The sequence below is a fragment of the Micrasema longulum genome, unplaced genomic scaffold (genome assembly GCF_059751315.1).
Source record: "Micrasema longulum isolate JH-2025_06_02 unplaced genomic scaffold, ASM5975131v1 h1tg002889l, whole genome shotgun sequence".
Lineage (NCBI taxonomy): Eukaryota > Metazoa > Arthropoda > Insecta > Trichoptera > Brachycentridae > Micrasema > Micrasema longulum.
The window spans coordinates 26,598-94,541 of NW_028280008.1; the positions used below are offsets into that span (position 1 = coordinate 26,598).

General features: G+C 32.3%; 1 protein-coding gene across 1 annotated transcript; it reads right to left on the reverse strand.

The window, feature by feature from the left end:
- Positions 1 to 12,394: 12,394 nt before the first annotated feature.
- On the reverse strand, positions 12,395 to 60,431 carry LOC148271414 (uncharacterized). Its single transcript, XM_088241419.1, has 4 exons — positions 60,180 to 60,431; positions 31,938 to 33,261; positions 20,739 to 20,947; positions 12,395 to 12,458 (listed from the first exon to the last, which is right to left on the reverse strand). Exons 2-3 carry the CDS (start codon positions 33,210 to 33,212, stop codon positions 20,750 to 20,752), a joined length of 1,473 nt encoding a protein of 490 aa, XP_088097545.1. The 5' UTR covers positions 33,213 to 33,261; positions 60,180 to 60,431; the 3' UTR covers positions 12,395 to 12,458; positions 20,739 to 20,749.
- Between the last annotated feature and the right edge of the window lie 7,513 nt (positions 60,432 to 67,944).

The following is a 67,944-nucleotide window of genomic DNA, read 5'->3' on the forward strand; positions in this document are numbered from 1 at the left end:
TGATAAAGGTTTCAGCTCTTTTACTTCACAAAAGTCAACGGATGGAAGGGTTGAGGAAAATGTGGATGTTCAAACATGGGCAAAAGGGTGAATGTTACACAGTGTGTAAAGGGCCACTTAAACCAGCCAATGACAGGTTATAAGCCCGGCATTTGCCTAGACTTCCATATTTTATTCTCAATAATATTTCACTCTGTTGAAATAAATTTAACAACTTTAAATTTTAAAACTTTGTATTTTTTAATGTCTTTAGTAAAATCATAAGCAGAAAAAGAATCATTGGTTGGTTGAGGATATTTCGGCTGTTAACCATAGACATATTTTATTAGAGTGTAATAAATGCCATTATGAATTAATTTTAAGTTCTCGCGATAAGTCTAATAAATATATATTTATATTTGAATTCGATAACCCTGTTTTTATACCACATAACTAATCAAATTAAAACTAAAGAAACAATTTTGTTATATTATTTAGCTTTAAGCAATATAATAAATAAACAAAGACGCAAAAATATCGAAAATGCAAAAAATAATTCGTTGTAAATAAAAAACCCAATACTTTTATGAAATAATTTCTTTGTAAAATTATTACTCTCAATAAAATAACTTAAATATGATAGAAATGTATTATTTTTTATGTAATAAAATGTTACCCTTTTTATTCATTCATTTATTTTAACACTTTATGTACATATACATATACAGGTAAACGTCGTTTCACGCCGGTTCGATTTACGCCGATTTACAATTACGGTGGTTGGTGCCAGCGTGGGATTTTCCCGGTTCGCCGACACCAGACGACAGTAGGCGCCGATTCTATCGCAGACACACTTTTACAAGTTGTTTTATTATATTACCATGTACGCGAGCAGCTTATTGTGTGTGTGAAAATTGTTTACGAGTTAGTTTTTGTTTTGTTTTTAAGAAAGGTAAAAAGGTATGATTATATTTTTTATTTTATTATTATTAAAATCAAAAGGATATTTAAATGTTTGTAGTTTAGGCTATGATTAAATACTTTTTTTTAGTGTGAGAATTTGATTTAGTACCGAGAACTGTAGAGTTAGTATTTATTACAAAAAAAAACATTATTTACATCAAGAGGTAATTATTTTATTATTTAAACTTTATTAATTGAATACATTTATAATTTATTTGGAATATATATGGGATATGTATTAAATGAACATATTGTTCTTAGAATGTTGACACGGAACCTAACCTTATATCTTCCAACATATTTGTGTTCATTTTACGCCGATTTTTTTTAAGCCGCGTCTCTCGGAACAGAACCCTGGCGTAAAACGAGGTTTACCTTTACATACTTATACATACAGGGTGTTCTTCAAACCCAGTCACATCCGAACCACGATGATCAGTATGGACAAGAAGACATATTAGCATATCTAAAAAATATTTAGAACAAAGAAAATTTTTAAAAATAAGATATTTTAAAAAACGAATTGTTGCTTACTTCTGCAGGGAGAAGTGGGGAGCTCGGTTGTCAATGTATCAGAATCCCTCTCCCCCCTTCGTTTCTCCCCTGCAGAAGTAAGCAACCATTTGCTTTTTTTTGATATTGTACTTTTTTTTTTTTTTCGTTAAAAATATATTTATGTGCTAAGATATATTCTTGCTCATACTGATCATCGTGGTTTTCGGATGTAACAGGGTTTAATGAACACCCTGTATAGGGGCGCTGGCATATTGCCTTAAGGCAATTTCTTCCTACCTACCCAAACTGTTTAGTTTGAGAAAATTATAAGTGCATGGACATATTCTAAGGAATAATACTGAATCTTACAATTTTACACAAAATTTAAAAATAAATAAAAATTAATACTAAACTATGAAAAGAGGAGAGATGATGGGAAGGAAGAAGAAGGAGAAAAGAACAACTCAACTATTTGGATGGTGACATTTCAATCTTGATTTAAATGTAATAAAAAAGGGGCGTCCCTAACATCAGTAGGTAGATTATTTCACAATCAACAGCTACTACTGTGAAAGAGGAGGCAAGAAAATTAGAGTGGTGAGTAGGTATCAAAAGGGGTATCTCGTTACTAGAACTAAGAGTTGGTCCATGTTGTAATAGAAGTTGGAAGAGTTCTGTTAGATAAACAGGCAAAGTGGGATTATTTAAAATATTGTGAAAAAGTGATAGAATGTGAATGTTTCTTCTATGCCTGATACTGAGCCAGTGTAGTTGCGTGCAATATTCGGTTATGTGGTCGAATTTGCGAAGGTTAAGGATAATTATACAAACATTCTGCAATCGTTCCAAGTTATCAAGCAGTTCAGAGGTATATTATTTATTGTTTCAGCATTTTTTTGTGGAAAAACATTTTGATTTTATTTAAAATGAAAAACATTTTGATTTTGTTTAAAATGAAAAACATTTTGATTTTATTTAAAATGAAACACATTGTTATTTTTACCACATAAGTGTTAAAAATATTATAACATAACTAGTTTCAGGTCGCCCTCGTGGTGTAATGGTCACCGCATTTGCCTACCATTCAAAAGGTATCGGGTTCGATTCCCGACATGCTTGATATGAAATATTTATTTAAAAGGGTTTTTACACTAGAATATTTCATAGTCCCTTGACTGGTACCTGAAGTGTAAGACAGATCATCTTACCTTCATGTAACAAAATTAATACGCTGCGATTGTTGTACCAATGCGGTGCCCTATGCACCATTAGTTGCGGAAAGGGAATGATGATGACGATGCAATCATTAACCTCACTTCCTCTTTAAAATACCACCACTTTTAACTTACTTTCGTTCACCGCCAATTCGCTCTCAAGGCATAAATCATACATTCTAGAGACTATCTGTTGCAAATCCCCGTTGCTGCTTGCTAACAGAACTGCATCATCAGCAGACAGGAAGTCTTTAAATCGGTTTTCGGGTATGTGAAGGAAGTGGTCTCAAGATATTGGATTAATTTCTAAGCTAGACAACGGCATTTCAACTCTCAATTCGGCCTGGACTTTTAAATTCTCGACAACTTCACCTCTGTTGAAAATATATCTATAGTCTTTAAAATTTAGCTTGATTGAAATGACAGCTGCCAAACTAATGTCAGTAGTGGTGGGAAATTACTGATCACTGATCATGTACCAATCAAATCGATTTTATCAGTTTTTTCATGCAAACACGAAACTCTATTTCAGAAAATTAATATAGAAACGCAAAAACAAGCCTATTATAGTATGTTTAAGACAATTATTCACCAAAAAATAAGACATTTATAATTCTTTCATGAACAACTGATAATGGTTTTTTTTTTTCGATCAATTTGTCCCATCTTTAACGTTTTTGCAAAATGTACCTTGTATGAACGTCGTTAATAGTTAGGTTTATTTAGTGTTTTTTTTAGTTTTAAAACTAATTTGTTGTTAAGCATTGTATAAAAAAAAATAACCATGCAAGATACGAATGATTTTTCGTATGTCAATATAAACTTAGACGTCACTACAAAGTTATGTATTTACTATTTCTGATAACGCCATTCTAATTAAGCTAAATTTTAAGGACTTTAATATTAATATTCAATGATATTAATATCAAAAATATTTTTAAGAATATTTTGTGGTTTAGAGACACCTATGTCTGATTTTACTAACTAAAGAACAACTTTTAAATCATGTTAAAAGTAATGGTGAATCTCACCTTTCATTTTTGTAAAGCTCCATCTATCTTATTATGGTAAAAACACAACGAAAATATTGTAACAATCAGAAAACAACTCTATGTGTAATTGATATAAATTTAAACAGATATGGAGAATTATTTTGAGAAGGGAATATTTAGGTCTAAGCGTTTACCGGGCTTATGGCTTGTGATCAAGCATCGGCTGGTTTAATTTGATACGGAATTGGGTTGTGGTCATGTGGCAGTGTCTTGGAGTCACGAATCAAAAGTGAGTTATTTATAACTCGTAAAAAGGGCCCTTAAAATTAAATATTTCAGTGAATCATGATAACGCAAATATTTCCTTTAAACAAAACAAATTCACAAACGTTAATTATAATAATTTCCTAGGTGGTGAAATAAAGTCTTTGTCTAAAAACATTTGGATAAACTCAAAACATTGTTGATTTAACCAACTGGGCTGGTATTCTGAACGGAATTCCGCGCAAAGAGAGAGCTCTGTTAGCGTGTATTTAGTACGTAAATACGCGTTTTCTTCACGTGCTTTTGCGTTAAGAATACCACCCTGTAGGTCAATCACAAATAACTATCAACGTGCTTAAATCATGCTAAGCATTTGAGCGATCACAATGAACAATAACGAACATGCTTAAGTTATCGCAGTCATAAGTCAACGCGTGTGTAATCTCTAAGTCAACGCTCGTGTCGGTTTGTTTTTTGTTTTCCTCGTAAATAAATACACTTCATTGGTGAAAAATCGGCGTTTACTATAAAAATAATTCAATATTTTATTTGATTTTATTTTATTTATTAATTTGCACCACAACAGGCCAGGAGGCCCAAAAACAGTGGTGAATTACATCACAGAAACCCAGGCTTGAGAAAAATCACATTTAATTTTTGTTTTCTCACCGGGAATTGAACCCGGAACCTTCCGTGTATGAGTTGAGCGTCTTAAGCACTACACCAAGGCGGCTTCCATGGTGTAGTGGTTAAGAGGCTCGACATTAATATATCGCATTTGCAAAATAGTAAGGAGTATCTAATACAAAAAAGTGAAAAATTCATTACAATTACTATGGCGACTGCTTTTCTTGACATTTGGCTTGCCAACCGCCGGCTAAATGCAATAAATGGCATGATAAATAATTAATAAATAAATAAAAATAGCAGTTTTGGAATATTTTCCATATTTACACCTTCGAAATTCAAATACGTGATTGCGCAGCAGATTTACACGTCGCAAAAAGTAAATATTTTGACATTTAATATTTGATGTTCCCGGATGCTTCTTTATGATCGCGAATACGATAAACAACCATGGCGAGAAATCGTTATCACGTCGCTTATTAGCACGTCGATAGTGATTTGTGATTGAGCTACTGGGCCGCGATTACAATGGAAAGTTAACATTTATCTTCAATTTTATCTACAAAGTAAAATTAAGTTTTCTGGATGAAAAGCAGAAAATGCACACAATTTTTTCTTCTAAACATGTTCAATTATAGGTAACTGACGAATATACTTTAAATTTTCATGCAAATATACTCATTTCATATCGGTTTTTCTTTAAAGACAGTCGAACATAGCTCTGTTAACTTCCCATTGTAGTTGGGGTCAGGGCCCCGGGGGTTGGTATTCTGAAGCTTATCTACCCCCTAGAGAGTGATTCATTTAAGTTTTTTTTTTTTGCTTCATATAATGGCCACATCATCATTTTTATTCCCATTCCGTACCTAATGGTGCATAGGGTACTGCATTGGTACACCAATCACAGCGTATCTTGATATTTTTTTAAAGATGAAGTAAGATGATCAGTCTTACGATTTAGGGGCTTCATCATCAGTGTGGTCATTTTATGAAGTAAAGTGTCGTCGCAATAAAAAAAATTAAATCTTCAAATAAATCACTCTCTAGGGAGTAGAGCAGATTCAGAATACCACCCCTGGGATGCTGCTAACAAAGTGAGAATTGCTAAGATGATTTCCAACTTTCATCAGGGAGAGGGAAGATACGAGTAAGAAGAAAAAAATAAGTAAAACCTTTGTTTTTTAAGTTAATTTATTACATAAAATTATTAATAACAAAACGTCAACATTAATTTATTATCAATCATTAAAATACATATTTAATGATTTTTAAAAAAATTATATGATTTTGAAATTCACAAAATTTAAAAATATGCATTAAAGAAATACTTTTACTATGAATAATAAAACAATAAATTACTAACAAAAATTAATAATAATAATAGATTAAGTTTTTTAACTGACATTTTTCGGAGTAACTGCATTTTAATTATTGTAATAAAATTATGTATTTAGTTTATTCCACTTTCATTTATAATTTTTACCAGTGACCGGGCTTCGTCGTGACCGACATCGTCAGACTGGTTGGAGACTAAACAAATTTCTGTTATATACAAGACCGGGTTGCCACTAAATAAAGATACTGCAGAACTAATTTACAAAACAATCATTCTTCCACATATAGATTACTGCTCAACAATATTATTTTTAGCAAACGAAGGAAATTTAAATAAACTAGAAATTTTACAAAATAAAGCGATGAGAATAGTTCTTAAGAAAAATAAATATAGCAATGTAAAAAAAATGAGACATGGACTAAAATGGTTATCTGTAAGAAGGAGACTTAAATTTAATATGTTGATATTTATACATAAATTTTTTCACGATAAATTACCAAAATATTTTAAGGATAAAGTTGTCTTAAACAAAAATTGTCATGAATATGCTACTAGACAAAAGGATAAAATAAGACTACCATTATTGAAAAGAGCTGAGTCGCAAAATTGTTTGATGTATAAGGGTTTAAAAATGTATGATGAGATGCCTGAATGTATGAAGAATGAAAAGTGTCTGAAAGAATTTAAAAATAAATGTATAAGTTACTGTAAGGAAATGTAAATATATATAGATGATGTAAATGTACATATTAGTTTTAATATAAGCTAACTTAAGAAATAAATAAAAAAATAAAAAAAACTAGTAAAATTATAAATAACAGTGGTATAAAACTGTATAAGTATTTTTATTATTATGATTAACAATAATGTGTAAAAACCGCACAAACTTAATGTCTTAAAAAGAAATATTAATATTTTTGAATATTGTTATAAATTAAAGACATTTTTTTTCAATAGACTACGCTATTTCAAAAAAATATTTAAACGTTATTTGAAAAAACCCCTTAGGGCTATATAAACATATTTTAAAGGTCTAATCATGTTATGTGTTATGTCTCGTCGGGTTAGTGAAGTTATCATGTGCTTTATCAGGGAATCGATTATGATGAGAAGATAAACGAAGTCATACCTTCACCATCACGGTATAGTTGAAGGTAAATTATCTCTAGCGATTACGATAATACGGTACGATTACGAAGTTTTGGGTAGGTACATCAATATGAAACAAGGGGAAGCGTACGTCACGGTACACATATGTACCCACTAAAGTGACATAGCTTCAATTTGACGTCATAGTTGAAGATAAAATTCTCCCGTTCGATTGCGAAGATACACTTCCGATCACCCCACCATCAAGTTTTGATGTAAGTACATCGGTTGTACCGATGAGTCTAGCACCCCTCGATACACATACCTTCAAATTAAAAGTGACAAAAGTTTTGTTCCACCGAGCAATTTTTCCTTCAATAACGATTTATTAACATTTTTTATGGTTCTTGGTTGGCGCATTTTTCCTTAAAAGCATATTAAAAATATGAAAGAGAAAAAAGTAAATTTTGAAGTCGAATTAAATTCCGACATAATGTCAGTTTGGAAAACGAACGGCTAGATGCAAAAAATAATGTCACTAGATGCAGCCCTAATAACATATGAGTATCTAGGCGAAAGAAAGTTGCCACTAAAAATAATCCGTTATTATTTTTTTTCCATCTGTTTTATTATCTTCTGAGTGTACCTACGTATCGAGACGTTAAAAGAGCCGGCCTTGTAATCGCTCAGTAGATAAATACAGACGATCGTTAAGCGTACCGTCTTGGTAATTGTCAGTCATATAAAAATCATGTTCCAGCGAGCATTTTTTCCTTGAATTGGAATTTAATCGAGTTTATAATCGCTTTGAAGTGGGCACTTTTTATCACAGAAGCTATTTAAAACAAAAATGTTAATAAAGTAAGGAACGTAGATATGACAAGTTGGTAAAACATACCGAGGTAGATATAGATAGTGCAAAGGTTAATTATACCGTCTCGATATGTACAGATAAAGATAGCGTTCATAATCGAGGTCAAGGTTGATTTTAAATTTGTCGCCAAAGGAATTTTCAAGCAGTAAGATTAGTCATAGTGTTAAAGTCCATTGTATAGTAATTTTAACCGCCCTGCATTTTTCCTAGCTTTTAAAATGTGGTAGTGCTGTTGTTGCTTGTAATATATTTGTGTACGTCATCATATTTTTTTTAATGTTACGTCATCGTCCTGTATATTTCTCAATGCAAGTTTGTGTACAATTTTTACCTTCTCAATTTTCAAGTGTTTCTTGTTAAACCGGCATGTTTAAATTAAATAAATTATTAATAAAAATATTTCAGTAGTGTTAGTAAATAGTTGTATACCCACTTATCCACTTTTCTATGTCTGTCGGTTTCGTTGGGAAACTGATTATAAGTGACCGACCGAACTTTCGGTTTCAGTTTTGGCCAAAAATGGCCGAAACTTCGCCTCAGCCGAAACCTGTGGTCGGGATGTGTCGGATTACGTTCGGCTGTGTTCAAGTGAAAAATTAGCACGGTTAGAGATATTGGATTGTTGTCAATTCAAATGATTAGCTGTTTATTGCCATAAAAAATATAAATAAGACTGATTTTATGATTCGTTGACTATAGTTACAGTCTGTTCATTATTACAAGAATTTCCAAATAATCAAACCAGTCGCGTGATTCCCGACGGAGCCTATTTTACACATATCGCCTTAATCTAAACGGCACGGAAAAATTATAGTGGATTGAGATTTATCATGTAAATAAAAGACGAGTAATCCTTTAATCCACAAATTTGGAATATCCAGTGACCGGTTTCATCGCTTTCGCGACATCTTCGAGACTGGTATCTTTATTAAAAAGTTTGTGGATTAAAGTATCACTCGTCTTTTATTTATATAATAAATTACAATGATCAAGAATTTTCACTTACAAACTTAAATGTTTTGGATTGAAATTTATTAGATTCGTTAGTGCCTATTTAAATTATTTTATTTTTCGTTTTCTTTTATAAAACTCCATAGTCAATGACTTTAACGTTGGTTTTAATTTTTTTTACAATTGAACACCTATAGTGGAATTTTTATATTAGTAAAACCGATATTTTTATTTTATTTATAAAGGGTAAAACAACAGTTGTTATATAAGAATACAAAATATAAAAAAATAGCTCATACATCCAGTTAAAGTTTTTCACAAATATAATGAGAGAACATGTTACACAGTAAAGAGAAAAAATAAATTATATAAGACATGAGAAAAAAAAGAGCTCTTAAGAAGGTGAAGGGATGAGAAAATAGAGTAGAGGAGTGGAGGAGAGGGATTTTCATAATATATTTGACCAATTCAAAATTTCGATATTATAATAAAATAAACATAATTAAAGCAACATAAACTTATTACACACTAACAAATGTTTCATTTTACAGTGTTTCAAAAAAATTTTTTTTTTGAAGTCACAAAATTTTGTATTAAAAATATCTAAATGGGGACAAAGTTAATTAAATTTGGAGCAGCTACGATAAATAAACGAGTTTTTAACATAATTTTTTTGGGAAATGAATTTTTAAAAAAATTAACTAGTCGTGTTGACTTTACGGGACAATTGATTAAAATACGCTCCAAGAGATATGGACTATCGATAAAATTGTTTTAAATTTCGAAGAGGAAAGACAGATCAGAAATGCTTCTACGTTTAGTGAGGGAAGTTAAACTATGAAAGGAAGAAGAGTCTTCGTACGAGTCAAAATATGTAAGAGATTTACGATCCAGAAGTTTTATGAATCTATTCTGTATTTTATCTAGTTGTGATATTTAAAATGTATATCGAGGATTCCAAAAAACAGATGCAAACTCAAGATGGCTGCGAACGTATGCATAGAAAAGTTGGTTCGTAAGTGGTTATATTAAAATATTTACATACATTTATTGAAAAGTTTGACAACAAAGTTAATGCTTTAATTAATTATAAAAATATTGCACTTTTATTTGACTTTTAGAATTTATCAACATATTTTTGGAAAAGATTTATTATTTTTAGTCACACATGTCGATGGCTTTTACGTTTACTATCGTATTTCACCAAATGTAAAATTTTGTTTTTTAACAGTAACGTGCAGACTTAATTCAAAACTTTAATATATCTTAAAACGAAAACAAACCGTATGTTTTGCGAACATGCGCCTTAATTATGGTCAGGTAAATCTTGATAGAGTGGAGGCAAACGTGGCGCCGCCGCCGATCGAATGATTGAATATTTTGCTTAAAAAATAAACCACTGATCGTAAGTTTAGATACGGTCATTTAAATTAATGCAGACTCCAAGTAGAAAACAGTAAGTACTATACGGTCTTTTGAACCGATAAGGATTCCACGTAAAAGTGTTAATCGTGGACATAATTTTCAAATGTCATTAAAAAACATGCCAATTTTTATGGGTATAATCAAAAATTTAAATTAATAGCTTTAAAATGGTCACTTTGGTGAACAAAAACATAAAATTAGATTCATAATCCCGAAATCGAAGCTAAATTGGGTAAGCACATCGTTTGTGTGGCACTGCGCACGCTTCTACAATAGAATACCCGACAATGTCCTAATTATGACGGACAATAAATTCATTTTTTTAATAAAAAGCGTACTTCTAAAAAAGGCCTATTATGGACTAAATGAATACATGGAAGATAGCAGTATATGAAACTGACAATATTATTTTATTTGTGTAAATTATTTTAGTAATTTTTATTTATTGAAACCTGATTATCGCTTTGTATTGTTTGTTTATCTTTATATATTTAATTCCTCTTTACGTGTGATGTCACCGTACTCCTCCTAAACGGCTTAACCGATTTACGTGCGGTTTTCAGAGAAATATAGATCTTTGCGCTGTACGTGTTTGTAGATGTTAAAATCTTCAAACTATTTGTAAAAAATATTGTAGGAGCATAAATGTTTTATTCATCGATCTACCAGAGTTGCATTTGAGGAGAATGCATTTACAAAAAAATGAAAAGACGTCATTTGTTTTTTGTGGATCTCAATCAGATTCTTTCCTAAAATTCCTTACAATTTCTACCCATTTATTTCTTTTAATTTGATTTTTGGTAACACTAAAATGATATTAAATTGAATGCATTTTTAAAAATCGTATTCCTACATAAGTACACCCCTTTGTTGGTGAGACGTCCGGAATTTAACGTTTGCAAAAAGAATGCCATATTTGACAAAATATTAATTTTATGTTTTTGAGTTCAACCATAAACAAGTACCTAGGTACCTACTTAAATTAAATATTTAAATATTAAGAATTTTTAGTTTTGGAATTTAATTACAAAAAAGTACCTATGTACCTGCTTATCAATGAAAAGTCTTTTTCCAAGCTTATATAAGGCAAATTAACGTTCGGACAGGACAACGTCTACTGGGTCCGCTAGTTCATATATATTGACTTTCATTAAGCGTATACATAAATTATACCTACATTGAAGAAAAAGTTTATTTAAAAAAAAAGATAAGTAAATGTTTTCAACATACGATAGTTTACTTAGCTGCCATCGACATATCTTACATATATTTATATTAGATTACATTTTAATTCAATTCATATATGTATTGTATTGCACATTTTTTGAGACACGTTTTATTAAAACTACTAATTAAATACTTAAAAATAAATTAAAAACTAAGTAACATGTCGTCGCCTAAACTTGTAAAACTCGTAAATTCACAAATAGTAAAAAAACACATTTTGATGTTTTCTGTTGGGACTTCAGATAATCGACATGACTTGTATGCAAAACTTGTATATTCGCACAGTGTTACATAATTTAAAAAATACATATTGTTTTTACTCTCCTCTGAAAACTAGTAAGTTTAGGAATTACAAGCTTTACAAGTTAAGCCGACGATTTGCCTATTTTATAAACGATTGCTTGTATGAACCAAAAATGTATCATTAAGACTTGCTTGACTTTAATGTTAAATTAACAATAAATTAATTAAAGTGAACATTAAAAAATATCTTGAAATTGAAACAGAGATGAAAAGCATTTTCAAGAAGGAAATATAGAAGTCTTGGCATTTACAGGGCCTATGACTTATAATTGGTTGGTTTAAATGGCCACTTAACACAATGTGGTACATTAAACTGTGTTTTTGTATTATTCAATAATGTCCCTTTTCCCCTCTATATGATTACCGAACGGAACTTCTCGCTACTATCCGTGGCCCTGTTATAGTTCCTGTCCGATATACAGATCTGGTGGCTTCTAAAAATTACCCCTATTTCAAAATAGCGTTTATAGAACTGACCTCTATTTCGAAAGAGCTTATATAGCACTGACCCCTATTTCAAAAAAGCTATTTGATTTTTTTTCCTCTTTGTGTTTACGTTTATTGTATCATGTAAAGCAATTAATACCGTTGTAAAATAAATATATTAAATTACAATTAGATCAGGTAACTCTTGTTCAATTCAATTATGTTGTTATTTTTTTTTTGGTTTATTAATGTGTTTTTTTTAATGTAGATCAGCACCGCGTAAAAGCAGAATCCTGAAAATAAAAATAAAAATTATGCATTTCAAAAACATAAAAATATTAATTATATGTATACAAAATATGACCTAGTAGTGTCTTCAAATAATATCTTCATAAACAAAATAGTTATTAACACTTTGTATCCCGGAGCCGTGTAAACACGTGATTATATAACCATACGTTGTGTCCCGGTCCCGTGTTTTCACGTGGTTTACCAGCTGTCTGAAAAAGCGCATTTTATTGACATCTAGTGACTTTTATTAGTACTTTTTTGCTGCTGGTAAACCACGTGAAAACACGGGACCGGGACACAATGCATGGTTATTATAATCACGTGTTTACACGGATCCGGACCCTGTATTTGTGCGAACATTGCAATGCGCAATGTGGCTCTCCATGAAGGCCAATGTTGGCAAAACTATCATACAAAAATTACTTAATTAATTATTTCAAATAAATCTTCAAAGTTTCAGTTGATTTAACCAGGTATTTTCATATTTATGACACTTTTAAGAAACCCTTCACAGAGCGTGAAATTTCACAAAAATTGGCCGGGCACGGGGGTTAATTCTATGTGTATTCAGCCGGTACTCAAAGTGTTAAGAATTATTTGGTAGAATTCCATTGGTATGGTACCCAAAATAAAATCAAATTATTGCATTTAATGCCACTTTTATATTTATAACATATAGGAGTATTTCGTCTTATGAACTAACTTACCTAGATTTTATTTTTTTGTACAAGAAATAAGTCAATTATAACTCTGAATTAAGCCCTAGTTAAAATGTAATTTTCCTATTGAGGGAAGATTCTTCAGCCCACCATCCACCCGCAGCTGTTATAGAGTCCTGGAGGACTCTCTGTCAGCTGCGCATAGAGGAAAGTAATTATAAATATTCCTAAGGAATACAAACTCTATTCAAATTAAGGAGGGAGGAGGAGGATGTATGGACAGAAGCCAACACGTCGTTCCCACCCCTCAGGATCCCCTTAATGTCTCTGTTTTTTTATTAAACAATTTACATAAATAAACGTATCCAAATATACAAAAATAATGACTTAAAACTAAAGTAACACAGCAATCATATCAAACACAACAAACATAATTAAAAACACGAATATTTACAATGGGAGAACGACCTTGAATAAAGAAAGACTCCCCTGGGTAATCAGAGGTAGAAGATCCAAATAACACCCCCGTAAGGGGAGGACAAAACAAAAGAACGTGTGCGTTCCGCTCGGAAGGAAGCACAGTCCCAACTGAATCAATATCCCACAGGAACTGTTGCCTGCTCCACCTTACTTTACCCACCTAGGCGTCCGTCCGCGCATCTGAGGAGCTCCCAACGTGATACCCAAGTCCGGAAAAACCGACGGAATAGTGTGAAATTCGTACTGTTGGCCATCAGATCCATATTCCACGCTGGTCGCATGGCCCCTGTCAGACCATTCAGCATCTCATCTCTGGCATCATCCAATAGCACACATTGCCACAGGACGTGTTCGGCCGATTGATAGTCATATGCGCAAGCACAGCTCGAGACAGGAGCAAGTCCAACCTTATGAAGCTTGTTACTAAACTCCCCATGTCCCGAAACCATTTATTACAGTAATTATCCTACTGTGGATACAATATCTTTCTCTCCGGCTCAATAACATATGAACTCTCACCGAATTTACATATGATTTTGATATTCTCAGCGCGATCGCTAAGAAATTATTTTAGCTATTAATAAGTCATGAATCAATAATCAAGAACCGACAAGTGCCAATCTGACCACAAGATCTGATCGAACCAGCTGCGAAAAAAAAAGTTAAGTTTGGAAGAATACCAGTAGCTCAACCACAAATAACTATCGACGTGCTTAAAAACATGCTAAGCATTTAATCGATAAAAATGAACAATAATGAACATGCTTAAGTTATCGCAGTCATAAGTCAACGCTCGTGTCGGTTTGTTTTTTGTTTTTCTCGTAAATAAAAACAGTTCGTTTGCGAAAAATCGGCGTTTACTACGAAAAATAATATAATTTATTGCATTTGCAAAATAGTAAGGAGTATCTTATACAAAAAAGTTAAAATTAAATTACAATTACTATGGCAACTGCTTTTCTTGGCAATTGGCTTGCCAACCACCGGCTAAATGCAATGAATAAAAATAGCAGTTTTGGAATGTTTTCCATATTTATACTGGTGAAATTCAAATATGTGATTGCGCAGCAGGATTGTACGTCGCGAAACGTAAATATTTTGACATTTAATATTTGATGTTTACGGATGTTCCATTTCGATCGCGAATACGAAAAACAACCATTGTGCGAAATTGTTATCACGTCGCTTATTAGCACATCGATAGGTATTTGTGATTGAGCTACAGTACAAGGTAGGTAATTGGGTTCATTTGTATTGGGGTTCGGCGGCAAACTAACCAAAGATAACGTAATAGCATCGCTATCTGGCGATTGGCGCGATCAAGAGGGCTTATGACCTGTCAATAGGTGGTTTAAGTGGCCATTTTACACACTGTGTAACATTCTGCCTATGTTTAAACATCTACATTTCCTCAACTCATCCGTCTGTTGACTTTTGTGATGTAATAGAGCTGAAACCTTTATAATGTGGGTGAGATTCATCAGCACGATGAATTTTGAATATGTATCTATTTCTGGTGATCCCGCCTACGTTGGATTCGTTCCGACGTTTCGGCTACCAGTTCAGGAGCTATTTTTTTTACTTTGAAGATACTTATTCAAAAATTTTACATTTGTGAATATGAAATCGATATAGAAAATGCCGGGATTACCAGTTTTAGACTTTTACTCTCTAACTATGGATCATAATATGTATTAGCGACTTTTTCGTCTTTGTTAACTATTTTGTTAACTATGGACCTTAATTTATTTATTTTTTTATATATACGCCCAATGGGCATTTTTAATCACATATTTATACATAGAAAATTATTGTGAAGGAAAGTAGAAAGACACAATGGTATATAGTAGACTCGGTGGGAGTGGAAGCGGGAGAGAGGTGTTTATAATTGAATTTGATTCAGTGATCGTTTGAAAGAAGACAACTTTCAAAGAAATCAAACATGGTATGTTTGTTGGCAGACCTAAGAATTCTAGGCATAGGGGAATGAAAACCATAGTTAGTTCTTTGATTATCGGTATGAAAGAGTAAGTTTTGTCTGAGGTTTCTAGTTGGGATATTTAATTTTTTTGAGCTCAGAAGTTAAGGCGCATCGAAGAGTGAGTTGAGAGTTTTAAATAGGACTAGAAGGTCGGATTTATTTCAACGGTCTTGAAGAGAAGATATATCTAAGCTAGATTCGAACTCGTTTTACGCATATTGGTCTCTGGATAAGCCCAACCTAAAGCCTGTCTTTCTTAAAAATCGATGTTGAACTGATTCAATATTTTTGATGTGAACATTATATAATATGGAGACCAGATAACAGAGGAATACTCTAGGTGCGGGCGGACTAGGGAACAGAAGCGAATTTTAAGGGCATTGATATTTTTGAAGTCAGTTGTGCTTCTGTAAATAAATCCAAAGAGTTGTAAGGATTTATTGATAACTCGTTCAAGACGAATTGTAAAAGAAAGTTTAATTCTTAAATCTCGTATCCTAGACACAGATGATAATATTTCATCGTTCAGTGAGTAGTCGTATATGATTGGATTTTTCATACGAAAAAATCTCATAACCTTGCATTTACTTAAGTTGAGATGTAGGTTATTGGATGAGCACCAGGGGCTTAAAGACAGTAAATCAGATTGTAAAAGTGAATAATCTACTGTACTTTTTTTTCAACGTGTTTTTGTAAATACCTTATCTTTACATATATATATCCTCTGTACGTGTGATGTCACTGTACTCCTAAACGGCTTAACTGATTTACGTGTAGTTTTCAGAGAAATATAGATCTTTGCGCTTTGCGTGTTCGTAGATATTAAAATCTTCAATCTAATACGTAAAAAAAAAAGCAAGGAGCATAAATCTTTTTGCCAGAGTTGCATTTGAGGAGAATGCATTTACAAAAAATAGAAAGATGTTGGTTTTATGTGTAGGTATAAAAAAAGTTTTTGAAGAAAACTAGCATTTGTTTTTTGTGGATGTCAATCAGATTCTTTCCTTAAATTCCTTTGAATTTCTACCCATTTATTTATTTTTACTTGATTTTTGGTAATAAAAAAATTATATAAAATTCAATACATTTGTAAAAATCGTATTCCTATACAAGTGCACCTTTCTGTTGGTGAGAAGACTGGAATTTGACGTTTGCAAAAATAATGCCGTATTTTAAAAAATACATTGATTTTATATTTTGAAATTCACCCATAAACAAGTACCTAGGTATCTACTTAAATTAAATATTTGAATATTATTATTTTTTTTGTTTTGGAATTTAATCACAAACAAGTACCTAGATGAAAAGTATTTTCCCAAGATAATAGCAGGCAAGCCAACGTTCGAGCAGGACAACATATGTCGGGTACGCTAGTAAAATAATATATTATTTACATTTCAATTTGCAGTTGTGCTGTATTGTACATTTACACAAGTAAATAAATGATAAAATTATTTTGTTAAAATTGTCTTATAATTAAACAACATTTTCAAAATCACTATAAATAATTAAAATTTCATTTGATGATTTCCCCCAATTCAAAGCTAAAAAGCGTGACGTATACATTCATATTACAAAATTGGTTAATGGCTTTCTTTATGCTGTGCGGTTAGCATCTGATAAACACAAATTCTGTTTTTTTTTTAGTTACGATTATAATTTTTATTTTCGGGGCCCCTAAGGAATAACCCAAGACCTCTTTTAACTATTTTAATCATTTTTTTGCACTAACAATCTGTCTGTGTCCAGGCGAATGAAGAACACAGTTATTTGTGTCAGATACATGCGGAATTCTGAAAGATTGTTTTCGACTCGTTGGCTGGTGGAAATCCTGAAAACGGAAATCGAGTGGAGAAAATTTTCACTTGAACTGAAGTGGTTGGCGTGTTCGCCTACCTGGGTTCGATTCCTGGGAAGGTCAACATGAAACATTTGTTTATTAGACGTTTTTCAGTTTTTTTTCAATTTGATTACCGAATAATATTTTTTTATTGCCTAAGTTCTCTAAAATTTTATTGTACTCGCAGAAAAATTGATTGACAACGGAGTATATAAGAAAAGGTTAATTTAATGAGAGTAATTGAATTAATGAACTTTGAACCTTAAAAATGTAACAAATTTTATTTTGCATAAAGCGGACATTTTATGTCATGTTAAATAATATATGATGAGGAAAGTAGCGTAAAAAAATTGACTACCCTGGCAACACTGATAAAATGTCTAATTTGTTTTCTTTGACAATCTGACAGATGGAAAAATAATTAAATTGTTAAGTAATGCATTTGTTACTTACACATGCATTTGCTACTTACACACAAAATGGGATCCCTATGAAATCCCAGCAGTATTTCTACACTTTAAAACGACACAATACGGCCATAGTTGAATTCAAATCAGGAGTTGCGTATTGAGTGACGTCTACAATGAAATTAGTGGATCAAAACGTAAAACTACTCTATTTCAATTTGTTGACACAGAGAGGGAAAACATTTTTGAGAAGGTAATATGGTAGTCTAGGCATTTACAGGGCTTATGACCTGTCATTGGCTAGTTTAAGTGGCCACTTTACACACTGTGTAACATTTACCATTCTGCCTATGTTTAAACATCCACATTTCCTCAACTCTTCTGTTGGCTATTGTGAAGTAAAAGAGCTGAAACCTTTATCATATGAATGAGATTCATCCGGCTGGACCAATTCACCTACTCGGCAACGCTGCAAGCATTTGGACATATTCAAAACATTGTTGGTAAAACTACTGCTTAAAAAGTAGTTTAGTCGCCTTCTGTTTTATGGGTTTCTGGACTATTCTTAAATCTATGATTAAATTGTTAATTTATTTAATTTATCTAAACAAATGTCGGCGTTTGGATTTGTCAGGTTGCAAACAACTGCCCAAACAAGCAACAGTTGCTTCTTCGAAAATCATTGTTAATTCATACAATCATGTTTAATTCTCGTATAACAATTTTACAATCTCTTTCGTCTGGCAGTGATTTCATACGCGTATAGTCTCTGGTCAGTTCAGTCAAATTTTTATCTTCAAAGTGAGAGGACGCTCTCTCATACTTATCGTTTTTTCAGTGATATTTTTTTTACTGTGTGACATTCGTGTCCTTATGGAATACACAATAAGGTGATTCATCGAAAATGGACATTTTATTAAATTAACATATTACAACAGAGATGAAGAACATTTTAGAAAATGTAACTCAGAAGTCTAGGCATCTTCAGGGCCTTTGACCTGTCGTTGGCTGGTTTAAGTGGCCACTTTACGTGGTCCATGTGTAATAATGTGATTTTATGAAAATAAAAAATTTATTACATTTAAATATTAACATATTTCATAGTAATTAAATACTAACAAAGTTCTAGGTAACTATTTGTTACTATTGTTAAGAATTGTTTTAAACTTCTTTATTAGTGTTTTTTTTTTTTTTCGTTTCTTTTCTTGAATTAATTTATAAGTACCAAATATTTTTCTTCGTCATTTTTTTTACATCATTATATATTTTTATACATAAATATATACTATTTACCTAAGTATTAGTTTTAAATAATAATACAAATATATATTTTTTTTTTATGTTATTCAAAATTGTTTTCTCAGTTTTTTTTTTTAACTGGTTCAATGTATTTATAATACCAAATTATCTTTTTTTTATCGATAATTCTATAACTGATAATATTTTATTATTTTATATAGTTTATCTTTTTTAGACTTTCTTAATTTGTTAATTAATAATATTGTTTTAAATGTTCTGTATTACTTATGCTTGCATGTATGTATATTTAATTGTATTTGTAACTAATATGTAAAAGGCACTAAGTGCCGTTTATTTCAATAAAATAAAATTTAAAAAAAACAACAGAGATGAAAATGTAATTTAGAAGTCCAGGCATCTACAGGGCATAATGACCTCTCATTGGCTGATTTAAGTGGCCATTTTACGTGGTCCGTGTGGAATGCATGATAATGTGATTTTTTGAAAATGAAAATTTTGTTGTATTTAAATATCAACATATTACTACAGAGATGAAGAACATTTTAGAAAATGTAATTATGAAGTCTAAGCATCTACAGGGCTTTTGACCTGTCATTGGCTGGTTTAAATGGCCACTTTACACACTGTGTAACATTTATCATTCTACCCATATTTTAACATCTTTATTCCTTCAATTCTTTCATCTGTTGATGTTTGTGAAGTTAAAGAGCTGAAACCTTTATTTATGCGGGTGAGATTCGTGTAATTGAATTATTTCACCTACAAACTAGAAAAAGCCTGGTAATTATTATTATTTTATTCTTTTTTCGAATTCTATACTTCTTCATGGACCAGGTGAATTTGTTAACAATATTTTGAGTGTGTCCAAATTTTTGTAGATAAGGACTGGATTCAACTACCGGGGGAGCTGTTAATATTTACAAATTAAAACAGAGATGAAGAACATTTAAAACTAAAAAAACATTTGAAAAACATTTATAAACCAGCAAATTACAAGTCATAAGCCCTGTAGATGCCTAGACTTCTATATTACCTTCTCTAAAATGTTTTCTCTTTGTTGCAACAAATTTAGATAACATTCTTAGTTCAAAAAACAGGTTTTATTTGTAAGAATCTGACTTTTAAATTATTGTGTAAAACATGGCAACTTATATGATTTATTGTTTCAGCATTTACTTTGTGGAAAAACATTTTGAATTTGTTTCAAATAAAACACTTTGTAAATAAGTTTATATTTACACCTGAGGATGGGTAATACTGATTACCCGAAACTAGTCGTGTTTTATTGTATTAAACTCTTGTGTGGTCAATTTACAAAGTGTTTTATTTTAAATAAATTCATGTCAACTTCTGAAATATTGCAAAGTTGGCAAACTCAATGAAATAACACCCTAGGGAAGAAAGCCAGCCTGTCTGCAAACATTTAGACATACTCAAAACATTGTTAAAAAAATATTATAATTATTGTAAACAATTGTGTTATGAATAACTTTCAATTCGCATTTCACTTTTTTTTTTTTAATTTTGCTGGGTTTGTCAGTAATACCCTAATTTATTTAATTCTATTCTATTAGTAATAATAGTATATCAAATATTTATTTACCCGATTTTCATAAAATTAATTTATGTTTTTTTTTTTTATTCAATGTGTTTACCTGTTTTTGATTTAGTGGTATGTGACCTGCGCGTTGAATCCCTCGGGCCCGGCGTGGTACTTGACATTCTGCAGTCTCCCGTCTGGCAGCAAAACGTGGTAACTGCCACTCGCATTCTCCCCGTCAGATACTTCAGTATGGCCAAAATCGTTACCGGTGTGCGCGTCACGGACGCGATAACCAAATTCGTACTGGGAGGCGTATTTCAACTGTAAAAAAATAGAAAACTAACAATTTAATTTATTTTTAAATAATAATAATAAATGGTTTTTATAAAATTATCAAAAAAAACCTTGATCAAGTTTGACTTTTTTTCATTCAACCAACGAGTGCTTTTGTCTTAAGTGGGCATCTTCAAGACTGGTAATTTGATTACAACATTTTCACTAGGTTGGAGATAAGAAGATCAGGGCCGCAATTATGATGGGAAGCTTAGGACGTCCTACCCTCACCATGACGGTATAGTTGAAAATAAATTATCTCGAACGAAGATACACTACCGACCCCCCCCCCTTGAGTTTTGATGTAAGAACGTCGGTTTGTACCGACGGGTCTAGCACCCCTCGATACGCATATCTTCGCATTAAAGTTACAAAAAAATTATTCTACGGAACAATTTTTCCTTTAATTACGATTTATGGAAATTTTTAATCTATCTGAGGTAGGCACATTTTTACTTTAAAGCCTATTTAAAATATGAAAAAAATAAGTCAATTTGGTCAAAAGTCTAATTAAATTCTGACATAAATGTCAGTTTTAAAAACAAACGCCTAGATGCGCTGATAAAGTGGTTAGATTCTGCTCTCTTAATATATAAGAGCATCTAGGTGTAAAAATGTTACTACTATAAAAAAAAATGTTTTTTTATTTTTTCTATCTGTTTTACTATCTTCCTGAGTGTACGTATCGAGATGTTAAATTAGCCGGCTTTGTAATCGCTCGGTAGATAAATACAGACGATCATTAAGCATACCGTCTTGGTAATTGTTAAAAGTCATATTAAAATAATGTTATAATAATAATTTGTTTGAGTTGATAATCGCTTTGAAGAAGCTATTTTGTATCACAGAAGAAAAAGAAGAAGAGGGAACCGAAAATCCATCACAACATTCTGTCATTGGTGGATTCGGAAGGCGCTAAGAAGCACCACACGGAAACGGTGTAATTCTGATTATATAAAATACGCAAAAGTGGTACGCGCCAGATAGCTCCCCAACATACCGCTCCACAACATGCCAAAACCCTGTCTTAAGAAAGAAATACTTTACATATTCAATTAATCATTTTGCTTTAATTTGTGTTTGTTTAATTGTGAAAATAAAATTATTTCTCTTGTGTTTTTTTATTTTTCCCACTTTGTCCGTTTTTCATGAATATATTTCTCACTTTTCTGAATCAGATAGAAGAATTTGAGTATCTAGGAAGTGTGTTCACTAGGAATGAAAAGATTGAGAAATTGTTAATGGAGGTGAGTGCCGGGAACGGGTCGAATGGTGCACTCAGATCAAACATGGTAAATACATATTTGTCGCAGGAGGCAAAAATAGCTGTTTTTAATGGCGTCCTGGACCCCGATTATAATAGGAAGTTAACAGAGTTATCTTCGACTGTCTATAAAGAAAAATCGATATTTGTGTACAAAAATGAGTATATTTGCATGATCATTTAAAGAATCTTTCTAGGTAACCTATAGTTGAACATTTTTAGAAGAAAAAATTGTGTGCATATGCTGATTTTCATACAAAAAACTTACTTTTACTTTGTTGATAAAGTTGAAGATAAATGTTAACTTCCAGTTGTAATCGGGGCCTAGGAGTGCAATTACAAATGTTCTTTATCCCCTGGAGAGTGGTTAATTTGGAGATGTTTTTTTTCTATGCGACTAATTTTTGCTTCATATATGGCCACACTGATGATTAAATCATAAACCTTGTATATCATAAGCAAGGTAAATAATAACGCAACTCCCATATAAAAAAAAATATATTTAAAAAAACGTGTAACAGACGGTTTCGGTTTGCGCTTGCAATCCTTGACCTGAGTTCCTACAACCCGTTGTATTGCTGTAAAATGTAGCTAACTTCGTAGTTGATAATCATAAAATGGTTTTTGTACGTATGGTCAACTGTATTAGCCGGTGGCGTATTCTTCATCATTAGTGCTTAGCGCACTGTACTGGTACACCAATTGCAGCGTATCTTGATCGTTTTTGTTACATGAAGGTAAGATGATCAGTCTAACATCAGGTATCAGTTTAAGGCCGCGATTATGAACGGCTATTTTCATCAGTATTTCATGATGAGCATTGGTTTGTATGTTCCTGATAATTACCTAAGTCAGCGTCAGAATAGATTGTTTCATATTCCGATATACAGGACCACCCTGCCTGTTGGAAGGGCTACCGCTATGCTGAACAACATCGCTCTGGATGTTGATCTGTTTTGTGTATCCAAATGGGCTTTTCTGAGCAGGAGTCTCCCACTACTTTGACATGAGACTCTTTCCTGTATTTTTTTCTTTTTTGTAATTTTTACGTATTGAATATATGTTTGTAATTTATATGTTATGTTTCAATAAATTAATTGAATTGAATACTGAGACGGTATAAACTTATATCGATATTTATGTACGAAAGTGTGTATATTTGGATGGAAATTCCAAGTATTTTCGTCAGTCTCGAGAATTGAACATGTTTAGAAAAAAAATTGTAAGCAAATATCATATTTTTCGTACGGAGAACTTAATTTTACTTTGTAGATAAAATTGAAGATAAATTTTAATTTTCCATCAGAATACGTTCCATGAGACTATGAAATATTCTAGTATGAAAACATTATATTAAATAAATATTTCATACCACCCATGTCGAGAATCGAACCCGAGACCTCTTGCGTGGTAGGCAAACGCGCTGATCATTACACCACGAGGCCGACAAAATATTTAATTGGCCTCCTCAATCCTCACTCGTTTCCGGCTGAGCTTTATCAGGTCAAAAGTAAACATTTTCGAGTACCCCTTGCCTTAAAATGTCAACTTAAATGGACCAATCATCTTGAAATAATTGTTAATAAACTGAGATAAACCTATGTGTTCAAACGACTAAGTATTTACGCCCAGCTAAATACTATTTAAATGGAATATTATGCACTCGTACAGTCATCGCTTTCCTATGGAATAATTGGATGGGGGGGAACTTACAACAACCATATTAAACCATTAGAAACTCTTCAAAAATGTCTATTAAAAATAACGCTTCACAAAAATCGCACTTTTCCCTCTTCCCAATTGTTCCAAGAAGCTAAACTTTTAAACATAAGACAAATATATTGTTTTCAATGTTTAAAATACATATTTAAGAACCAAAATTTATTTACAAGTAATTCAAATAGATTAAGTCAAAGAAGGAATCGTGTGTTAGAAATACCACATTGCAAAACGAGGCTCGCACAGAGACATGCATATTTTATAGGCCCAAAAATGTTTAATTCTTTTTTTACTGATAACATTTCATTGATTCCAAACTTTTAAAAAACACGCACTATCCTGGATTCAAACTAAAGATATTAACTCTTATTTCTATAATGTTGTTGACTTTTACTACTAATAAATGTTTGATTATATTTTTTTTTTTAAAAAACATGATTTTTTACAGAATATATTATTTTCTCTTTCTTATGTTACACAAAAATATTATAACTGTATATTTATTATAGGAGCAAAAATTCATTAACATTTTCTTGTATACCCACGAACAGGCCATGCCTTCGTGGGATTTTTTTGTTTACTATTTTTACTATTAATATGTATTTCAATGCTATGTAATTATCCTTTATTTTTTAATACTCTTATGTACGTTTTACCTCTTATGTATATTGTAAAAAAAAAACAAAAAAATTCAATAAAAATTAAAAAAAACATTTGGACACACTCAAAATATTACTAATACTTTAAACCACAATGTAAATACTTTAAATGTTGATAACAATTGAACGTAGTTACGCAGAAAGCAGCCAGACCACAATTTTGAAAAAATGATATATTGATTTTATCGGGTGCAGTATAAGGTCAATTTTATGTCCTGCTAAAAACAGCCAGACCACTTTCATACTAATTTTTTTAAAATCACGTTCTGAAAATGATGTACATCACAAAAATGGCATTTCTCAATTTGTAGAAAACACTTACAGCACTAGAAAAATCTTAACGAATTGTAAAAGTGATTAAAACTGGTAAAATACATAGTTAAATTCTTGTTTTCAATACAAAAAATAAACTTATGTATTCATTGTTTATCATTTATTTAAGTCAAAAACATTCCAACTGTTGTGTAGATTTGTTTATTCACTCTTTTTACAAAGGTGCTATTATCTCAGTTTCACTTTTCTATGGCTGGCTGCTTTCTGCATAACTACGTTCAATTTGACCATGTTTAATAATAAATATATTATGAGACAATATTGAACAGTAAATAAAACGCTGTTTTACTTCCAAATATTTATTGAACAATTAAATATTTCACCATAATACAATAAAAAATAAAACTTACTGTAATTATTTTCATATTTACATGCATGTGTTAAAGTAATGCTTTAATTTTCGAAATTACATATCGAGTGTTCACATATATAAATAATTGGAAGAAAAACTGTTTCTGATAGTTGACGTGAATCTGTGGTCTGATAAATGAGTAAGAAAATCATCCAAAGATGTCATTTTAAAATGACGTTTTTTTCAAAATCACGCCATCAAAATTAAAGTAAGGCGGGGTTGCCCAAACTTTGTTCAGCAGAACACTAGTGTTCCACGGAGATCGAATAGGTGTTCCGTGAAAAAATGGCAGCTAATGACTGGTCATACAACTGGTCTTCAAAGTGCTCACTGTAATTGCCCAATATTGGATAGGACAGACAATGTCAAATACTTAGGAGTTATCTTTATAAACATAATTCCTCTAAACGTGTGATGTCACTGAACTTCTGATAAACAGCTTAACCGATTTACGTGCAGTTTTCAGAAAAATATGGATCTTTGCGCTGAGCGTGTTCGTAGATATTAAAATCTTCAATCTTATATGTAAAAAAGAAGAAAGGAGCATTGATGTTTTATTCATCGATCTACCAGGGATGCATTTGAGGAGAATGCATTTACACAAAAATGGAAAGATGTTGTTATTTTGCGTATAAAAAAGTTTGTTTTTGAAATTTACAAACAGCATTTTTTCCTTTAATTCCTTATAATTTCTAGCCATTTATTTATTTTTACTAATTTTTTGGTAATACTTAAATAATAATAAATTCAATACATTTAAAAAATCGTATTCCCACATAAGTACACCCCTCTGTTGGTGAGATGACCGGAGTTTGACGTTTGCAAAATGAATGCCATATTTAAAAAAGTATTTATTTTATGTTTTGGAATTCAATATTTGAATATTAACCATTTTTAGTTTTGGAATTGAATCACAGACAAGTACCTAAGTGCCTATTTATCAATGAAAAGTATTTTTCCAAGGTAATAGCAGGCAAGCCAACGTTCGGGCAGGACAACGTCTGTCGGGTCCGCTAGTTATTGATATAAATTTAAAGTGGAAACGACAGATTGAAAATATTACTAACAAACTTAAAAGACTAACGAATATATTCAAAACCATTCGAAATTTAATTCGATTTTTGGTAATACTTAAATAATATTAAATTCAATAGATTATTAAAAATCGTATTCCTACATGAGTACAGTCCCTTTGTTGGTGAGAAGATCGGAGTTTGACGTTTGCAAAAATAATGCCATATTTGAAAAAAATATTTATTTTATGTTTTGGAATTCAACCATTAACCTAGGTACCTACTTAAATTCAATATTTGAATATTTATCATTTTTAATTTTGGAATTCAATCATAAACAAGTACCTAGGTATATACTTATCAATGAAAAGTATTTTCCAAGCTAATAGCAAGCAAGCGACGTTCGGGCAGGACAACGTCTGTCGAGTCCGCTAGTAGTATTTAAAAATTCATAAATAAATCAAAAAACTTAATACCAAAAAAAGGTTTCGAGATAAAATAATATTATTATTTTATTTTTTTAAACAATTATTGAAGACTTAATTATTGAACACAGAATTTTAGAAAAATATACCAAAATTTGTATTTTAAATAATTTGACTTACATGATATTTATTGAAAAAAAAACAATTAAAAAATTGTTGGTTGAAATAAATTGCACTTTGTATTTGTATTGGAGAAAATAATGAACTGGCTTGTGGCCCCGTAGCGTGTGTCTCGGACTCCCGGTTTAGAGATGTGGGGTTCGAACCCTTTTTTATTTACAGCTCTTTAAAAACGGCCCCCGAAATTGAGTAATCGGGTAAATCATAGGAATGCAAATATACATTTTTTTTAAAGGTCAAACTGCACTATAGCGTCGCTAAACTTCAGCGGCGCTAAGCGACAATTTTTTTACGGAGTATCGCGCACACTATAGTGCGGGTTGTTTCATCCAGTGGCTCAATCACAAATAACTATCGACGTGCTTAAAAACATGCTAAGCATTTGAGCGATCACAATGAACAATAATAAACATGCTTAAGTTATCGCGTCATAAGTCAACGCGTGTGTAATCTCTAAGTCAACGCTGGTGCCTGTTAGTTTTTTGTTTTCCCCGTAAATAAATACTGGCGAAAAATCGGCGTTTACTATAAAAAATAATAAAATTTATTGCATTTGCAAAATAGTAAGGAGTATCTAATACAAAAAAATTAAAATTAAATCACAATTACTATGGCAACTGCTTTTCTTGGCAATTGGCTTGCCAACCACCGGCTAAATGCAATAAATAAAAATAACAGTTTTGGAATGTTTTCCATATTTACACTGGTAAAATTCAAATATGTGATTTTGCAGCAGGATTATACGTCGCAAAACGTAAATATGTTGACATTTAATATAAGGTTTTCACGGGTGTTGCATTGTGATCGCGAATACGATAAATAACCATGGTGAGAAATTGTTGTCTTATTAGCACGTCGATAGTTATTTGTGATTGAGCTACTGAACAGTGAAAATGTTTTTTTCGTGTTGCCGGCGCTGCGCAGCGCCGCTCTAGTGCGGTTTGATCTTAAATCCTGTCAAACCAAAAAAAAGTGCTATGTGGGATTAAGTTTTAAAAAATGGTATGCTTAAAAAATTATACATCTATACATTTGTATTTTAATTAATAAAATAAAATAATCATGATTTGAAGTCAATTTTGTTATTATACGGTTTTTACATTTCGGGATATGAATTTTTGTTATTATTCTATAAATATTTTTTAGTAATTAAATGTAATAAATAATAATACATCATGTTAAGATTTATTTATTTATTTCTATGTTAATATATTTAAATATTTACAAATATGTGGGTACCTTTCCTCTCTTAAAACTATATACATCAAAATTACATATTATATATTACAATGATTTTGGATAGCTGTGGAGCGAATGGATGATGCAATAGTGGTTAAATAAAAACAAATACGACGAGAGTGAATGGTAACGTAGGACGAGGATGGCCAAGAAATTCTTGGCATGCTCAAATTACTTAAAATCGTAAATTTGATTATGTCAATTGAGTTTTGAAAATTGGTGCCTAGGAGATTCTAGGTGAGCGGTAATTTGACATTGTAAGAATTTCTGATAAAAGGATCGTCAAAAACTGGAAGCCTTTGAGATGTGAGCAGAAGTATCCTAAAAGTTCGAAGGATAGAGGTTCCGAAATGAAGACGAGATAGTGGGAAGTATAAAGAAAAAGAATTTATAAAACTATTAAAATCCAAAAGGTTAAGTGCCCCTGGGCTGGTATTATGAACGGTTTTTATAAAACGATTGAAATCCGAACGTTCAGAACTCCGGGCACATCTCGAGCACACTTAAGCTAGGGTTTCCTAGGACAGCGGTGCCCGTATTTTAACGGCCGTAGTGAACGGTGATGCGGTGGATAACCGTCGTAACGGTGACTAGAGTGTGGTTTCCTAGGAAAACGGTGTTATCAACACCATTTAACACCGTTTCACTAGGAAACCACTCTCTAGTCGACGTTACGACGGCTGTCTACCGCATCACCGTTCACTACGGCCGTTAAAATACGGGCACCACTGTCCTAGGAAACCCTAGCTTTGTAGCGCGATAAAGCTAGGGTTTCCTAAGACAGCGGTGCCCGTATTTTAACGGCCGTACTGAACGGTGATGCAGTGGACAGCCGTCGTAAAGGTGATTAGAGAGTGGTTTCCCAGGAAAACGGTGTTAAATGGTGTTGATAACACCGTTTTCCTAGAAAACCACACTCTAGTCACCTTTACGACGGCTGTCCATTGCATCACCGTTCACTACGGCCGTTAAAATACGGGCACCGCTGTCCTAGGAAACCCTAGCTTTAAGCGTGTTTTTAGTACGTAAATACGCGCCACACCGCGCTAAAAATGCGTTCATAATACCAGCCCAGGAGTGCAATTTTGACACCCTAGAGAGTGGTTACTATTACTACTACTACTCCACTACGCCATTTCGCAGTAGGGGTAGGCAGAGATAATGGACCGCCACACACGTCTGTCCTGGCATACATTCCTAGCTAACATAGCTTCTTCCACAGTCATACATGCCCTTCGGTTCTGCCTGCTTTTAACATGACCAGACTTAAGATTTTGGTTTATCTGATCATGCCACGTCTTCCTCGGCCGTCTTCTCATTCTCATTCATTTTTATTCTCCCCATGTATATCTGTTTTACCATTTTTTCGTCATCCATTCGCCCTACATGACCAAACCATTTCAGGGACCCTTTCTTAATCTTATCAATTATACCTGACCTAAATTTACACTCTCGCCTGACTTCATAATTCGTAACCCTGTCATACGTTGATTTCCCGCACATTCGTCTGAGATACCATTTCAACCGCATTCACTCGGCTTTTAAACTTCCCCTGCCAGTTCCATGTTTCACTTCCATACATAAGTGTAAAAACTAAAACTACGTTGTGCACTGCCAGTTTAGCCTCGATCGACATATTTTTTTTGGTAATTACTCTGCTTAGTGCACCGTTTTTTTGTTGCCCGCATTCACTCTCCTTTCAACATCTTTTTTTACTCTTCCATCTCTTGAAAACATGCTTCCCAGATACACAAATTCTTCTACTTGCTCAAGACATTCGTTGTTATTTCTCTCGCTATTTTAATGTTGTGGTATTGTCTGGTATTATACTCGAGTATGCCAGCATTTGCTTACTGTTTATTTATTAAACCCAAGTGTGAAAAACACGTTTAAAACCTTTTAAATATATGCTCAATCTTATTTATATTTTTCTGAACCTGTAAGATATGACTCTTCCTATTGAAACTGTGTTTCCTCCCATGATATCTGGACCCCCTCCATTTGCTCGGTCGCCTTTTCCTGTGCTTAATCGGCCTATGCGGGATTCCATACAAACTTCCCGGGTATCTCTTGTGGTGAGTTTTCCAGCCATTCTTTCCATGGGGAAACACGTTTAGACTATCGATGTGAATAACGTCTCCTGATTCATCGTGAGCATTAATTCTCTGCCTCTTTTTGTGGCCTCCTTCGGTTCTAATTATGTTGAAAACACTCACAGGCTTTGGTGGGTGATAATTATAATCTCCATGGCTCGCATAGCCACTGAGCCCTGGTTTAGAGACGTATTGATTAAAATTTTCGACGTAGTAATTGCTAGGGTCTTTGAGTTTGTTATTTTGGTTATTAGAGTAGAAATTCCCGTAAGAATCGCTGAAATCTTTATTTGAATATTCGCTATTACTTTTTGTAGGTTGATAGTTTTGTTGCTCATTATAATAGTTTTCTGAGCTATCTATGTACTCATCGCTGTCTTGATCAGTGATATATTGACTGTTAGGTTGGGTGAAATCATAGTCAAAATCATGCCCTTGGGGAACTCTGTATCTACTTCCATAATTTCTAGTAAAATCGTCTTCTGAAATATAGTTATTTTGACTGTAGCCAGACGCGTATCTGTTTTTTTCTCTTCCCCTTGTTTCAAAACTTGGAGAGCGATAATTTTTAAAATTGTTTCGATGTCGATTGGTCGGAGCATCGACTGCTATGTAATCGTTATAGTTGTTGAATCCTGAAGCGTATTGACTGTAAGGCGGTCTATCGATGATATTTTCGTATCTGTTCGTTTGCCTTCCATCCAGATCAACGTATTCGCTTTCATTTTCATCGTAGTAGTCATCGTGGTCAGGATTTGACCCATCGTCCACATATTCTTCATCTTCTCCTGTGATGTCATAAAAATTATCGTAATTTCCGTTTACTCCCCGCATTCCGTAATCCAAACCGTTTCTGTATGCTGCATTATACATGAACTCTTTGACGGGCATTTTAATAAGGAATCTTTGAAATCTTCCTGAGTTTGGATTTAAAACTCGAGTTTTGATACCATTCAAGAGTCTGTATAGCTTTGGTCTTCTGATTATTCTGAGGCGTAAAGCTTCGTAGTGTGGATTGTCCGACGTAATATTAGTGCCATTCACTTGGATTACACTCAAATTAGAGACATGACTCGACGAACCAGTATTGTTATATGCCAAGTCATCATAAGATGGAAAGTCGTCGTCTAACTCCGAATCAGTACTGTTACCGTTATCGTAATAATAAAATTCAGATTCTCCGTTGCTTTTAAAACACTCGGTACAATTAACTTTTTTGGACAAATCGCTAATTTTATTTAAAGGTAACTTTGAATTTAAAGTTTTAGTTTGCGGTTCTTTGGTCGTATAAGAATTAATTAACGATGTTTTAAGCTTATTTTTCGCGAAGTTATTATTAGTATAATTCAACTTACTGACAAAAGGCCTAAGGGTTGTACCGAATCTTTGTACTCGAGGAGTATCCTGAAAATTTTGGCTGGGTTGAAGTTTATAATCTAACTGTCGTTTTGTTCGTTTTGTATGACCTACTGTAACTGTTCTATTGCGTTTGACTATTCTATCACCAAAACTCAATTGACTGCCGTATTTATCTGGTTTGATTGTCGTGACAAAGTTTAAAATTTCTGAACTATCTGCGCTATCCCCGTCATCTATTGCTTCGTCTATGTTTACAGATATTTTTATTTTTGGTTTGTATTTGTTTTTATGGTTTCTATGGCTTAAGTTAGTATCGTTTAGTTCTTCATCTTCAGTACTTACATTATCGTATCCTGATGAATAAGGAGTATGGCTCGGACCTGACGTAAAGACGTTGGACGCAGATGATGGAATTTCTTTAACCTCACTTGCCACTTCAACTTTGTAATAATTCGTGGAAGAAGTAAGAGAGATCGGTCGCTCAGTAACAAATGGAACATGTTTTGTGATGAGTTTAACTGGTTTTCTTGTGTCTGCAATATCTTGAACGTTTTCAGTTATCGGAGTGTGGTCTTTGACGTGCTGATAGGCTTCTTGCGGCTCGTACGTATACGTATATTGTGGAGACTTGTAAGCTTGTTCATAATTTGAGTAATATTCGCTCGGGACATCCAGTGATGATGATTTCAAATTTATATTTACGTTTCTCAGATCCTCACTTGTTAGCTTGTGGTTCGCATTGCTTTGTTGAAGAAGTTGATTCAATCCTTGAATCTGATCATTCGGATCTTTTCCTAACAACGCTGACAGAGAGACCACGTCGTCGTTACCTTTGTAGGCGTTGATTTGGCTGAATTGTTCTTGGTTTTGGTAGTTTAACGCCGCAGAAGTTAAGGAGCTGATGTCCTGAGTGTAGAGTTGTTGGTGAGTTGGTTCGTTTTTAATGGCAGCTTCTTGTCCGTTGGCAGGGTATCTGCTATAGTAGAGTTGCTCATACTTTGGTGTGTAGACGGGTACATACTTTGGAACATATCTGATTTTTTGTTGTCTGGGAGTGTGGTATTTTGGATGAACTGCATATTCCACTCCTCTACCAGGCTTGACACTGATTCTTTGATTGCTCGCTTGATGCTCTAAATCCAACCTTTTATTTCGTATTTGAGCTGTTGGTAGATTTTCAGCACCGCTGCTTTTATTTCTATTAACTTCTACTGTATCATTTTTTTTAGTTTCTATAATTCTAGTGAGATTTTTTTCTTTAGCCAGGGCTGTTACTTCTTTAACGAACTTATTTTCTAGTTCTTTCTGATAGTTTTCTTGTTGTTGATGATGTGACTGAATATAACTATCCATGGTTTCGACGCCTACTTCTTGAGATCTTCTTGCCAGAGCTTTTTGCACTCTGTTTTTTTCTGAATTATATCTTGTCTGTTGATTTTGCACAAAGTTCCTTGCCCTTTGTCTTACAACTTCTGGAGATAAACCTTCCACGGGGTTTTCAAAAATTGCTCCAGGTTCGATGCTTCTTTCGAAAACTGGTCTTAGAGGAACATTTACCGAAGTTACTATAGTAAACATCAGGAGTATTATAGGTATTCTCGCATTCAATCTTGCCATTTTGAAGACGATTCCTTGTTGAAGAAAGTGATTTCCTCCAAATTTGAAACTGCAACAAATAAAAAACATCCATTATTTTTTGAGCATTAAAAACATGTATTCAAAAATACAATATTAACACTTTTATTTTCATCCTCATTTCCTTTTTTGCATCTAATGGTGCACAGGGCACTGCATTGGTACACCAATCGTAGCTTATCTCGATATTTTTTGTTACATGGAGATAAGATGATTAGTCTTACGTTTTTGGTGCCAACTTTTCTATTTTTATAACCACTTAATACTTATTTAATTACAGACCGGTTTCTAAACTACACCTAAATGTGTATTTTTTTTCATTTGCAAACCACCTGACTTATATTATATTAACATTTTTAATTGAATCGAATGAACATAAAACTTTGTTATCAGCTAACACCTTAGATAAGGGGGAAAAAACCCCCTGCTCTAAGTTTCACTGATTAATTTGTTTATTTTTTGTTTAGATATTATTGACATTGTGAACAATATTCTGTGACATTTCTGTGATATTCTATGACATTGTAAACAATACTCTGTGTTTACTATATTAGTTTTATATCACCCGTCGATGGGAGGAGTGCTCTCCCGAAACTATAGTTGTGTTCTTGTAAAATAATAAAATTGTCTAACACTGATAACAAAGTTTTATTTTCATAATAATTTATATTATATTATGTTATAAAATTATATTATAATTACTAAATATTGAATAATTAAGTTAAGAGTATTTCCTATTGTTTAATTTCGGAAGTGCAAATAATCTGATTTCAACCGTCCTCAACCCATACTCCTTGCTTCCACAAACACGAAATACTACTTGGCTTATTACCTCCGAATGTATTAGATTTGGTGTTTAGTGTTTAGTGGACACTGTTTTTTTAAGTTTTAGAGACAACTTCTGAAGGCCTAATGCAAAAGTCTGGGCGACGACCTATGTGATATCGGATTGCTGATGCTTAGTAAAGAATTCACACGAGAGGGAGTATCTTGCATGGTCAAGTTAGTGCAGGACATTGGTAAAATAAACCAAAGGAGGACTCGCAATGCAGAACACTCTTGGAACGGAAGGCCTTTCGATGACAGTCTACAGGCCGGCTTCTTCTGAAGAGTTTTAAATGGTTTCCTCTTCAATTGCGCAAATTCTATAGAAGTTCCTGACTGGCCTACTGTAGGATATTCTTCCTGCGGCCGTAGAAAACACTTTTATCTCGCGGATTTACACACAAAATTGCCATTGTCACGCTTTGGACCAAGAACATGGAAAATTCAAGAAAAGCCTCTATGGAGATCTTTCATGTCCCCTTCACCAAACGACTCCGTTTTTAACAAAGCACTCCATAAAAATTAATCGTTCAGTTGATGCTTCTCACAGATTTCTCAGGATGATGTGAAATAATGTTAAATTAAAGATTTCCAAATGGTATATTACAAAGTTGAAAGGAGAGTGAATGTGGGCCACAAAATGAACGACGCCCTGAGCACAGAATTTGCTAATAAAAATACGACAATCGAAGCTAAACAACGGAGTTTTAGTCTCGACACTTATGTGTGGAAGTGAAGACATGGAACTGGCAGAGGAAGGATGAAAGCCGAGTGAACGTGGTTGAAATGCGATCTCTTTGAAGAATGTGTGAAAAATCAATGTATGACAGGGTTACGAATGATGGAAATGCGAGAGTGTAAATCTGAGTCAAGTATTATTGATAAGATTAAAAAAGGGTCTCTGTGATGGTTTGGTCATGTAGAACGAATGGACGACGCAAGAATGGTAAAACAAGTATATATGGTGAAAATGAACGGTAATGTGAGACGCTGACGACCAAGGAAGACGTGGAATGATCAGATAAATCAAAATCTTAAGTCTGGTCATGTCAAAAGCAGACAGAACCGAAAGGCATGTATGACAAGATGTGTGAATGTGGAAGAAGCTAGGAATATATGCCAGGATAGACGTTTGTGGCTAGATTCTGCCTACCCTTGTGGAGAAATGGCGTGATGGTAGTAGTAGTTATTACAAGATACATTTATAAGTAAATATTCGGAGTTATACCATATGAGGCTCTATTTTAAATTTACTGTAAAAGATAAGATTTTATTTAGCGACTAGAAAACTACAAAGCTACCTTACGTGGTGAATCTAATAAAATACAATTCTCGTAGGACCCCAATCGACTTCTTGAGGAGATCCATTGTGAGATTCTATCCCAATGGTCATCAGCTTCATGATTTTTTTCTTGTTGAATATACAATTCTCTAATAGTTTCTACGGCCGCGAGAGCGTTTGGAATATCACCCCTGTGGTGGTATTCTAGATTTTCCCTACCCCCTAGAGAGTGATTACTTTGAAGCATTCTTCAAAAATATTAATTAATCCACCACTTGTCCTTGATGGATGGGGAAATCTTATGAGTATATCAAATTAATTCAATTATAATTAATAGGATAATACATTTAACATAGTTTGTCTATGCACTGTTGGTCGCAGTAAATGATAGATCGGTTATTATTAAAAAGAATTTCGCAAGATTATTTTGGTAATTTAATCGCGCCAGGAGGATATCTCGCAAAAGCTGTCAACTGTGGTGTTATTCTAGATCTTCTCTACCGTGATAATTTCGAAGATTTTTTCTTTAATGCGACGACCCTTTGCTTGATATAATGGCCCCACAGATGATTAAACGTCAAATGGTGTATAATACTGCTTCAAAAACGGAAATAAAACTAATATGGTTCGGTCAATTCAACCTTATTAAGTAATATTTTGAGTTATAAATCCGAGTTGTTGATGAATCCACCTGGTCCATGAAGAAGTATAGAAATTGAAAAAATAACATTTTCAGGCGTTGCCTAGTATGTAGGTGAAATAATTCAATTAGATTAACCTCACCCGCATAAATAAAGGTTACAGCTCTTTAACTTCACAAATATCAACAGATGAAATAATTGAAGGAATATAGGGACGAGGTTGTCAATTTTTTTAAAGTACGAAATTAGCAAAAATTTACAAATCTGCTTTCCTTCCATACTCTTTTACTTTTATCTGCTTTTTAATATATATTGATAATTTTTATGTTTTTCTTATTATGTATTTTTTGTATAATTTAATTTAGTACGTACTGTTATTTGGCATATGATTTATTGCTCCTATTCCTTATATTTCTTACCATAATTGAGTGAATTTCTAGAAAACATTACTAATAAAGAAAACAATTATCATTTCAATTATGCTTTTATATATATATATATATTCTTTTTCTGTTGATTTAAATCATGCTCTTATTTTGTGTTTTTTTTTTTTTAATACTACTATATTTGACTATTATTTTGTTGATTTTAATGATACCACTATTTTGTATATTTGATTATGTGTGATTCTTAATTTGTATAATTTATATTTTTAAAATTATTTCTGAATATCTTTTTTGCATTGTATTCTTTGGAATTTGATTATTTATTACATTTACCTTTTTTTCTAGATTGTGATTCTATGCCATTATAATTTGATCTAATAAATTTTACCATGTATTTTTATTGGTTTTTATTGTGGCTTGACACGGGCATCGCCTAAAAAGCCTTAATAAGTTCATAAATATTTAATTTTGTAATTTTGAATGAATAAATAAATAAAATAAAAAAATAAAATAAAATAGATGTTCAAATATGGGCAGAATAGTGAATGTTACACAGTGTGTAAAGTGGCCACTTAAACCAGCCATTGACAGGTCATAAGCCCTGTAGATGCCTAGACTTCTATATTACCTTCTCTTAAATGTTCTTCATTTCTGTTGTAATATGTTAAGTATATTAACAAATAAAAACATATTTAAAAACCAGTAAACCTCTTCATTATCGAACATAAATTGTAGGAGCGTTTCTTGCGCCATTTTAAAAATTAACTACACGATTCTTTGAATGAAGTTTTGTTCACTCGTACGCCAAGAACCTGTTTGCGAACATAACACGCTTTCAATTTCTTTTTACCGAAGTTTTTTCTTACATACAAAATAGTCCCCATCACAAATCACATTATGACCTGTAGCGATCGGGCAATATAAAACACACAATAAAGATTACTATCACATATCAGAAGACGCGATGTTATATTTTAAGTATTAACTTTCTTTCGACTTTCTCGTTTTAGGCTATTTTTATTTTTACGATCTGTCAAATTTATTACAAGATTTATAAGAAATAGTATTTGTTTCTTTGTTTTTCTGTTTTTCTGTAAATAAAGTTACCATAAAACGTTATTCATCATCATCATCAGCCATCTCTTTATTTATTATATATATACGGCCTAAGCCAATTACAACAGTTACATGAAGAAACATAAATGCAAGAATCTGAACAAAAAGAACATAAAACTATTTAGCAAAGACAAACAAGGGCAAAACAATAATAGTATACAATATATTTAAAAAACGAAAAATCAAAAACTTTGAGCTAAACCATGCCAATCCAACTTCATCCCACACTGTTTAGTCGCGAAGAGATCTACGAAAAGCCGGAAGATCTATCCCAAAAAATTCCAAGTCGTGTGATGAATTGACTAATCTACACATTCTGGACATTGGGGCATAAAAACCAAAGTTGCTCTTAGAAGATTTTATAAATAGCAGATTTTGACTTCTGGTGACACGGTTGGGAACATGAAAAGAAATTGATTGCAACAGAGATGGGACATCACTTTAAGCATTAAATATTTTGAAAATGCATATAAGGTCCATCTCAGTTCTACGTCTCTCCAATGAAGACAGATTCAGAGATTGCTCTATTTCAAAATAAGAATAATTACCCCTTTGTAATCCGAGCAACCATGCCACTTTTCTTAAAAAACGGTGTTGGACAGACTCGATATGGTCAATATGAGTCCTGTAGAATGGAGACCAAATAGGAGAAGCGTATTCTAGATGGGGTCGAACTAGTGAGCAATAAAGAGTTTTGATGGTATTAATATTTTTGAAGTCCGTCGGCATTCTATTGATAAAACCGAGAAGTTTGAGAGATTTGTTTACAATATTATCAATGTGTTCACGATAGGAGAGTTTACTATCTAAAGTAATGCCAAGATCCTTTATTGACGAAACCATTGAAAGGGAAGTATTTTTCAGATTGTAGTTGAATTGTATAGGTTTTTTTCGTCGCGAGAAAGATATTATTTTACATTTGTCAATGTTAAGTTGAAGACAATTGATGTCGCACCATTCATTAAAACAATTAATATCATGTTGAAAAAGAAGACAATCACTGGGAGATTCAATCAGTTTAAGTACCTTGTTGTCAAAAAACATTGATAATATCATTTATTAAAATATTAAATAATAATGGAGCAAGGTGGGCTCCTTGAGGTACTCCAGAAGTAACAGTGATTGGAGAAGACAAGAAATTATTAATTTGAACCAACTGTTTTCTTTCACTTAGGTAAGACCTGAAAAATGATAATAAAGGATCTCTTATACCAATATCTCTTGTCCAATGTTGAACATAGGCCTCCCCCTTTAGTCTCCATATTTCCCTATCCTGAGCCAACCGCATCCAACCACTTCCTGCGACTCGTCTTATGTCATCAGACCACCTTGTCTGAGGCCTGCCGACACTTTTTCTACGCATTCTGGGTTGCCATTCCAGGACTTTTTGGTCCATCTAGAGTCTGTGATTCTGGCTATATGACCAGCCCAGCTCCATTTCTGGTTGGCAGCCCTATGGACCACATCGGTGATCTTTGTTCTCGATCTAATCCATGTATTGGTTTTTCTGTCTCTCAACGAAATACCCAGCATTCTCCTTTCCATGGCTCTCTGTGTCACTGATAATTTGTGTAATTTTTTTTTGTAAACTTAAAAGTTTCACAGCCATGTGTCAGTACAGGGAGAACACAAGCATCAAAAAGTTTGTTCTTTAAGTAATGTCAATACTTTTTTAAAAGAGATTTTAGGATATATGAGAGCTTACCAAAGGCGGTCCATGCTATTAAACATTATTATGGATAGTCAAATATAATGGTATGCTGCGAATGATCGCTTCTCTACACGGTTCGTCCCTGCTAGATACTTGTGTATGATTGAATTCCAAAACAAAAAATAATGATATTCAATAATTTATTTAAGTGGGTACCTGGGTATCTGTTTATGGTTGAATTCCAAAACATAAAATTTGATTTTCAAATATGGTATTAATTTCGCAAATGTCAAACTTTGCTCTACTTACCCACAATGATGCATTTCGGGTAAGAATACGTTTTCCAAAAATGTATCGAAAGTCAGATAAAATTATTAAGGCATTATTAAAAGTCCATTAAAAATAACCTCATGTGTAGAAATTAAGAAATTGTAAGGAAATTATTCAAGTTAGTATCCATTAAAAATAATTGTTGATTGTAAACGTTAAAATACAATTTTTTTAATGCACAAAAAACAAATTCCTCCGTGTTTTTCAAAATATGCATTTTAGACGAATGCAACTCTGGAAAATCGATGAAAACACATATTTGCTTCTAACTTTTTTTCTACTCAACATATTGAAGATGTTATTATTTGTAAACCTTGAGTACGTAAATTAAAAAAATTTGCAAAAAACCGCACGTAAATCTGTCAAGGCATTTTCGAGTTTTTGCGAGACCCAACACGGCGATTCATTTTTATATATATAGATAGATAGATAGATAGAAGATATAAGATAGAAGATAGATAGATAGATAGATAGATAGATAGATATATAGATATATTTGTATTTACGTTTTTTTTTACAACTTCAAACTCTGTTATCTCAGATAACGTGTTTATTTGAGTACTAAATTTAATGGATTTGAATATATTTATTAAATCTGCGATTAACTTAATTATTTGACGAAATAACAATATTAGATATTTAAATAGAATATTAACCAAAAACATCCGTACGTTACGGTGCTGTGTAGTCACTACACATGCAAAAAATTGAAGATTTTACAACAACATCAAACCATCATGCTGTTTCCCCGTAAGGGTAGGCAGAGATGATAGAACGCCATGTTACCCTATCTTTTTTAATATTTTTTTTCGTTTTAACATTTTTTTTACAAGAGGAAAAACATAGTATTAAAAAAATTAAGGATAGTTACATAGCAATGAAATACATATTAACAGTAAAAATAGTAAACAAAAAATCTCACAAAGGCGTGGCCTGTTCGTGGGTATACAAGAAATGTTTATGAATTTTTGCTCCTATAATAAATAGACGGGTATAATATATTTCTGTAATATAAGAAAGAGAAAAAAAATATTCTGTAAAACATTATATTGTACTTTTTTATTTTATAGCAATTAAAAAAGGTAATAAAAGAATTTATAATTTTGAGTTTCCCTGCGATTTCCTTTAGTACTTTCATATCTGACGTTCTGAGCAGTTATTTGGTTTTTCTATTTAGTTTTTTTATTTAGTTTTTCTACTTGGTCTTTCCTATTTTTGATTTTCTCTCTATCTAGCTTCACTTCTGTTGTAAACACCATGATTTGGTCTGACACACGTTTTGTATATCCGAATTATGCTTCCAATTATCATGCGTTCATTGTACTATACGACATTTCTTAGGCATCCAGATGTTTACTAACTGAGATGGATATGTTCTCATCATCACTATGGCAGCATCATCTGCATGGCATGTGATGTTAATGACCTTATCTCCTTTAGTGGATTCACTACTTTTTTTTATTCTTAAAATGGTTTTTAAATATATTTTTTCTACTTGTGTAAGAAAAGGTTTAAGGCGTATATATTGTTGTTGTATATTTAGTTATAAAGGTGCTAAACTTGCTTTGTTTCTTTGTTGTTCTCAATATGTGTTATTTTCTAAATGCTGATATTAATTATGTCCCGAATTGAGTTTTTGTAACTCCTGGGAATGTAATTCAACGTATTATACTTATAAAATACTTTGTGTTATATGATTTATAAATAAAAAATAAATTAAAATAAAAAATAAAATAAAAAATTAAAATAATCCTTAATATTAAAGGGCAACAAAATATATCAAAGAAACGTATACATATCTCGCTTCCTCTACAATCATACATCCTCGTATGCACGCGCGCTAATTATTCCTACTTTTGACATGTCCGTCTTCAAGTATTTGTTGGATTTGGTCATGCCATGTCTTTCTCAATCTTCCTCTATTTCTGCATCCATCAACATTCGCATTGTAAATATTTTTAGCCGTTCTTTCGCTGTCCATTCGCTCTACATGTCCAAGCCCGCGCAGAGCTCCTTTCTTGATTTTATCAATAATGCCTATCTCAGCCTTACATAACGTACAGATCTCGACATTTGTACATCTATCGCCTGAGAGATCGCATTTTGACAGCATTCTGTCTACTTTCATGCCTGTTTTCCCAAGTCCATACTTCGCTCCTATACATCAGGGTCGGGACCAGGACTCTATTGTGAACTGCTAATTTTGCCTCTTGCGACAAACATTTATTTGCCAAGGTTGGTTTAAGTGCATCATTTATTCTGTTCCCAGCACTCACCCTCCTTTCAAAACGTTTTTCAGTCATTTCATAAACATACTTCCCAGATACACAAATTCCTCTACCCGTTTTAGTATAACCCGATGCACAGTGATTTCACATTAAGTCATACTTTCATTTCTTTCAAAAACCATCACATTCGATTTACCGACATTCACCAGCAAATCGCTTCCCTTGCATACATCGTAGAACTTTGTTACCAAGAATTGCAGTTCCTCTAAGTTGTTAGCAAGAAGTACGGCATCATCAGCATACAAAAGACAATTGACAGTTTAATCACCCATTTTTGCTCCCATTCTTAAGCCTTTCAGTTCTTCCATACAATTGTCAAACTGCTATTCTTGAAAAACCTTCGACAGTTCAAATAAAGCGAATGAAAAAGTGGCAATGGATTTTTCGCCAGTGAACTGTATTTATTTACGAGGAAAACAAAAAACAAACCGACACGAGCGTTGACTGAGAGATTACAAACGCGTTTACTTATGACTACGATAACTCAAGCATGTTCATTATTTAAATTTATTTCAACAGAGAGGGAAAATATTTTTGAGAAGGGAATATGGATGTCTAGGCATTTACAGGGCTTATGACCTGTCATTGGCTAGTTTAAGTGGGTACGTTACACACTGTGTAACATTCACCATTCTGCCCATGTTTGAACATCCAAATTTCCTCAATTCTTCCATCTGTTGACTTTTGTGAAGTAAAACAGCTGAAACCTTTATTATACGGATGAGATTCATTCGGCTGAACCAAATCACCGACTAGGCAACGCCTGAAAACAATTTTTCAATTTGTATACTTCTTCTTTTACCAGGTAGTTAATTCAACAATGTTTAAGTATGTCCAAATGTTTGCAGACTGGCTGGTTACCTCCGTAAGGAGTTATTTATATTTAAATTTATTGGTAAAAGAAGAAGTATAAAAATTGGAAAATTGTTTTCAGGCGTTGCCTAGTAGGTAATTTGGTTCAGCCGAATGAATCTCACCCGCATGATAAAGGTTTCAGCTCCTTTACTTCACAAAAGTCAACAGATGGAAGAGTTGAGGAAATGTTGATGTTTAAACATGGGCAGAATGGTGAATGTTACGCAGTGTGTAAAGTGGCCACTTAAACCAGCCAATGACATGTCATAAGCCCTCTAATTCTATGTGCCCATCTTAATAATGTTTTCCCTCTCTGTTGCAATAAATTTAAAAATGAATAACTCCCTAGGGAGGAAATCCTGCCAGCCTGCAAGCATTTGGACATACTCAAACGTTATTGAATGTATTGTTCATTGTGATCGCTCATATGCTTAGCATTTTTTTAAGCACGATTGAGCTGCTGATGCGATAAATAAAGGAATATGGTATTTATTTTATACGTACGTGCCAGGGCCGTGGCAATAGAGAAAGTGAGTCTTGATCTTATACGTCCGCGATTTCATTGAACTTGACATTCGAATGACCTTTCTAAACTAATTTCAGCTCTCGATTTCTGTTACAATTTTACGACGCCGACGCCTATTTTGCAGAGAATTCATACCATACAAATTAATGCGTTCCGAAGTATGGCTGACCAAATTATTATAATACATTAGAAATTTCTTCTAGATACGCATATTAGGTATCATTTCATAATGCGATAGAAAATGTTACAATTTCGACTGGCGAATAATTCATTACAAATTTACACCTGGAACCATGAACGTAGGGAGATTATCTTGTAGAAATTAAATAATATGGAAATCGGACGCTTAACACTTTGTATCCCGGAGCCGTGTTAAGACGCGATTATATAACCATACGTTGTGTCCCGGACCCGTGTTTTCACGTGGTTTACCAGGTGTCTAAGAAAGTGCATTTTATTGACTCCAGTGACTTTTATTAGTACTTTTTCGCTGCTGGTAAAACCACGTGAAAACACGGGACCGGGACACAACGCGTTGTTATTATAATCACGTATTTACATGGCTCCGGGATACAAAGCACAAAAAAAGGAGTGAGGCCCTGTATATGGGCGAACATTGCAATGCGTAATGTGGCTCTCCATAAAGGTTAATTTTATCAAAACTATCATACGAAAATGACTTATTTAATCGTTTCAAATAAATATGAGAAGTTTGAATTGATAAATCGGGTTAAAACCCGTGAAAAGGCTATGAAAAAAAAAACGATTTACCGACAGAAAATACTTCTCATTTATATTTTAAATAGTCTTTTTTGATAAAAATTGCCTTCTTCGAAGCGTTTATAAACTCCAGTAAATCTCAATTCAAGCAAAAAATACTCGCTTGAATATGATTTTTACTAATTACTAAGACGGTACGTTTAATGATCGTCTGCATTTATCTACCGAGCGATTACAAAGCCAGCTCTTTTGACGTCTTGACACTTACACTCAAGAAGATAGTAAAACAGATGAATAAAATTTGATAATTTTTTAAAGTGGCAACATTTACGCGTAGATGCTCTTACATGCTAACCGGGCAGAATCTAGCCACATTATCTGTGCATCTAGGCGTTCGTTTTCAAAACTGTCAGTGACATCAGAATTAAATTCGACTTCGAAATTTATTTATTTTTCTCTCATATTTTTAATAGGCTTTTTAGAAAAAAAATGCCAACCTCAGAACGATTAAAAATTTAAATACTCGTTGCCGAACGAAAAAAACTGCCCTGAAAGGAGCTGAGCTGATAAACTGAAGGAGCTCTCTGATTTCGGATAGCCATAGCGTCTTTGTGCTGAAAGAAGGCAATCAAGAAGTACATAGTTAACAATAATAAATAGTAAAAATAAATTATAAACTGTACGTTTGTGGAGCAGTTAAAACAATATTGGTTTGGGCGAATAAGACAATCCATTCTATTTCTACCTAGCTACACTATCCATTTTTTTATAGCCTTTTTCAAAATTTTCTTGTTTCTAATTGTTTTTATGGACAGTCAAAGTAGCTCATAGATTTTAGTTGCAAAATACTCAAAATGTCCTTTGTTCACATGTGGTATCAGTTTGTATTATTTAAGTTGTCTTTGTTTTGAGGGTCTCATGATTATATTATTGTTACAAAATAATTCGTTCCATTTTTATAAATTTTCCTTACCGTTTCAAGAAACTTTTCTTTACAATTAAATGCTCAAATTTTTACCACGTCTAAGCAAACATTTTTTTATCCAACTCCTGTAACACTAAACGTCCTCATTCAATATTTTTTGAATAACAAAATATGATATTTTTAACAACACCGTTCAAGAAAACAATTAAGGTTTTAGTGTTCACGCATGCGCATCTCGCCTTGACGGTTCTTTAGAGAAATCATAAAACCTTTTGTTTTATCTTACACAATAAACTTTAAATTGCTCGTATTAAAATTCCTAACAGTTATGCGCACTCTTATGCAATGGCCATTTATTAAATTGTAGTACACACGTGTTATGCGCGTTTTTCTGCTTTTCCTTATCTGAAATCAATGGTGTATACAGCACTTCATTTAGTTGTATCTACATTTTAATGGCAGCTACGTATACTATCGTATCCCACTAAATTCAAGTTATGATGAATTTAGTGGGATACGATAGTATACGATAGTATACCTTGAATCTGCCGCCTATATTATGCAGGTTATGTGCCGTTCTGTATGCAGGCACATTATAAATGTACCCTGTGTGGTCAACTGTATTTTTATTATATATTCACACAGTTGCACTGTGCGACCCATATTTAAAAGTAGATATATTTGGAATAATATGTATTACAATAAAATAAATAAAACAACTTTGTTTTTAACCACTAATTTTTATTTTTCACCGACCGGTTTCAAAGCAAACAAGCTTCTTTGTTAAGGTTAACGTAACTCAGTTAAAATTAGTGGTTAAAAACAAAGTTGTTTTATTTATTTTATTATAATTTTATTCTTAATTTTGTCTTTCAATTTTAACTTATTAATTTTAATTCTTAATTTTAACTTAATTTTAATTTAAACTTTTCATTTTAATTTTAACTTTTACTTTTAATTTTAATCATTTGATTTCAATTCTTAATTTAAACTTACCTACATCTACTACCTGCATCGAATAATTTATTGTTAGTTGTGATTTTTTTAACAATCAAATTGAAATGTTCATGGAAGCAGAGAGAGAGGGAGGAAAGTAGAGTAGCTTTACAATGTCTTCTCCTTTTTATGAACTTTTTATGTAATATTTTTATTTTTACTTTTTTAGAATTAAATTATGTTTCCCCTCTCCTCCTGCATTTATAATAAATTAGTGTGAAATCTGTAATTGGTCTTACTTTTTAAAATTGTTAATTTGTACCTTGTTTTATATAAAGACTGTATGATTTCATTAATAAATAAATAAATAAATAACGAATAACCACAAAGTTAGTGCTTCAAATATAAACTTAATATGTATTACATTTACATTTCTAGTAATATTATAAGTTTTGTATAATTAGTTATTTTATGTTATGTGACAACATTTACAATAACAATATTATGTGGAAGCCTCTAATTGGACTTTATGATATGTATTTATGGTATAAATGATTCTTATAAATTTATAAATGTCTGTTGGCTTTCCAATGAAATAAAATGAAATGTCGAATTTCGTTTTTTAACAGTAACGTGTAGACAATGAGAAACTTCACGGGTGTTTTACTACTACCATCACGCTATTTCCGCCACACACTAAGCAGAGAGAATTGACCGCCACACACGTCTATCCTGGCATATATTCCTAGCTTCTTCCACATTTATACATCTTGTCATACATGCCCTTCGGATCTGTCTGCTTTTGATATGACCAGACTTAAGATTTTGATTTATCTGATCATGCCACGTCTTCCTTAGTCGTCCTCGTCTCACGTTACCGTTAATTTTCGCCATATATACTTGTTTTACCATTCTTTCGTCGTCCGTTTGTTCTACGTGACCAAACCAAGAGATCGCATTTCAACCGCGTTCACTTGGCTTTCATCCTTCCTCTGCCAGTTCCAAGTTTCACTTCCATACATATGTCGGGACTAAAACTCCGTTGTGCACTGCCAGTTTAGCTTCGATTGACATATTTTTATTAGCAATTACTGTGCTTAGTGCGCCGTTCATTCTGTTGCCCGCATTCACTCTCCTTTCAACATCTCTTTCTACTCTTCCATCTCTTGAAAACATGCTTTCAGATATACAGGGTGTTCTTTAAACCCTGTCATATCCGAAACCACGATGATCAGTTTGAGCAAGAAGACATATTGGCACATTAAAATATTTTTTTAGAACAATTAAAAACTTAAAAATAAAATAGAGAAAAAAAAACAAATGGTTGCTTAATTCTGCAGAAGAGAAACGCGGAGGGGGAGGGGGGAGTCTGAACCGCAAGGCCGCGCCCCCCTCGCTTCTCCCCTGCAGAAGTAAGCAACCATTTGTTTTTTTTCTATATTTTCTTTTTTAAGATTTTAGTCGTTCTAAAAAAATATTTTAATGTGCCAATATGTCTTCTTTCTCATACTGATCATCGTGGTTTCGGATGTGACGAGGTTTAAAGAACATCCTGTGTATTGTTATTATTCGTTAATAGACCATTGAACTACGTCAAAACTATTTGGTTAAATGTCCATGTATCATATTATTAGCGCAACGCAAAAAAAAATGTAGATTTTTGATCGTGATTTTCATTTGTGTTTTATGTCTTGGGCCATTAAAGGTTTTCATTCGATCTAATAAAGATCCGCTGAAATCAAGTAAGGGTTTTAACTAAAGCTCTTACAAGGAACCGCAGATTGAACAAACACCTTGCCAAAATGAACCTTTCCGAAACTTCTAGATGTAGGTTTTGCAGTGCAGATGAGGAAACACCCATACGTGTTCTATGTGAATGTGAGGCTTTACATCATAAAGGATCCTCATCCTCGGGGGACCACTGGTTAAACCTGAAGAAGAGCTCTCTTCCTGCCTAATAATTCAATACTTACGTATCTGGGCTTGGGGGGTCTTGGTAATTGTCAAAAGTTAAATAAAAATTATGTTCAAGCGAGCATTATTTGCTTGAATTGGGATTTATTGGAGAAGCTATTATGCTTTGACGTTGGCACTTTCTATCATAGACGCCAATTTAAAATATAAATGAAAACTATTTTAAATGTCAATGAAGTAAGGAATGCGGACTAATTTTTGCGGTCATTCTTTGGTTCGTTTCGATCATATGATGCCGAGACGACAAGTCGGTACGACATACCGAGGTAAATACCGTCTCGATATGTACTGATGACGATAGCGTTCATAATCGAGGCACTGATACTGTTAAAGAACTCGCTCTCTGTATCGTCGTATAAAAAAAAAACTTCGAATTAACCACTCCCTAGGGGGTAGAGAAGATCCAGAATACTACCACATTACATTAAGAGATATCTCGCTCCTGGCGCAGAAGCGATTAAATTAAAAAACTAATCTCGCGATATTATTTGTTATAATCACGGATCTATCACTTTCTGCGACCACCAGTGCATAGGAAAATAAATTATTCCATTAAATGTATTATCCTATTAATTATCATTGAATTAATTTGATATATTCATAAGATTTCACCATCCATCAAGGACAAGTTGTTCATTAATTAATATTTTTGAAGAATGCAACTAATTTAAAGCGACGATTAAAAAAATCGCATAAACAGCCTCTCAGCTTTTTGGCAATTATTTTTGTTATTTAAAACATTCATAGAAATTAATAAACGGATATCAAAGCAATGGAAAGCCGGACAGATTTCAGTGGCCTTATTCTTTAACTTATTCGTTTCGTAAATTCATTTGTATCGTATGAACGAAAGCAAAATTCACTTCTGTTCATACTTCATAGTCCTAACGCTCCTTTATACCTTCGTAAAAAAATTAACGCTTATCAGTTCATGGTTGACCTCTTCGTTCTAATTCTCAAGACACTCTCTTAATACCCATCCCCAATTCCTCTTTCTTCTCTAACTCATATAGTGTCCATGCGGCTCGACTGTGGAATCATCTCCCATCCACCATCAAAGATGTTACTACATTATCTCTGTTTAAATCACGTCTGAAGAAACATCTTATTTCTCTTCCTTAATCTTTCCTCTTTTCTTTTTGCCTGTTTTTTCCTTTTTCCCGTTGTGTAATAGTTTTAATGTAAGGTAATTTATAAACAAATACGTTTATTTGTATTTTTATATATCTTTATTTTAATTATTATTTTTTATTGAATATAATCTGTAACTTGAATAATAAAAATAAAACTTTTATTTTAGTAGTTGGTTGAAAGAAATTGTCATTTGGCAATAAGCCCCACCAATGTACAAATAACATTATGTACAAAAAGTTAAATAAATGAATATAAATACGATTTTGACGAACGAACGAACTTAGGAAACGAAATTGTGACGGAATAAGACTGCAGATCACCAAAAACAAGACTTGGATCATCATCACAACAACTCAGCTCTCCGCCACAAACCGAAGCTGAGTCTCATCGACAATAATAATATTTAGCCTTTCATATTTAGCCTCTATTAATAATAACTAAAACTAGTGAACAAAGAACCCAGCAAAACAGATACGCGAGATGTGCCCTAGCTGAAAATAATGTAACCCCTACCTGCAAGAACAAGCTTCGCTCAAAGACAATATTAGTGTTATTGCTCCGAGAGTGTATAGCAGTGGCGAATGGCAAATGGTTTATTTACAGGTAAGCTACAAAAAAATATCATATATTTGCACCTACATAGGAGGTACATAATATAATGTAAGTAATATATACTATAAATTGATCTTTTTCTGTGGTTCTGTGTGATACAACAACTCTCATCCATGAAATCAACTCAAACTATGTAACTCCGTGATATATTATATTACATAGATATATTATCCATTACTTTAATATATAATTCATTAAAAAATAAATAAAAAATACCACTATGAATTCAGTCGATATTAGGTATTCAATTGAAATGTCAACTGGCCGAATTGTTATATTAATTAATAGCGCTAAAAACGGCCGCGTGGAGCGCTATTTGTCCTGCAATACGACGCATGAATGTAATTATGGTCTTATGTCAAAAGTACTATCTCAAAGAAAAATAGTCCTTAAGAAACAATGTTTGAAATACTGTTTTTCAAATCAAGAATCTTCAAATTATGTAATCCGCAAGTTAAATCTAGGAGAAAAAACCCGCACTGAGGTTAAGACTTTTAAAATATAGTATACTTATTTGTACGAAAAAATAAGCTGGAATAATCGGCTAGTTTCTTGGCTCACCGCAGGCGCTGGGTGCGCTTTATTAATATTTATGTTTATATTAGGATAAAAATACAAACGGTGGAAATGATTTAAAATAAATGGTAATTATTTATTTGTTTTTCTGTAAATTACAATAAAACATTATTATGGTTAGTCAAATATAATGGTAAGCTGCGCATAATCGCTTCTATACACGGTTGGATCCTGGTGCATAGTCAGTTGGACAGTTCTTTGAAAACCACCAACCGCTGAAATACGCTTAAAGTCAATATAACCAAGAAGATTGCTGCACAGGACTACAAAAAAATGATATACTCCAGGCTATGCAGTGAATCCAACACAAAATATATTTCCAATTTCTCCTTTATGCTTACTGTAATTTTTCTTTCGTATGCCTTTATTATCACTATGTTCCGTTGCAAACCAGTGAACTCACAATTGTGCATTGTATCGTCTATACAGGGTGTTCATTAAACTCTGTCACATCCGAAACCACAATGATCAGTATGAGCAAGAAGACATATTGTATATAATAAAACTTTAAAAAATAAAATATCAAAAAACGCAAATGGTTTTTTACTTCTGCAGGGGAGAGAAACAAGAAGGGGGAGAGGGGAGTCTGATACTATGCCGAATTTGAAAATGTTGAACGAATTTGAAAATTGCTATTAAGAAATGGATAGTGGAGGTGGGTTGCGCACGGATCGATGAGTTGATCAAGCCAAATAGGTAAAATGTGTATGCTGTTTATGAAATTTGTTCTATTGGTCTATATAAATTAGTTATGTTTTTTATGATTATTTTAGTTTTTTTATTGTTTATTATGTTAATGACAATTAGGTTAATTAGATTAATTGGGTTTTTTTAATTGTTATTATTATGTTAACTTTGTTAAATAGCTAATCTTAGGCATGTTTCACATTTTGTAAAATGTTTCCCTTGGCACGGGACACCCCAGTGAGGGAACATTATTCTGTATAAAAAAAAATACAAACAATGTAAAAGTATAAATAAATAAATAAATAGTCCATTGACAGGTACCTGAAGCTTAAGACTGATCATCTTACCTACATGTTACAAAAATTATCAAGATACACCGCGATAAGTGTACCAATGCATTGCCCCATGAACAACCCTTCTCAAAAAGGTTTTCCCTCTCTGTTGCAACAAATATAGATCTAAATAACTCCCTATGGAGGAAATTCAGCCTGTCTACAAACATTTGTTCCTACTCAAAACATTGTCGATTCGTATATTTTTGGATACACAATAATGAATAATTATTTTCTATAACAACATTAATAGTATTTTTATTATTCATATATGTATTTTGCTGTACTTCATTTGAAAACATATGTACAAATCAAGACGAATTGGTGTAATTAAAAAATTGACTAATCTATTTAGCATAATTGTCACGCTAAAGCAACCTAACGATTAAAAAATAATTAGACGTTTAACTTAGGTGGAATTTTGATTGTTAGGTAGTGTGTTAAAAGGAAACGCTATCTGATTTGTTCCAAACAAAAGTATTTCTTCCTAGGCCTTTTTCTGTACATATCGGTATATATTTTTTTTAGTTTATTTTTTTTTTCTTACAATAAACATAATAATAAAACAGAGTGTTAAAAAAATAAAGCATAATTACATATCAACGAAATACATATTAAAAGAAAAATAGTAAACAAAAAAAATCCCACAAAGGCATGGCCTGTTTGTGGGTATACAAAAAAATGTCAATGAATTTTTGCTCCTATAATAAACAATGGACAGTTATAATATTTGTGTATAACATAAGAGAAAAAATAAAATATTCTGTAAAATATAATATGGTATTTTTTTTAGTAATTAAAAAAGGAAATAAAAAATATTTTTAAAAAACACAAAAATATTCCTTATTATTAAAGGGCAACAAAATAAATCATAGAAAAAAAGAGTTCATATCTTTAGTTTGAATCCAGGATAGTGCATGTTTTTTAAAAGAAGGAAAATTTTAAAAGTTTGGAATTAATGAAATATTATCAGTAAAAAGAATTAAATTTTTGGGCCTATAAAATATGCATGTCTCTGTGCGAGCCTCGTTTTACAATGTGGTATTTCTAACACACGATTCCTTCTTTGACTTGATCTATTTGAATTACTTGTAAATAAATTTTGGTTCTTAAATATATATTTTAAACATTGAAAACAATATATTTGTCTTAGATCTAAAAGTTTAGCTTCTTGGAACAATTGGAAAGAGGGAAAAGTGCGATTTTTGTGAAGCATAATTTTTGAACAGTTTCTAATGGTTTAATATGATTGTTGTAAGTTCCCCCCCATCCAATTATTCCATAGGAAAGCGATGACTGTACAAGTGCATAATATACCATTTTAATTGTATTTAGCTGGGCGTAAATACTTAGTCTTTTGAACACATAGGTTAAATATCTTAGTTTATTAACAATTACTTCAAGATGATTAGTCCATTTAAGTTGGCAGTCAATGATTACTCCCAGGTATTTTATGCGCCTTTCAGACTTCATATTTTCGCAGTTATTACATATGTCAAGATGACAATATTTATTATGAAACATTACATTAAGGGAAGAAGAAGAGGAAGATGATTTTGAGTTGTGAAATGGAATAAACAGTGTTTTATTACAATTTAGCGAAAGAAGATTTCGATCTAACCACTCCTTGATAATAGTTATACCGTATAGTGGCTTTTTTGAAAGTGTTATCTTTAATACTTATGTACTATATGTATCTTCCTTAGCTAAAGAATCGGATTTTTCATTACCTGGAATAACATGATGGCTCGGTATTCAGGCTAAGTAAACCTGAACATTTCTTTGTTTCAGAAAATTACAAAATACACAGTGTGTAAAGTGGCAACTTAAAACAGCCAATGACAGGTCAAAAACCCTGCGAATGCCTTAAATTACATATTTTCTTATCTTAATTGTTTTCCATGTCTGTTTTAATATCTTTTAATAAAAAACATCAGATTAAATATGCAAAAAATTAAACAATCAATCATAAGAATTTGAGCTGTAATTTAAGTGAGTTTATTATGCAATTAAACTCAAATGTTCAAACTACCGAAGGTAATACTTAGGTACGCAGAGGCGAAAGTTTGGTACGATAATATTATGTCTGGCGTTAGCTGAGCTGAGCTCAAGCAAGTGAAATACATAATCATAATTATTGTAAGAAATTGTTCGTAACCTGTAATTATAATAAATGCTTTATGACTACATTAAGACGAAACGCGATCTCGACTCTCTTTATACAAATTTATTCCTGTATGTTCTCCCTGGATTATAGTCATAGAATAGGGGAATATCATAATACGAATACCGATAAAAATATATGAAATAGATTTAGAATAATTGATTGTATTTTGCAACCTTCTTTGCAGTAGAGACTTTAATTTATACCTCCGAATGAGCATTGCTCAATGTTACGTCTTCTCGGTACTTTTTTATGGCGTCGAAACGTAGACACTCACCCAAAACACTTTTTCTTTGTTTATTTTTCCATACAAATATTATTGAAATAGAAATACAATTAGAAAAATACATATTAAAATTAAGCTATAACCCACAAAGACTTCAGCGTCTGAGCGTGGGTCATTACTTTTTTAATAATTAAAAAGTTTATACAACATTATTTTTGGTACGTGTATTTTGTACATACACAAATCTTGATTTCTCCCAAGGGGGAGTAGGTATATATTTTTATTTATATCCCTACAGAGATGAGGTAGATTTTTTTCAAATTCAGGAATATGGATATTCGAGCGTTTACAGGGCTTATGACCTGTCATTGGCTGGGTTAAGTGGCCACTTTAAGTAGGTACTACAACATTCCCCATTCCGCTTATTAGCGAATATCCACACAGGTAACATTTTTGATTTTTGTATATATGTTATTAAATGAGAAACCATTCACATTCAATATCAATACATAGATGGCGCTCCAACTAGCTTGTGAATGGTTTCTCGTTTAATAACATATATACAAAAATCAAAAATGTTACCTGTGTGGATATTCGCTAATAAGCGGAATGGGGAATGTTGTAGTACCTACTTAAAGTGGCCACTTAACCCAGCCAATGACAGGTCATAAGCCCTGTAAACGCTCGAATATCCATATTCCTGAATTTGAAAAAATTCTACCTCATCTCTGTAGGGATATAAATAAAAAAGTTTATAGCCTATAAATATGGTTTGACATGTGCATGAAAAGAAAAGAAAAGAAAAAGAAAAGAAAAACTAAATTAACATATGCTGATATTACGAAAACATGATTTATTTTTTTATTTTTTTGAGAATGTGTCTATCTGTTCCTTCCATGCTAATCCAAGACCTCAAACCTACTTTAAACTGTACCAGTGATTTAATGTTTTGTAGTTCCTTGGCTAGAAGATTGCAGGATCTTGGACCAACATGTAAGGAGTGCCTCTGTGCGAACTTAGTTCTGCATCCTGGAACTGACCGTACACTATCAGATCTATTAATAATACGATTTAAATTATTAATAAACAATTCCCTATTCAAGTAAACATATTTCAGGCACTGAAATAAATATAATTTTTTAAACAAGCGAGTTGGAGCGCCATCTATGTATTGATATTGAATGTGAATGGTTTCTCATTTAATAACATATATACAAAAATCAAAAATGTTACCTGTGTGGATATTCGCTAATAAGCGGAATGGGGAATGTTGTAGTACCTACTTAAAGTGGCCACTTAACCCAGCCAATGACAGGTCATAAGCCCTGTAAACGCTCGAATATCCATATTCCTGAATTTGAAAAAATTCTACCTCATCTCTGTATATCGGGATATAAATAAAAAAGTTTATAGCCTATAAATATGGTTTGACATGTGCATGAAAAGAAAAGAAAAGAAAAAGAAAAGAAAAACCAAAATAACATATGCTGATATTACGAAAACATGATTTATTTTTTTATTTTTTTGAGAATGTGTCTATCTGTTCCTTCCATGCTAATCCAAGACCTCAAACCTACTTTAAACTGTACCAGTGATTTAATGTTTTGTAGTTCCTTGGTTAGAAGATTGAAGGATCTTGGAGCAACGTGTAAGGAGTGTCTCTGTGCGAACTTAGTTCTGCATCCTGGAACTGACAGTACACTATCAGATCTATTACTGATACGATTTAAATTATTAAAAAACAATTCCCTATTCAAATAAACATATTTCAAGTACTAAAATAAATATAATTTTCTAAAACTAAGGAGTCTTCTCTCTATGTATAATTTATTACTAGGAAATAGTCTATATTGTGTATTATCTTAATTATATTTTTCTGTGCAATTTCTATTGAGCGACTATGCACGTCCAAGAATCCTCCCCACCCTATTATACTATATGTTATTGAAGATTGAATTAAAGCGTAAGATACCATTTTTAATTTTTCTTTGGTTAAGGTATTTTTCAGTCTTTGGAAAGCATAAAACAAGTATCTGAGTTTATCTGTTAGTTTAGCTGTAAAAAGAAATCGAAGCCTTTGAAATGTGGTGCTACAGGAGGAAATTAAAAATCTCCTGGGTGGATAGAGTCCGAAACGATGATGTTCTCCGACGGATGGAAAAAGATAAAGAGGTACTGAAGACCATAAAGAAAAGAAAACTTGAGTACTTTGGGCATGTGATGAGAGGCGAAAAATATAACCTTTTACGAGTCATTCTACAGGGAAGGATTGAAGGAAGACGCAGTGCAGGTAGAAGGCACATCTCTTGGCTTAAGAACTTGCGCGACTGGTTCCATTGCAGCACTCAGTCCTTGTTTAGGGCAGCTGCCAAGAAAGTAAGAATCGCAACGATGATTTCTACATCCATCGGGGAGAGGAACCATAAGAAGAAGAAGAAGAATTGTTTTTTCAAAATAAATTTGAATATTGTGGAGAAATATTTTCAAACATAAATGTAAAAAAAAAATTCAATAAAACTACGTTCGTAGAAAAACGTGACGTGTTTGGTCTTGGTTGTTGTGATGTCAAGATTCGTGATTTCAATGGCAAGGAGCAAATAAACATGAATCGTGACGCATTAGGTGCGTGGCCAATGGAATGTCCGTTTTTGCAAGAGGCCAAAATTACAAATTTAAAAGTATTTTTTATGCTAGGTACTAATAATTATCAAAAAAAATAAATTCTGGAAAGTATTTAATAGACCTTTATTACTATAAAAATGAAAAAAAAAAGTGATATGTCCCTATTATAATAGTTAAGAAACCGCATACGCATATCAAACTGAAGCTGACAAAACTACTCATAAATGAGTAGCTTTACATTTCACTTATTTATTTAATTCACATAGACGCCCGGAGGGCTTTTACAAGTATGGTACATAGATAAAATATGTGACTTAAGAAATTAAAAAATAATAATAATAAATATTAAAAAACACAAAATTAAAAATACGTTTGCTTATTCTTTAGTTCTTAATAATGTTTATATTACTCTATAAATTTATGTAATTTTTTTGTAAAGGAAAAAAAATAAACCTGCTGACAAGCCGGTTTCGCGGTTTAGTGGGTTTCATTATTTTTCCTTTTATATTTTTCTGTTCATGTATGTATCTTCTATAATAAAAAAATAATAAAAAATAAAGCATCTCGTACATTCAAATACATATTGCTTCGTGTAACTAGTAAGAATATAAAGTCAATTAATATTTTTTTTATTTATTTATTCATTTATTCATTTATTCATTTATTCATTTATTTATTTATTTATTTATTCATTCATTCATTCATTCATTCATTCATTCATTCATTCATTCATTCATTCATTCATTCATTCATTCATTCATTCATTCATTCATTCATTCATTCATTCATTTATTAACGGACATTGTCCATGTATACAATTTATAAGGTTTAAATATTACAATAAAATAATAGTTTAAAACATTTAAAGAAAAAAGAAAGAAGCATTGACAAACATAAGGGACATCGAGACAAGATCTGGACTATTTATTTAGTGCTCGTTTAAATCGTTGTAAACTTAAACAAAAAAAGTCCAGATCCTGTCTTGAGTTAACAATACGACAAAGGCGGGTCATTGGAGAATTTAGGCCATAGTTTGTTCTATGCTGATCGATGAACAGTACTTCATTGTTTCTCAATCTACGAGTCGGAATATTGAATTTTACTTGTCCCAGTAATGATGGAATATGCATTAATATTATAAATAGCGAAGCCATATTACATATTTAAAAGATAAACGTACTTCCCAGATACACAAATTCAACTACCATTAGCTCAATCACAAATAACTATCGACGTGCTTAAAAACATGCTAAGCATTTGAGCGATCACAATGAACAATAATGAACATGCTTAAGCTATCGCAGTCATAAGTCTACGCGTGTGTAATCTCTAAGTCAACGCTCGTGTCGGTTTGTTTTTTGTTTTCCTCGTAAATAAATACCGTTCATTGGCGAAAAATCGGCGTTTACTATAAAAAATAATACAATATATTACATTTGCAAAATAGTAATGAGTATCTGATACAAAAAACATTTGGCTTGCCAACCACCGGCTAAATGCAATAAATAGCATGATAAATCAAAAATAACTAAATAAAAATAGCAGTTTTTAAATATTTTCCATATTTACCACGGTGAAATTCAAATATGTGATTGCGCAGCAGGATTATACGTCGCGAAACATAAATATTTTGACATTCAATGATAGACTTTCACGGATCTTCTATTGTGATCGCGAATACGATAAACAACCATGGTGAGAAATTATTATTATCACGTCACGAAGTTATTATCACGTCGATAGTTATTTGTGATTGAGCTTCTGGGGTGATATTCCAAATGCTCTCGCGGCCGTATAAAATACTTTTATCTCGTGTGTTTTGTATGTAAATACACGAGATAAAACTGTTTTCTACGGCCACGAAAATGGTTCAGAATTGCCTTAGGTCATAATATAATATTGCTTACAATGGATGTTCAAAGATAGGCTGAATGGTGAATGTTGCACATAGCCTTCCTTATAAACCTAGTATAAAAATACGCCTAGCATAGTGATATAGAATAAGGATGTATAGTAAAAATCATTACTTATAAGCCTCGTGTAAAGTTATACCTTATATAGAGCTGGGATAGCGACCAAAAAACCTAATTCCACATTTATACCTGCGTTCAACGCGGTATTATGCTGGAATAAGCCTGCGATCTGTCATCTGTCACATTTTTCATTAGTAAAATGGGGTGTATCTCGAATTTAAACAATTTAGAAAATAGAATGTATTTACAATGACTTTAAGGTGAGATATTTATTTATTTTAAACCTCTAGTACAAAGAATAAGTATTTTGGCGGACTTATTGTTAAAAACAATATATTCCAGCCAACCAAAAAACAGACTGGTAAAAATAAGAGATTGGTCAAAATTTTGTACTGAAAAACGATAAATATACAGCAAAAAGATACATAAATATCTCTTTCCAATTGTTCCAGGAGCTAAACTTTTAGATATAAGACAAATATGTTGTTTTCAATGTTTAAAATATATATTTAAGAACCAAAATGTATTAACAACTAATTCACATAGATTAAGTCAAAGAAGGAATCGTGTGCTAGAAATACCACATTGTAAAAGGAGGCTCGCACAGGGACATGCATATTTTATAGGCTCAAAAATTTTCAACTCTTTTTTTGTTGATAATATTTCATTGATCCCAAACTTTCAAAATTTTCCTTCTTTTAAAATACACGCACTATCCTGGATTCAAACTAAAGATATTAACTCTTATTTCCATGATATATTTTGTTGGCCTTTAATAATAAGGAATATTTTTACTACTACTACTACCATCACGCCATTTCCCCGTAGGGGTAGGCAGAGAGAATGGACCGCCACACACGTCTATCCTGGCATATTCATACATCTTGTCATACATGCCCTTCGGTTCTGTCTGCTTTTGACATGACCAGACTTAAGATTTTGGTTTATCTGATCATGCCACGTCTTCCTTGGTCGTCCTCGTCTAACGTTGCCGTTCATTTTTGCAATATATACTTGTTTTACCATTCTCTAGTCGTCCATTCGTTCTACGTGACCAAACCATCTCAGAGACCCTTTCTTAATCTTATCAATTATACTTGTCTCAGATTTACACTCTCGCCTGATTTCATCATTCGTAACCCTGTTATACATTGATTTCCCGCACATTCGTCTAAGAGATCGCATTTCAACCGCGTTCACTCGGCTTTCATCCTTCCTCTGCCAGTTTCATGTTTCACTTCCATACATAAGTGTTGGGAGTATTTTTAAGGAATATTTTTATGTTTTTTTTATTCTTTTTTTATTTCCTTTTTTAATTACTATAAAATAAAAAAGGACGTTATAATATTTCACAGAATATTTTCTTCTCTCTTTCTTATACTACAGAAAAATATTATACCTATAGGAACAAAAATTCATAAACAATTCTTGTATACCCACGAACAGGCCACGCCTTTTTGAGATTTTTTGTTTACTATTTTAACTGTTAATTTATATTTCATTGCTATATAATTATCCTTATTTTTAATACTCTGTTTTACCTCTTATTTATATTGTAAAAAAAAACAAAAAAAATAACTGTTTAGCTTCACAAACATCAACAGATGAAAGAATTGAAGAAATATAGATGTTCAAATATGGGCAGAATGGTAAATGTTACACAGTGAGTAAAATGGCCACTTAAATCAGCCAATGACAGGCCATAAGCCCTGTAGATGCCTAGACTTCTATATTACCTTCTTTAAAATGTTCTTCATCTCTGTTGTAAAATGTTGATTTTATTTTATTGGTTGGTTGGAAGAATTTGCCATTTGGCAATAAGCCCGCCAATGTACGATTAACATTATGTACAAAAAGTTAAATAAATAAATTATACAGAGTGGCTTTTCACGGGTACGCTTTTTTTCTTATATTTCGTTATGTACATAAAACCATATTTTTTTTTTGTAACGGCTGTTGTTTTCTTTAATAATTAAATTACTATCTCAAAAATATTTTCCCTATATGTCATAACGAATGTCAATTTAAACAAATATTTCATTACTAAATTATCATGGTTCGAATCCGAGACCATGTAGGTAATTCTCCTAACCACTAGACCACAAGGCAAACTAAATTAATGATTTATTTCTGTTAATTTTATGTACGTGAGTATTTTTTTAACCTACCTTATTTTTTATTCGGGAACAACTTTCGATACGTTAAAATTCACAGGGACAAAAAAACGCGAACTTCTGACGGCAAACTGACAGCGCGTTCCATTCGGAATTTGAAATTCAAAATTCGAAATTCGGTGACTTGTCTATGGAGTCGTCGGCGTTCTTAATTTAAATGTTTTAATTGCAATGACCGCGGAAGTATTCTTAGGTGGAGTGTGGATGTTGGTTTGATGGGTACTCACACAAGACTGTTTTACTTTCTTGCCAGAATGTTGTTATATGATTTTAGTAATGTAGAAATAATGGGCAATACGTAACCTGTCAGGGCTGTTCCAATTTACGTTTTTTTAAATTTATTTGTTTTTAACTAAAACGGTTTTCCGATCAGCCAGTTTGCCTGCCATGCAAGAGGTCTCGGGTTTGATTCCCGACATGGTTGAAATGAAATATTAAAAAAAAAACGCTTTTTTAGCACTAAAATGGACCGGCACCTGAAGCGTAAAACTGATCATCTTACCTCCATGTAACAAAAAATATTAAAATACGCAGTGATTGGTGTATTAATGCAGTTCCCTATGCACCACTAGGTGTGGAAAGGGAATAAAGATGAAGAAGATTATGAAAAAAAATAGAACATTTATTTTCCGAAATAGCAACTAGCAATTTTAGTGAAACGGTATTTGCTTTTTTTTGCAAAATATCTGAAACCGTTTTGAAAAAACTAGTCAGGGTACGTCAAACTGTTACTAAAATAACAGTTTAGAGCAGTGAGAACATATTTATTTATTACATAAATAAATATACATATTTAATACCAGGGAATCAATATAAAACTTATAAATTAGAACATGAATACGGAGCATTCTCTGATTAGAATAGTTTATTTCTAACATATCTCAGCCTTTTCTAAAATGGAGGTTTTCATGTTTTACGGTATAAATAGTTCTCTAACTAATATAACACTTTCGCGTGACAAGAAATAAGTATTTATTCCATCTGCCAGTGTGTAGCACTAACTATGCACAACACTCTTTCCTCTTGCTTTAACTATTATGTTTTTTTTTTCATCTATTGATATATTTTACATGCCCCTTAATTTATTTAAAAATAAATTAAGACTTTTTATTTCTGGCTGCGATACGATCCCACTTAGAATTTAATGATGCTCACATCTCTACACACCTGAACACTTACTCCCACATTAATACACATAAACACACATCTACACTTACTCTCATACAAATGCACATTAACACATCCTTTTGTTGTAACACAATTTAATAACATGTGTGATTTTTATTTAGAAACTTTGCTGGTCTGTCTTTAAACCGTATTTTTTTTTAAATGTGTTCTTTTTATTTTTTTTATTTAACTTTCTGTACATAATGTTATTTGTACATTGGTGGGCTTATTGCCAAACGGCAATTTCTGCCAACCAACCAATAAAATAAAAGTTTTATTTTTACAATTCAAGTTACAGAACATATTTAATAGAAAAAAAGGATTAAAAAGCTAAAGATATATAAAAATATAAATTAACGTATTTGTTTACAAATTACCTTAAATCAAAACTATTACTCATATATCTTATATCTTATTATATCATTGTTGACTGTTTGTTTCTTTAAAATACATAAATAACACAATAACAACAAAAAAACAACAAAAAAAACTTAATTATGAATGCATAGCTAATTAATAATTTACTAAATATTTGTATATAACCACTTACCAACTTTTCTATGTCTACCGGTTTTGAGACGTAACCGTCTCTTCGTCAGGACACCAATTAAAATTATTTTTCAAATTTTCAAATCGTCAGACTACACCGGCTCGGAAACGATAATGGAGAAATTTATTTGTTTCATTTCCCGTTGTCAGTTTCTTACGGCAATAAAATCTAAATAACTTACATTTTTTGACTGCAGTTAAAATCATTGACTTTTTGTATTTTACTAACCTACACTTAAATAATACCTTAAGTTTACTTATTTTTTTTTACCAAAAACTGTCATAATTTGTTTAAATGGTTAAAAAACTTGTATTTATTAGAAATATTTTAATTAGATCTACATTTTAACTTTTGTAATAAAACGCTTGAGTTGTAATTTTGTACCTGTAAAGCAAAAGCCCTCTGGGCTAGTATAAATAAATAAAACAACCACGAAAAGAAAAAAATACGTTTTATAAAACGGAATACATTATATATTAATTAATCAGTTTATTGTGCCAACCCTGCAACATAATGTACAAAGAGTTGGATCAGGTTTAATTTGCAATACTCTTGTTGACTGTCAATGTACAAGTTCAAGTATCTGGACATTTCAACTTTAATTTGACCATTGATCATTTAAATTTATTTATCGATATAAATCTTCAAGAACAATAAATAAGTACTCTACGTTACTCTAATTATCGGGATATTATTTTGTTTAGTTTGTCAGAAAAAAAGTTGAAATTAAAAAAATAACTCGTTTCGGAGATGCAACTGAACTGAGCGCGCGCCGTGCCCACCCAAGCCCAAATTTAGACCCTCGCGCGCATTGCTCTGACGTCACTTTGAAATTCCCCTCCTATTTCTCGTAATCAACAAAACGGCCAATTCGGCAGGGGCGAATCGTATATTTATTTATTTATTCATTCAAAATTACAAAATTAAATATTTATAAACTTATTAAGGCTTTTTAGGCTATGCCCGTGTCAAGCCACAATAAATAAAAATAAAAATACATAGTAAAATTAATTAGATCAAATTATAATGACATAGAATCACAATCTAGAAAAAAAGGTAAATGTAATAAATAATCAAATTCCAAAGAATACAATGCAAATCAGATAATCAGAAATAATTTTTAAAATATAAATTATACAAATTAAGAATCACACATAATCAAATATACAAAATAGTGGTATCATTAAAATCAACAAAATAATAGTAAAATATAGTAGTATTAAAAAAAAAATAACACAAAATAAGAGCATGATTTAAATCAACAGAAAAAGAATATATATATATATATATATAAAAGCATAATTGAAATGATAATTGAGTCATGTTTTCTAGAAATTCACTCAATTATAGTAAGAAATATAAGGAATAGGAGCAATAAATCATATGCCAAATAATAGTACGTACTAAATTAAACTATACAAAAATACATAATAAGAAAAACATAAAAATTATCAATATATATAAAAAGCAAATAAAAGTAAAAGAGTATGGAAGGAAAGCAGATTTGTAAATTTTTGCTAATTTCGTACTTTAAAAAAAATTGACAACCTCGTCCCTATCGAAGCGATTATGCGCAGCTTACCATTATATTTGACTATCCATAATAATGTTTTACGGTAACTTTATTTACAGAAAAACCAACAAATAATTACTATTTCTTATAAATCATTGCCGCCATTTGTATTTTTCGCCGACTGTATATTATATATAATTTATTAATTAAAAATACTTGGTACACTTCCACTTATTTGTTTGACCAATTAGCGCTTTCATCCTCTAATGGGCATCTGCAGACTGGTGAATATTATACAGTGTAAATATAATTTATATAAAACTAAATATTATCTTAAATAGTAGGTACATTTTTAGAAAAAGTTGAAAGAGATACAATACGCAATATTTCAATGGAACAGAGTGGGACAAATTATTAAAATATGTCTTGGCGGTGTACTGTAAGAGAGGATTATATTATATGAAAAACATTTATTGTTTTATTACAATATAATCCTTACACTGTATAATATTCGCCAGTCTGAAGATGCTCATTGGAGGGTGAAAGCGCTAATTGGTCAAACAAATAAGTGGAAGTGTACCAAGCAGTTAATTGTTATTGATTGATTTGGTGTTCATTTTGTAGAACTCCATATTTAAACTTATAATTAGAAATCAAACACTGATTTGAGTCTACTGAACACTTTATTTTATTTTTACAAATATAAACATATATAAAATTATTATTACATATTGTCACGAAGTTTATATGTAATCTGTATTCTTCGTAGAGTGCTATTTTTTAAATAATTAGTAAATGTCGAATTTAATTGAATTCGAACGTTCGGGTAACATGTTTCGGAAAAAACTTAAAACCCACTTGTTCTCTAAATCATTTGAATAAATCCGTAGCATGTGACAACAAAATAAATTATTTTAATTAAATTACAAATTTAAAAGCTTCAATTAAATTAACTTAACAATAGAATCACCATGTAAAGCGCCCTTGGGGTATTTTATTACGAAAATGGCGCTATATAAGTTATCCACAATAAATAAATAAATAAATATGGAATATTTTGGGGCCCAGAAACCTGAAATTTCTTTGCCCGAATTCAGAGTTTGTGATAGACCCCATGACCCATCCTCTAGTTTGACTTCTGGTAGTGTGGGAGTGTTCTTTTTGGGATTTGGAAGAATAATTTGCTTTCACAAACATAATTATTCAAGTTATATATAATTGCCTTATATCTGATATATCAAATTTGTATATAATATTTGGCCCATCGATTGGTTTTGATTGATTGTTGATAATGAATTATTTTATGTTTTGGAATTCAATCATAAACAAATACCTTGGTACCTACTTATCATTGAAAAGTATTTTTCTGCCTTTTCAGGCAAGCCAACGTTCGCGCAAGAAGCAGGACAACGCCTGTCGGGTTCACTAGTATTGCATAATATTATATTATCATCATCATTCCCTTTCCGCACCTAATGGTGCAAAGGGCACTGCATTGGTACACAAATCACAACGTAACTAAATCATTTTTGTCAAATGAACGAAAGATGATCAGTCTTACGATTCAGGTGCCGGTCCAGGAACTATAAAATATTTTAGTGTGAGAACATATTTTTAATGAAATATTTCGAAGGCAAGGCGAAGGTAAGCGAACGCAATTACCACTATACCCCGAAGCCAACAAAAGGTATGATAGTGCCATAGTTATATTTTTAATTAGCATGTAAATTACGCGCTAGCTACGCGTTCTCTTCCGCTTAGAGATCATTATTTGGTCTCGAAATTTTGATACTGAAAATGCTCCGTGGTTCTCGAAATTTCAAGTCTCAAGTCCCAAATCGAAGCCCTAATCGCGAGTAACTCTCCTCCAAACCTCAACTTGATTCCCTTTTACTTGAGGGTATCCTAGTATCCATTGATTCGAAACAAAAATAACTGTAGAAAAGCCAAGAGATTCTTTTCTCTTTTCTAAATGACATTTTGTGTCGAGGAAAGCTTTGTGCAGGTGGCCATTTGGAGCAAAACTTGTTTTGAAAGTCTTTCTTCTTATAATGTATGGTTGGCATATCCAATAATTGCATTTACAATCACCTTCAACTGATCTCGATCTGAATGTGCCGATTATTGGCGATTGATGTCAAATTTAATTCGAATGGTTTTGCATTCCAAAATGTTGCGTTATTTTGTGTAGGTTCTGGCTTCAAGAAAACATCCCTACTTCTTAATATTTTTATTTATTTATTTAACACTTTATTTACCATATACAATTTATGTACATATAAGGGTGGGCATATTGCCTTAAGGCAATTTCTTCCTACCTACCCAAACCGTTTAGTTTGAGAAAATTACAAATATGTGGACATATTGAATCTTAAGATTTTATACAAAACTAAAAACAAAGATAAAAATATATTTAAATTAACACTTAACTATGAAGAGAGAAGAGGGGATGGGAAGGAAAGAAGAAGGATAAAGGAACAACTTAAAAATTTTGATAGTGACATTTTAATCTTGACTTAAAAATAAATAAAGATGGGGCGAGGCGTCTCTAACATTAGTAGGTAGGTTATTCCACAATCGAGCAGGTACTATTGTAAAAGGGGATGCAAGAAAATTAGAGCGATGAAAGGGTATTAAAAGGGTTCTCGCGTTACTAAAACGAAGAGGTAGTCCGTGTTGTGAAAAGAGGTTGGAAGAGCTCTCTCAGATAAACAAGTGGGATTATTAAAAATATTGTGAAAAAGTGATAGAATGTGAATGTTTCTTTACAATTTAATGTTTTATTTTATGTTATTTTCATTTATTTATTTAACTTTTTTTTACACAATGTTATTTGTACATTGACGGGCTTATTTCTAAATGGCAATTTCTTCCAACCAACCAACAAAATAAAAGTTTTTTTTTATATTTCAAGTTACAAAACATATTCAATAGAACATAAAATAAAAAAGCTTAAGATTTCAAAAAATAAATGTATAAGTGTATAAATTATATTAAATCAATACCATTACTCAATGGGAAAAATAAAAAAATAGGAAACAAGAAAGGAGTAGAGATTAAGAGGAGAAATGAGATGTTTCTTCAGGCGGGATTGATTGAGCTTAGGTCATGGGCCAGGAAGTAGAGCGTAATGCTCTCGCAAAAAGTACCTGGTTAGCACCATGCGAAGGAACTGATAAAAAGGTACTCGCAAAGTTTTACTTTTGACCTGATAAGCTCAGAATCAAGCGAGCTCGCCCAGGGCATTGCAGATTGAACAAATACCTTAATACAATGAACAATGAACATGAACATAATATAAGAATATCAGAACAATATCACATAGAACATTCCAAAACGAGACAAGGACAATTGAGACTAATAAATCAGGGACTGAAATTATACAATAAACTACCAGACAAAACTAAACAAAAGACTAAGACAAATTCTTCAAAAGATTTAAAAAAAATATTAACAACAACAAATTATTTAAATTTATTTCAACAGAGAGGGAAAAAGTTTTCGAGAAGAAATTTGGAAGTCTAGGCATTTACAGGGCTTATGACCTGTCATTGGCTGGTTTAAGTGGCCACTTTACACACTGTGTAACATTCACCATTCTGCCCATGTTTGAACATCCACATTTCCTCAACTCTTCCATCTGTTGACTTTTGTGAAGTGAACGAGCTGAAACCTTTATCACGTGGGTGAGATTCATCCGGCTGAACCAAATCACCTACTAGGCAACGCCTGATAAAGGTTTCAGCTCTTTCACTTCACAAAAGTCAACAGATGGAAGAGTTGAGGAAATGTGGATGTTCAAACATGGGCAGAATGGTGAATGTTACACAGTGTGTAAAGTGGCCACTTAAACCAGCCAATGACAGGTCATAAGCCCTGTAAATGCCTAGACTTCCAAATTTCTTCTCGAAAACTTTTTCCCTCTCTGTTGAAATAAATTTAAATATGAACAACTCCCTAGGGAGGAAATCCAGCCAGTCTGCAAGCATTTGGACATAATCAAACATTGTTGAACAACAAATTATGACTAAAAAATTATAGATTATTTTTGTGAAATGAATATAATTATCCGTAAGAGTTAACAAATATATTTTCAAATAAAAAAAAAACCATTCCAAAACTTTTAGATGTAGGTTCTGCAGTGCAGATGAGGAAACACCCATACATATATATATTTTAAAAGGAATAACCCGCTAAGCCTCTATTTTGAGGCATGTCAGCAGATAGGATAGAGAGGGCGGGATCGAACCCGCGACGCCAGTTTCACAGTTGGCCGTCTAACCAACTACGCCACGGCGCCTGCCTATTATATGTGAATGTGATGCTTTACATCATAAAAGGAGCCTCATCCTCGGGGGACCACTGGTTAAACCTGAGGATGTTAAAGAGCTCGCCCCCTACATAATATGCCCGATATTTTACGGATTTGGGCTTGGAGGGGGAGATTTAGCAAAATGTAAACTCTCGCCTTCCACACAGTGGCCAGGCTCTTTATACACTTGGGCTTGAGGGCGAGAACTATTCACGAG

Excerpts from the sequence above, each read along its gene's own strand:
- LOC148271414 (XM_088241419.1), bottom strand. The coding sequence starts at position 33,212 with ATGGCAAGATTGAATGCGAGAATACCTATAATACTCCTGATGTTTACT. Across the intron at positions 20,948-31,937 it reads ATTCATCAGGATACGATAAT|TTGAAATACGCCTCCCAGTA; the intron begins GTAAGTACTGAA and ends ATTTTTTTACAG.